The sequence below is a fragment of the Xyrauchen texanus genome, chromosome 2 (assembly GCF_025860055.1).
Source record: "Xyrauchen texanus isolate HMW12.3.18 chromosome 2, RBS_HiC_50CHRs, whole genome shotgun sequence".
NCBI lineage: Eukaryota > Metazoa > Chordata > Actinopteri > Cypriniformes > Catostomidae > Xyrauchen > Xyrauchen texanus.
The window spans coordinates 26,722,686-26,784,541 of record NC_068277.1 but is presented as its reverse complement, the minus strand read 5'-3'; the positions used below and the strand labels follow the sequence as shown (position 1 = coordinate 26,784,541).

General features: G+C 39.0%; 2 protein-coding genes across 2 annotated transcripts; both read left to right on the top strand.

Moving 5' to 3' along the window:
* The first annotated feature begins 2,945 nt into the window (after window positions 1–2,945).
* On the top strand, window positions 2,946–10,759 carry rerglb (RERG/RAS-like b). Its single transcript, XM_052145732.1, has 5 exons — window positions 2,946–3,219; window positions 4,212–4,268; window positions 5,905–5,978; window positions 6,732–6,880; window positions 8,922–10,759. Exons 1-5 carry the CDS (start codon window positions 3,168–3,170, stop codon window positions 9,199–9,201), a joined length of 612 nt encoding a protein of 203 aa, XP_052001692.1. The 5' UTR covers window positions 2,946–3,167; the 3' UTR covers window positions 9,202–10,759.
* A 2,647-nt stretch (window positions 10,760–13,406) lies between these two features.
* Window positions 13,407–42,532, top strand: stk33 (serine/threonine kinase 33). Its single transcript, XM_052145678.1, has 15 exons — window positions 13,407–13,510; window positions 16,889–16,983; window positions 18,058–18,111; window positions 23,503–23,616; window positions 24,882–24,995; window positions 25,111–25,215; window positions 25,625–25,763; window positions 33,651–33,736; window positions 36,341–36,428; window positions 36,685–36,760; window positions 37,345–37,457; window positions 37,542–37,627; window positions 37,758–37,985; window positions 39,091–39,189; window positions 39,469–42,532. The coding sequence occupies exons 4-15, from the start codon at window positions 23,503–23,505 to the stop codon at window positions 39,688–39,690; spliced, it is 1,470 nt and encodes a 489-aa protein (XP_052001638.1). The 5' UTR covers window positions 13,407–13,510; window positions 16,889–16,983; window positions 18,058–18,111; the 3' UTR covers window positions 39,691–42,532.
* Window positions 42,533–61,856: the final 19,324 nt, after the last annotated feature.

Genomic DNA, 61,856 nt, shown 5'->3' with positions numbered 1-61,856 from the left:
CATGAACGCTATAATAATTATTGTGAGGGCTTTTACTGAAGAGCTGAGACTCAGTAGAACTCCTAGTTGTATGAGGCTGTATTGTGTGTGTGGAGTTCTGACAGATTAATAAAGTCTGGCCATCCACAGCACGGAGGCCATGAGCCAAGCACGGAGGCCATGAGCCATGAGCCCTGGATAATTTCATTACAAGTGAAAAACATTCAGCTGACATCTCAGCTGGCTACGCTAAATCAATGTGAGTTTTTTTCCACTTTCTGTTTGATATTTGAAAACAAAACCCTTTCCTCTGCCTCTGTGTCATCTGTACTTGGGTAATTGGTTTTTTTAATATATATTTTTTTTATTTGCATGATAAAGTATCACCTATTGCCGCAATCAAGGCTGTTGCTTAGTGTGATATTAAACATCAGTCTGATTTATGACTACTTTATTGCTTTCTCAAGAGATAAACAATACACTGCAAACCAAGAAAGAAACAGCAATAATCCGATTACTTAAAATTTTGTTTAGTGGATAGATGAATCTTCAAATAACACTAAGTATACAAAATACATTTCCAATGATATATCACTAAAAAAGGTTATGTCTAAATTAGTTTTTTTTTTGTAATTCAAAGCCAAAATTGCTGGTAAAGCATCTAATAATTCAGGGAATTGCATGTAAGGCAGTTTACAATGTGCCATATAAAGCAAAAATTCCCAGAGTGAGGGTGAATAATATTCCCTGCTAAAATCTCACAGGCCCTTATATTGGGCATTCTTCCACAAACCAACAAGTAAAAAAGATATTAAGTGAGCTTTGATGCAATCTAAATGGGAGATCATCTTTCTTCTGAGATATCTTTACCTTGACAAATTGAGTTTGCTTGAAAAGGTACTGTGAATCTTAATCCCACCAGAAACTTCCTGGCTCATCTTAACTGACAGCTTCCTGATCACTTAAATCAGATCAGTGCCTTGTCTGGGTCTCTGAGAATTCCCCCAATACCTGCAGGATTACACCCCTGATTGCCTTCTTAAAGATGGGGATAAGAGCAGAGCCCCCACATGACATGATGCAATCACTCCACTGCCAGCTGTTAAATCCCTTTTTCCTCTTCTTCTCATGAGATACAGCTGGCCTAATTTTTACCCCCTTCAGCTTTGAGTACTCATTTATAAAGATTCTTAAAGGAGGTCATGTTTTCAAATTTTGCCCATTCTTTTGTGTATGAGTGTGTGCCTATTTAAATTCCTTGAGCACTTGATACTGATTAGACTTGCAACTACATTAGAAATATGAGGATAATTACCCCAATCATACAGAAAGTGAAAACATGGCATAATTCATAACATCAGGCAGTCTATTAGGGGTTCATTAATGGGTAAATAATGTGATCTCAGTTATTTCAGCTGTGGCATTATTGTTGGTGCCAGATGGGCTGGTTTGAGTATTTCTGTAACTGCTGATCTCCTGGAATTTTTTCACCCACAACAGTCCCTTGAGTTTACTCAGAATGGTACCAAAAACAAGAAACATCCAGTTAATAGCAGTTCTATGGACAGAAATGCCTTGTTGATGAGAGAGGTCAATGAAGAATGGCCAGATTGGTTAGAGCTGTCAGAAAGGCTACAGCAATTCAGGTATCCTCTCTGTACAATTGTAGTGAACAGAATAGCATCTCAGACTGCACAACACATCAAACCTTGACGTGGATGGGCTATAACAGCAGAATACCAGAAGTCTGGTACTTTCTTAGTATCATAGTGTTCCTAAAAATTACTTAGTGAGTATAGCCCTAACAAATGCACTTCAAAGGCGTTTTAGAGGAGATAACAGAAAATGTTGTGTTTGAGATGGAGCCGTATCAAGTGAAATCTTCTCTGCCCTTCATCAACCTGCCTTTGTCTCTGCTGTTTTCAAATCTGCAAGCTGTTTTCCCAGTGCATCTATTCGATATGCAATATCAGGCAATGCTGTTTTGTGTTTGGATGAAGATACACTGACACTACATTCATCTGTTTTGTTGTTGTTGTTTATGTTGTTGTTGTTTTTCTCTTTTGAGTTATGGCTTGTTGAGGAGTTCTGTGCATGTAAAGGAATATTTTATGTTGTCCCTTCGAATCAACGGCATTAGTTTATAGCTGTAATTTAATGAAATTCCACCCTGTCCAAAGCTATATACTCAGTAGCAGAACAGTCTAAGCCTGATATGTGCCACATATTTTTGGTACCAGGCACATTTTGAGCCTTTGTATTTCAAAAGTGTCTGAGAGTCCTCAGCTGACAAAAATCAAATGAAACATAACAGAATAATAATGGGACACCGCTGTGAACTCAGCTGAAGAATGAAAAGAGCGAGAAAGAAAAAAAGTATGTGGAAAAAAGACTCCCTGACCAGTGTAGCAGCCCATGAAATTAAAGTTTGGCTGGCTGAACGTCTTTAATTTTTTAGAACTGTTTTGGAAAAGAGGGAAAACTGATTGCTGCTCTCCTCTTTAAAAAGAATTGATCAAAATATGGCTGAAATGTTTGGTCCAAATAGTATGTTGGCACAGAGAACTTAGCTGTTGGGGCTAACATTTTAGCCCCGCTAACTACAGCATCAACTATACTTGATGCTAGACAGCCTTGCCAAACACTCCAAACAGTATACAAATCTAAATACCTGACCCAAACCTTCAATTCCAGTATAAGGTTTGAGATGTATCAATGCACAGAGTTATGTTCTGGAATCTAAAACAAATGACCAGAAAAAGATTATTGGTTATATTAACCTTTTTGTAATTAAAAATAAGATAAAACGATTCTAAATTGAGATGATTTAATCTTTAAAATAAATTTGAATCTAAAGAAGAGGTGACAATAGCACATCATTTACAAGATCACAGAGCACTGGTTTAATTCACTCTCCACTTAGCTGCACAACATGAACTATCAAAGAGAATCCCATCTGTGTTCAATGGTGAAATGACCTTGTGGCAGCTCAACACTCTTTGTGGTGGGAGGGAAGACAGAGGAGAGGAATGTTTGTGAGTGTAACAGAAAGAAAGAAAGTTAGAGACAGAGATAGAGGGAGAGCGTGGCACACATTTTCTGAGCAGAGTAAATAGTATAGTAGTGGCTGGAACTGTCTAACCATTTGGACACAGAGAAACAGCAAAGAAAGGACTAACTCTACAACCATGAATTACATCAAATTGGCCCTGCTGGGCAGTGAGGGAGCAGGCAAATCTGGTGAGTGTTCAGCCCTTTAATCATTATTTCACCATATCAACATAATTCAGCCCCGATCACTTACATGTACTGTACATGTGAATTTGTGTTTTTCAAACTAACAATGATTTTTAGGCTTTACATCATGTTTCCAGTTGTACAATAGAAGTGTTTTTACTCATGTGTGAGTTGGAAATCATCCATGTTTGAGTTGTTACAGTGTGGTTGTACAGTGATGTGTGTGAGTATTTTTACATTGAGCTGAGGTTTTATGTCTGAGCTCTACAAATACTGTGAAAACACTTTGTATGTTGGAACAGATCACAGGAGTGAGGTCATTGTTAAACAAATCATCCAAGTGGGAAATTAAAATGGATGCTTGTGAAATGCAAGTAATTGCTGAAACTGGTGAGAGATAATTTTTGTTCCACTACAGGGACATTTAGCCCTTCAGGCTGCACACCTGTATTAATGACTATTAAGTAGTCGGGAATGATGATGCTATGTACCCTGAGATCGAAACACTAGAGGTAGTGGGGGAGTCCTCTGTCAGGGTTCTGATCCAAGTGACCAGGGTGAAGGCAGAACAGAATGCCAAGTAAGGTCTATTATTGCAGAATTGATTGGGTATGGGAGGAAAATGGATAAGATCCTAACTGCTTTATGGGCCTTATTTGGTGGGAAAGCAACTTTCATGAGGCTGCCACAATGTGTATTTATGCATGGAAACTCACGCCCTGACTTCAATGACTCAATGAGCCAGCATAGCTTCATGGCTCAAATATTTAATATAGACCAGGTAGTGTGCTCATGGAGGAACAAAAGTCCATAAAGGTTTTCCTGAGCTAAATATGTACCAGCACTCACTATAAAGTGGCCAAGTCTTTGATGAGGAGCTGGACTTTGACCTCTTGCCCTCTTTTCCTATTTCAAGAATTTCAAGCAACCAGTCATCTCAGGATCATCACTCTCAATAACTAGATACTCAATCATCTCTCCTTTCTTGTCCTCAGCGGTTTTGGTGAGATTCTTGACCAAGCGATTCATTGGCGAATATGCATCAAATGCTAGTAAGTATAGTCTCACATGCTTTTCATTACATAGATGATTGTGTTTTATCTGCCTCATCATAAAACCTGGCATAATGTTATACAGTAGTTGACAGCACAAAGCTTTATTTTTCTTTCAATACATGAAGAACATGACTTCAAGCTTATGTAAGAGGACGTTCATTTTATACAATAACAAAAAAGAAAATTTAAAGCATAAAATGAATCAAGGCACCAAAGTAAACATTATTTTCAAAGAAGAGAGTCTACAAGACAACTTGAAGTTCAACAAACATAAATAAATTATAATAAATGATTATTCATAAACTGCGATGGACTGCCGACCTGTCCAGGGTGTCCCCCGCCTTTCGCCCAATGTTAGCTGGGATAGGCTCCAGCCCCCCGCGACCCTGTACACAGGATAAGCGGTTGACGATGGATGGATGGATGGATGGATGGATTATTCATAAATAAAATTGAATAACTTACATTTCAGACAAACATGGGTCAGTTAGTTTGTGCACTCCTCCTCCACCAGCCAAAATAGTTCCAAAGAAGCCAAAGCATCAAGCACATCACTCTCTGCACTTTTCTCATATGTGGTTTAAAAGTATCAGTGTTTAGTTTGTAAACTAATCAGTGTTTTTGAATGAATCTATTAAGTGAATAATTTCCATTCACTTCCATTGCTTTGGTCTTGAATGAATCAGTGTTGTTTAATGAATCACTTGAGTCAAGGATTCAATGACTCACTACACAAAATAGGCTTGTTTGTTGCAACCTGCTTTTAGAAAGATGTAATCTATACAAATGGTCACTGAATGAATCAGTGAATGAAATAAGAAAGAAATATGTATCAAAATTTGTACTAATATTTGGAAAGCTGTGAACAAAGACAAGCAGAGTGATACAAATAGTGAAGTGTCCAAACACTGAGTGGCAACATAATGATTCTGATTCTGAGTCTGACTGGACTGTTTTCTATAAGAAGGTTTCTATACAATGTAATGTAAAAACTACCAATCCAGGCAGAAGAACAACAACCATTTTAAGTGTTAGTTGGAGTAAAAATTAGTTCAACTTAGACATCTAAAAGTAGTTAATAAATATCAACTTATCTCACCTCGGGTCATCGCTTAATGCTATTTACCCACTCCTTAAACTTTGAAAAGTGAGACTGTGAAGTATTTGCACTATGGAGCCACAATAGAATTTTTTTTGGCAATTTTTATTATCACATTATCTGCTAAAAACAAATGCCGATGCGAGAGAAAAATTTGGAGACCAGAAAACAAAAACAGACACTTGGCCAGTCAGATTAGTGGACCTAACTGTTAATATACTTTAAAAGGCCTTTAATAGGCCATCTCTATGCACAATCTGGGCTGCTGTATAATTTCCTATCATCTACGTCCTTAAAATGTAACCTCTTCGCACTAGTCATGCAATCATACCAAGGATTTCTGAGGCTTTCAGTATTCATTGCACCTCTGGTAAAATTACATGTGTATCAAATCACATGGCCTCAGTCTTTGCTTTAATGCCATTGAATTTGATGTAAATATCTAACAATCCCACTTCAGTTCAGGGGTCAGATTTTTATTATGTGCATGTTTGTTGTAATCACAAGGATTTTATCCAACATCATTTTTTGCAGACTCCTTATACCATAAAAGGCTCTCCATTGATGGAAGACAGTTGAACTTGGAAGTCTTTGATCCATGCTCGCAGGTATGTGTTTATTCTTTCATAACAGCTACTCTGAGCTCATGGCTAGCATTCATACAAACATTGCCATGGGGCAGCATGCTCTGATATACCTGGTTCATATGGAAAAATGCATGTTGTGTTCGGATGGGTTTTATGACCCTTCCCCGAAACACAGTATATAGTGAGCTGCCTGAGCCTCACAGCTTACAACTGCTGCATCTGGGACCTTTTACTTAAGCAGTTGTTGTTGTACTTTGATTTCCAAAACCCAAGTCAAGACATGGACACCCTTTTGCCCTGTAAAAAAAGTGTTCATGTACACAGTCGGCATTGGCAGTCAGTCACTGCGTTCAAAACAAATACTTCTGGTAGAAAAAATAACATTAACAGCTTTCAGATCCAGAAGTACTGAGCCTTAGACAATGCAAGAGATTATTGCTGTGTACTTCTCCCTTTGCTCTCTGATACAACACTCAGGGCTGTAGCTAGTGGGGTGAAAGTTGGTAACAATTCTAGGGGCCCAAAGTTCCAGGGGGCCCCACAACAAATTCACATTTTTATTTTAAATAGGAAAACGGCCCAGAGCAAGATACGGCCAGGGGGCCCTGATTACCTTGATACGGCCCTGACTACGCTTTCACTTGAAGAGTTCAATTGTAATTATCTCAGGACCAGGTCTCTGTCCTTATGTCCAGTTTTCCATTTGGTTAAACAGGATTTTAGATGAGCTTGTTGTTTTTGACTGTACCCCTTTGCACCCCCTTTCCCTGGCAGAGTGGAGAAAGCAGATGTATCCTGGAGGAACCGGTGGACTGGGCTGATGGCTTTGTGGTGGTGTACACCATCAGCGATCGTGCATCCTTTCTAAATGCCAAAAACATCCTGGCGCAGATCAAAGAGAGCCGTCGAGAGACTTGTAAAGGGTGAGTTAGATTCTCTTCTGTAACCTTTTGACCTCTTTCCTTATGCTGGCTGGGATAGGAGGATGGAGTTTTAATGAATTAATGAGGACCATTTGCAGAACAGGGGAGTGGAGGTTTCCTGCTTGGACTGGCTAATATTGGATTTTGTAGATGATTAGAACATGAAGATAGTAGAAAGAGTACATAGTTCATTAAAGGGCTGTCTTTGTTGATTACATTTCTAATGGTTTTGAAAATTGCGCCATGACTCAACTGCACCCAATGGTTTCCATTTTAGTCCATGACATTTACTTAAAAAGTCTGAATGGTTTAGTCTTTCAATGTTTTGAAAGTCTTTTGAAACAATAGTAAGTGAGAGCATGAAACGGGGCATCTGGAGCCCATTAGGTCTCTGAAACAAGGCAATGAGATCACTCATAGGTGGTCAGAATCCAACATGTTCCTCAAAAATTGGCTTAAAATCTTTGACACTTAAATAAAATGGCAACAAGCCATTAAAGAAGTTGTAGTAGAATTTAAGCTTGGTCTCCCAACAGAAGCCCTTTGTACATTTTCCAATCATTAGGTTCTAAATTGAAGTGATCCTTTATGTTTGAGCTCACACTTTGTAATAACCCTTTGGCACCTTCTCGTGCATAACAGTTCCACTTGCTCTGGTGTCATTTGAGGAAAATTTTCCATGTATATACGTTTCATGATCATAGCCATTGATCCAATTAGGAATCAGACTGTGAAAAACAAACTCAAAGTTCGAAATTTTTTAGAATCAATATAAATATCATTGTCATAATGCAATTAATTTACAGTAATAGAACATTTCAAGGGCTATTTGTTGGTGTAGGGAGGGACACCATTGTTCCTTGAACATTTCTGTCTATTTGACAAACTCATTCAAAACAACAGCAGGAGGCAGTTCATTCATAGTGACTATAACACAATTAACGCTAATAATGCTAATATGATTGTAAAAGAATGTCATTATTAAAATGTGGACCATGTTGTTCGGTGGCTGGATGCTCCCTGGATGCCTGGAACTAAAGGAAATTAAAATGTTTAGATTTCTGAAAGCAACCACAAATGAACGCTTGAACCGATGCAGTGAAGCAAAATGTCTGGATGCAGTCCTTTCAACTGTAACACACATCTTATCTCTGGAAGGTGAACTGAATTTTTTTCTTAAAGCAAGATAGGTAGAGTTTACCTGGCTAATTAAGTCAGAGTATTTCTTTAAGTCTCTAAAAGTGACAATAGAACGCTCATCGCTCCCATAATGATGAACGAAGCTGCGCAAGAAATTTACGTTTACAATCATTTAGCAGACACTTTTATAAAATGCGACTTACAGATGAGGAACCTAACAATCAATTTGCCTTACAAAAGTCAACATTATCAGCAGTATTGCACTGCCAAGTTCTCAGTAGCTGGAGTAGCTCTGACAGAAGAAAGAGACACACAAGGAAAGTTTTTTTTAAATGATAAATTAAAACCTTACATTGTCTGCAAGCCACTGGATTATAGCATTAATAACTTCATTGATTATCCTGACCTTGCCGATGAGGAAATAATTGTGAGCATCTAAAATAATTGTACTTTAGATGTATTGCTTGTTAGGTTCCTCATACACTTGTTAGGTCCCTCATACACTTTCATTACGACCTTTCTCAGTATCAACACGTCTGAATAAGTCACTTCAGGTAAACATTTGATGTTCTTTGAAAAAACTGGTTGACTCAGAGGTTTATTTTAAGGATCCAGTAATGACACCGCAATGTTTATTTTCAGTTGTTGCAAAAATCTCATTTGTTCTGCTTTAGCTAGACTCTAGAAGTATGCACTAGTCATTTTATTTGGACAGTTCTGGATTATAAACATGCTGCTACCGGAAATGCTATAAGGCCTCACATATGCAGTAGCGTTCTAATTCCTTTGTTATTGTTTACATCCTTGAAATGGTCTATTAGTTGTTTTATGTGGCCATGTTCTCCTCATAAAGCAATTTTCTCTTGAAGATAAACAACCTGATTTGATTTTGTATAAACAGGGATGTGCCGATCTGCCTTGTGGGTAACAAGCAAGACCTATGCCACAGTCGTCAAGTGAGTGAGGAGGAGGGATGCTCTCTGGCCCAGGAAAACAACTGCCTCTTCCAGGAGGTGTCAGCGGCTGAGAACTACTTGGAGATCGGCAACCTCTTCACAAAGCTTATTCGCCATGTGATGGAACAGCTTAAGCATAGAGGTGACCGGAGGAGATACAGCGGCTCAAAGTCCATGGCAAAGCTCATTAATAATGTCTTTGGCAAGAGGAGAAAGTCTGTTTGAGTGCAGAACGTCAACAGAGTCGATCTCAGTTGAATCTGTTATGGAGATACAGTATGTCCTTGTTTAACCTAATATTCTTGGAATGTTTTGTGTGAATGAATAAAATAATGCTTGGATACATAGTGCAAAATAACACAAGTACCTCTATGAGAAACCCACTTTAACCAAGAACATAATATAGAGTTTTATTTGTCAAGGCAAAGGATTTGATAATGATACACAAGTTATACAATTCAGTGTTGGTCACAGACAAATAAAAACTCAATCAACTCAACAAAGTTGAGGTTACTGTATTAGCCTTTTACCCATCACATGTTCACATCACAAATATTTTACACCACCATCCCGTGCAGTGATTTGCTTATTGTTCAAGAGATACATTTATTTGTGAAGACAGTGAACTATAAAAATGTATACTACAAGTTAGTTTTTCTTTGGTAGTGAGAAAAAGCTTGGCCTTATATGTTTCTTTGAGATTATTTTTATACACTCAGACACTTATCTGAAGTTTCTGAAAAGTAGAAAACCCAAAGTAAGCTTTAAAATTCGGAATTTTGCTTTAATACATGTAGGCTTCATGTGCTATTTTGAATATTGTTGAGAAGGATAAGGAATGTTTGCAAACCCTTGAAGCTTTTTCTTTTCTCTTCAAAGAGCAGCACACATTCTTTATCTCCCTCTCTGAAATGCTTTAATGCCACAAAGCTGATTTTGCATCATGGAATGCACAACAAGGACTGAATTAATTTAATCTACAGTATCTGCAAATTGCAGGTGAATTACTATTTTAACAAAACACCATGGCAGTGGGCCTCAAATAAAACAGCTGCAATCTTTCCATTGCATTCTCATGCTCTCATTTTGGTTATAATTACACGTGAGAGAACAAAAAATAAGAAACAACTGGACTGCAGCCTTTCCTTATGTACAGTTCCAAGAAAAGATGGTCAGACCCTTTGGAAATACCTGCATTTCTATATCAATTACTCATTCAATGTGGGCTGCTTTTAGGCCAAGTAACAATAGCAGAATCTGTTTAAGTTAATAACACAAATAACTGCACCTCTTTTTGCCAATAGCACTGATTAGTAAAGGTATCAGCTTCTCCAATAACTTCTCCAAAGGCTAATTAAAGGTGTTCCAATCAATGAGAAATGATTGGTAGCATGATGTGTGTTGCCAACAGTTTTTTTTTTTTCATATTAACTGAGAAAAACCATGGCTTGGTAACAAGAAATGTTTAAAGAGGAATTATAGACATGCATGAAAATGGACAAGGCTGCCAAAGCATTTCTAAATGCACAAGAATTTGTAAATCTAACGTTTTTAATCTTCAGTCAAATTGTTTACAAATAGAGGAATCCAGAACTGTTGCTACTATCCATAGGAGTGGCCGAGTGAGTGTCCTGAATAGTGATAGACGAAATATCAGCTAGCCCGATTAATCGGTCAATATCTGGTAATTTTGTAATTATTGGCATTGGCTGATAACTGTGTTCGCTTCGCAAATTAACTGAAGCATAATCTTCCCTTGTGTTAGTTCCAGAATCTATCAATAAAGTTGTCAATGGTTAACACTTTATGTTTTCAATGTTTTTTCTTGTCCAGTTTATGCAAATTTAATTAAATATTGCATACAAATAAGTGTTAGTTTCACTTGAGAAATTTTGTGTACATCTGATTTCTGTTGTTAAATTGTATTATGTTTATCCTGCTCTCTAGATATTGTTATTTGCATCGGTCTTTGAAAAACCCATATCGCTTGACCACTAGTCCTGAACACATAACCCCCTCCCACCTTTGAAGCATTTTACAGGAGAATGTCAGGAGTATCATTCCATAACCAGAAAATAGAAGCACAACAACAGAATGGCTTTAACAGAGGAAAAAAGATATGCTCTGGAATGGCCAGATTAGAGTCTAGAGATAAGTAAACTCAATTGAGAATTGCCCAATTGAGATACCTGTAAGTATCATCCAAAGAACAGAGGATTCAACCAGTGACTAATACAATATTCCACTTTTGAGCCTGCATTATTTAAAAAAAAAAACAAATTCAGCATGGCCAGGTCTTTTCCTTGTAAGTATTAAATGGATAAATCCTCATAAATACTTTTCATAAATGTTCTTACAACTGTATAGCTGAAGTTGATTTAGATTGTTTTCCCCCCCCAATTTACAAAGCAATATAATGTTCAGTATCCTTCTAATAAAATGTTCCTTTGTGCATTTTATTTTACTATAATTCCAAACTTCTATTAACTGTTAATGAATTATTTAGCTTGACACTGATTAATAACCTGATATGTTTTTAAACATCAATGAAATTGTCATACATATTATATACTTTATATATATATATATATATATATATATATATATATATATATATATATATATATTATTTTTTTTACTCTTGGTTTAAAATCCATAGCTTTTATTGCTCAAGCAAATTAGCAAAAAAAGTCCAATGGTCATTGTCATGAGTCTGCCTAAAGTAAAAGACTATCATGCAACTCTGTGTGTCATTGCCACACACACACACACACACATACACACACACACACACACACACACACACACACACACACACACACACACACACACACACGTTGTGTTTCCATGTTTTATGGGGACTTTCCATAGACATAATGGTTTTTATACTGTACAAACTTTATATTCTATCCCCTAAACCTAACCCTCACAGAAAACTTTCTGCATTTTTACATTTTCAAAAAACATAATTTAGTATGATTTATAAGCTGTTTTCCTCATGGGGACCGACAAAATGTCCCCACAAGGTCAAAAATTTCTGGTTTTACTATCCTTATGGGGACATTTGGTCCCCACAAAGTGATAAATACACGCTCACACACACACACACACACATGGCCCCCACAAAGCCCCCCCAATGAACATCGTGTCTGTCTGAGATTACGTAAAGAGGCAAAAGCAATTCAGACAGCCTACATAGATGGAAGAACTGTGGCAAATTCTCCAAGAAGCTTGGGACATCCTATCTGCCAACAACTGAGAAAAACTGTGTCCAGGTGTACCTAGGAGAATTGCGACTGTTTTAAAGGCAAAGGTGGTCACACCGAATATTGATATTAGCTTTTTTATGTTTACTGGACTTTGTATGATGTTAATTGATAAATGAAAACTTTTTACGGCATTATTTTTGAAGACTAAAACTTTTGCACAGTACTGTAAGTATGTATATATATATCTTGCAAAACTTGTTTATATCACATAATAAAAATATGTTTGCCACTGTAAAGGAAACAAAAAGGCATGAACCTTATAGAGCATCACATGATCCAGTAGATGGAGACAAACACCTACTCAAATGAATACAAACTCATCTAATATGTGTGATATGATACACGACTAAACCAAAAACGGAAACCACAAGAGAAAGAGAAACACTTTGTGACTGATGAATATCTAGCCACTAGAACTGTACAGTCTAATTTAGGTATAGCAGGATTTATATACAATAATATTGGTACATAATTTTAAAAAGATCAAATTAATCCAAAAGCATATTTAAGAGTGTTGCAAGGAACTAAGTTTGTCCGATTTAGTTCAAGCAAAGTGAAAGTAAACGCCTCACTACAAAAACACAGTTACGAGTTTTAACTGTGTTGCTTAAAGGTAAACGGTAAATTTCGGTGCTATGTAGGTTTGAATATTTCCAGTGGAGTTGAGTCTGCATTTGTCTCTCTCATAGGCTCATATGTATGCACGTGTGTGTGTGCGTGTGTGTGTGTGTGTGCGTGTGTGTGTACGTATACGTATACGTCTATTCGAGAGACAACTTCAAATCGCAGTATGTGAGGAGCAAACTCAACTCCACTGGAAATATCTAATATATACATAGATTGCACTGTACATAAAATATATTTGTATTAGAATTGCACGATGTGTGTGTATGTGTGTATCTATGTATGTGTCTGTGTGTGTGTGTGTAATTAATTAATTAATTAATATGTATTATGATCTATGTCTTGTTGCTGTTTTTGTATTGTTTTTTGTATTGTTGTGCACTGGAAGCTCCTGTCACCCAGACAAATTCCTTGTATGAGTAAGCATACTTGCAATAAAGCTGATTCTGACGTCTATGGCCTCTCGTACTGTGATGTCCCTCACACCACACCGTACTTCCCCCCTCCCTCCTCCCATCTAGGAAAGTTTGGACAACTCGCAAGTGTCACATCTGAAATGATTTTGCATTAGGGATTTCGATGACCGGTAAGAGCTATTACAAAGGAAAACGCCTTCTCAAACACAACAACTACGCGGAAAGGTGAGTGTGCTTAACTTTAAAGCGCGTTCTATTAATGTCCCATGAGCTTTCATTGAGGAAGAATCGCGAGCTGTTGTCATGGCAACGTGGTCTGGCGCGGTACCTTAAAAAAGAGAAAAAAAAAACAGCTCGACTATTTCCCGCTGAAAATAAAATAAAACTGTCTCTATAATGTGCAAAGACGCACGATATGAGCAAAAGGATTGAAGTTTTTTACAATGTTACTTTACTGCGATGAACCATTTGCAACACGACCTACAAGTTCCGAGGAATTTTACTTGGCTGCTTATATTAGGTGAGAAATAAGAACATTATTAAGAGAAAAGAAAGCAGAAGTGGAGCTGTTCTGTTCTATCTATTTTTTTGAGTATTTCATTCTATGAATAAAAAAAATGTGCTCAAACAAAATAACTTGATTTTATCACACCTAGCTACCTCACGCCTAATCATAGTGGGTGTTTTGAAACATAAGGGAGCAATAAAACTTCTATTGTTATGCAGGTTCTACGCCAGATAATTATATTTAGCTGGAACAGGTCACAGGGAGTTAATTGCTACGTGCACGAGATTTAAATAATTATGGGATTTAAGCTACTGAATATTGGTTGCCATCGCTTTGCCAGGTTTCATGTTGCCCTGCAAAGTAGCTTAAAAGTCTCTGTATTAGATGAACACAAAGAAGAGTAGATTGTCTGAACCAAAATTCGATAGTATGATTGATTATATGAAAAAAAAAGAAGAAAAAAAAAGGCAAAATGTACTAGATAGAACAGAAGCATATTTCTTTTTCTTCTTCTTCTTTTTTTTTTTTAACTTTACTATTGGTTGACATTATAAACAGATCTGGCCAGAACAGGGTCAGAAATTAAAAAGATTGTTAACTCACAAATTAAAATTCTCTCATGATTTACTCACCCTCATGCTATCCCAGAGACTTTCTTTCTTCTGCTGAACACAAACAAAGATTTTTAGAAGAATATTTCTTCACTTTCACATTAAATTTTTTTGGGGTGATTTGCATTCTTCATGCATATTGTCATCTACTAGTAAAAAGGACTTAAATATTGATATGTTTCTCACCCACACCAAACATATCACTTTTTAAAACATAAATTTAAACACTGGAGTCTTATGGATTACTTTTACGCTGCATTTATGGGTTCTTTGGAGCCTCAAAATTTTGGTCACCATTTATTTGCATTGTCAGGACCATCAGAGCTGAAATATTCTTCTAAAAATCTTTGTTTGTGTTTAGTAGAAGAAAAAAATTAATAGATATCTGGGATGGCATGAGATTGAGTAAATAATGAGAGAATTAAATTTTTCGGGTGAACTATCCATTTAAATTTTTTTATTATGGGTCAATATTTACCTCCTGATTCTGCAGTTTTTACCTTAATGTTGGCATTTTAAGAAAAAAAAAACTGTTGTCCTTCATGTAGCCTAAAATATTTTTATTTCATTAGTTTATTAATATAAGTTCTAATTTATTTCAGTAAGGCTGTTACCTATAAATTTATGTTAGCACCAACTCTTAGCATTAAATATTTGAAAACATATCAGAAAAAAGAGGTTATTCATTACAGCCATGGGCATATTTTACCCCTACATTTTTTTGTCATTTTTGGGGGCATTTTGTCCCAAGCCTACTATAATTTCTGACCCTGGGTCAAAAACATTTATGTCTAGTCTTACGACTGTTTTCTACTCTTACTGCGCAGCCTCCTTCTGTAATTCAAGTAGATATAGAATATTACTATTATATATAAATGTACACCCCATTCTACATTCGGGAGATTAAAGGTGCTGTAAGCGATTTTAGCCATTCTTAACTGGAACTGCCAAGAGACTTAGCTGTTGAATTAGACACACCCCCCTTTCCAAAAACCAGTCCTACAAAGATAGCATTAAGACCGTCACCTTCTCATGGTTGTCAATCAGAACAGTAGCAAAATAGCATCTTCAGCTGACAACAGTTGTCAATCTGAATATGACATTAAACCTAAATGATCCTCTCCAACTACTACACTATGAGAACATGCAAAATGATTGACAGGCAGAAAGCACATCAAAATCTTCTGATTGTCTGATAATACAACATGTCCGCGGCTCACAGTCACCTTTTTGTTTGCTGTTTGCACAGTCTAGAGCTGTCACAGAGACTGGTGAGATATGTCAGAACACTTATTTCAGTGATATCTTTCAGGAAGAATGAACATTTTCTGCATACCATTCCATTAAAAAATAGCTTACAGCACCTTTAAACAATAAGTCATACTAAGTATCACATAGCCTAAATTGTTTGCTTCGTGTCCCTTCAGTTTTTCACTTCTCTGCCTGCTGTTGTTCTCACAATGCAATGCCAAGTGTAACCTGAGCGCCCTGTGGTAGACACTGCTTGAGTCTGTCCTGTAAGCGGAGAGGTCTTTCTCAGACATTTTAGATGCTGAGGCCCTCACTGATTTACCTCCTCAGCAGGCAATTGCACTAGGTCTATGTGACGAGGAGGAGGGCATGGCCAGGCCGTGATGGTGCGTGCAGAGCTATTGAAAAAGAGAGTTGAGACAATCTTTGATCTCGCTGACACGCTATCTCATGGTTCATGTAGCTCTCAATAGTTCCAAACAAATCCATGCTGTCAACCAGTTTGAATGGTTTTCTGCAGGACAGATAGCAGCACCTACTAGATTTACAGCAATTTTCGGTATATTAACACATAATGCCCATTTGTTACTGGTGTGTTGTATCATTTATATGTCTGCTACTTTATTATTAATATTTACATTTATTTATATTATATTATCATATAACACTAGGCAGCAGTATTGTGAAGCAGAGCTAGAAATGACTATGCTAGCTACCGTACTATAGCCTGCTTAGGACTGTTGTTTTACTTTACATTTAACGTTAGACTGTTTAAGTAAATGGGACTTGTTAAACACGTTGTTTTATTAATTAGCCCACATTACAATTTACTACGTTGATGATACTTATATTTATAGTACTCAATGCAATGGCAAAGTTAAATCTAATCTATATATCAATCAAACAGCAACTGCTCAATTTAAGCCAAGAAAGGAGTTTGGCCAATAGTACAGTACTTCCACATTCTTCATTTACAATGGAAGTCTATGGGAGTGTCGCAACTCTCATTTTCAATGGCTCTGGGTGCACCGTCGGAGCTGAATCAGCTGATCAGCGGGAGAGTGAGATAAAGGGGAGTCGGAGGCACCAGTTAGAGAGAGAGAGGGAGACGCATGCGGCTGCGTTGCATGTGCATCTGTTTATGTTTGTTTTAAGTTAAATTTGACATTAAACTTTATGTAAAAACGTTTATGTTATTTACTTTATTTAATTAACTTTATGTTTACTGTTCAGCCAGTTCTCGCCTTCTCCTTGCCCATCCTTGAACTGTTACAGCCTATGAGATGGAAGTTTCTCCTGAGTGTGCACTGCTGTCACATACTGATAAAGTAAGATCAAATAGGGATTTTCTGTCTAAAGGAAACACTATACCCTTTACCTTGGCGTCAGTGATCCACACACACACACACACACACCATCTGGCACCAGTCTGGTGAGGTCTCCAGCCAAATGTCTCCAAATCAAGCTGCTTCCTGTCTATCCACCTCTACTCATTTTTCTTGTGCTTGACAGTCCTCACTCCTATGCTCTGTAATGCTGGATCCAGTGCAGCTGGAAAGGTAGGTAGAGTGCTGCAGAGTTGACGCCTTATCAACAATTCTGTAGGACTGTATCTGTTACTCAATAGTTGTTTTTTCGGCAAGTAACGCTTTATACAGATCAGCTGCTTTTTATTGGTGTAGGCTGCACAGTTTGACAATAATTTTTCTGAGAATGGACACCATTTTCTTTCAACTTCCATCAATTCCATGAATACCTGTAGACTTGTTGGCAGGTTGTCAGTCATCATATCCACATTCTGTATATGCTTGTATCCCCTTATTCAGATATCGTCATCCTAGCTTTTTCAGTCTTCACAGTTATCCATGCTATGAGTTCTTGTGATCATAATCCATATTATTAATCTTTAAATTCTTGTTGGTTGTAGGCAGTATCTGAAAGTTGTCCACCAATAAACTTGCAAGTGATTTGTACTTTCCAGGACTGCATGGGCCCAAGAGTTTTGCTTAAGATCTTTCCAATATGAGAACATTTTTCAATATTGCAGATGACTCCATCCAGACCATCTGACACTTCTGTAACCATCCAGTTAAGAAGCTGTTTCATAAAACTTTGCAGAAGGAAGGAACAAAACATCTAAAAGCTCTTGAAATGTTCTACCAGTCCAGGATAGTGAAAAGTTTTAAGAAGGGATGATATTGTTCTGACTATCTTCAAATGGCTTTTCTGTTCTACATTTGTTTTTCCCTATGAGCCAAGGATACATGCCACCCATCAGCATACTTTCACACAATGTCACAGTAGAAAGTTTCACAAACATGTGTTTGCACATTTTTCAAGCACTGCAAAAAAAATTGTGGTTGTTGATATGCTTGTTTAATTTTGAAGTGTTTGTTGTCCAGGTGAGGTCTTCAGATATTGGCAGTCCAAAGAAGCATTGTTAATGATTGCAACAGGTAAGCCATTAATGCAGATTGATGTGTGAGTTGACATTTGTTTTCTTAAGTTCACGATAGGTTAATTTGTTTCACTAGCACTCAAGTCTACATGGCGGTTATATGTACATTAACCCCATTTTCTAGGTTTCTCTCCCGCAGAGGGTACTCCATGTACAGGTGAAACTCGAAAAATTAGAATATCGTGCAAAAGTTCATTAATTTCAGTAATTCAACTTAAAAGGTGAAACTAATATATTATATAGACTCATTACACGCAAAGTAAGATATTTCAAGCCTTTATTTGATATAATTTTGATGATTATGGCTTACAGCTTATGAAAACCCCAAATTCAGAATCTCAGAAAATTAGAATATTGTGAAAATGTTCAGTATTGTAGGCTCAAAGTGTCACACTCTAATCAGCTAAACACCTGCAAAGGGTTCCTGAGCCTTTAAATGGTCTCTCAGTCTGGTTCAGTTGAATTCACAATCATGGGGAAGACTGCTGACCTGACAGTTGTGCAGAAAACCATCATTGACACCCTCCACAAGGAGGGAAAGCCTCAAAAGGTAATTGCAAAAGAAGTTGGATGTTCTCAAAGTGCTGTATCAAAGCACATTAATAGAAAGTTAAGTGGAAGGGAAAAGTGTGGAAGAAAAAGGTGCACAAGCAGCAGGGATGACCGTAGCCTGGAGGGGATTGTCAGGAAAAGGCCATTCAAATGTGTGGGGGAGCTTCACAAGGAGTGGAGTGAGGCTGGAGTTACTGCATCAAGAGCCACCACACACAGACGGGTCCTGGACATGGGCTTCAAATGTCAAACGTCTTACCTGGGCTAAAGAAAAAAAGAACTGGTCTGTTGCTCAGTGGTCCAAAGTCCTCTTTTCTGATGAGAGCAAATTTTGTATCTCATTTGGAAACCAAGGTCCCAGAGTCTGGAGGAAGAATGGAGAGGCACACAATCCAAGATGCTTGACGTCCAGTGTGAAGTTTCCACAGTCTGTGTTGGTTTGGGGAGCCATGTCATCGGCTGGTGTTGGTCCACTGTGCTTTATTAAGTCCAGAATCAACGCAGCCGTCTACCGGGACATTTTAGAGCACTTCATGCTTCCTTCAGCAGACAAGCTTTATGGAGATGCTGACTTCATTTTCCAGCAGGACTTGGCACCTGCCCACACTGCCAAAAGTACCAAAACCTGGTTCAATGACCATGGTATTACTGTGCTTGATTGGCCAGCAAACTCGCCTGACCTGAACCCCATAGAGAATCTATGGGGCATTGCCGAGAGAAAGATGAGAGACATGAGACCAAACAATGCAGAAGAGCTGAAGGCCGCTATTGAAGCATCTTGGTCTTCCATAACACCTCAGCAGTGCCACAGGCTGATAGCATCCATGCCACGCCGCATTGAGGCAGTAATTAATGCAAAAGGGGCCCAAACCAAGTACTGAGTACATATGCATGATTATGCTTTTCAGAGGGCCGACATTTCTGTATTTAAAATCCTTTTTTTTTATTGATTTCATGTAATAATCTAATTTTCTGAGATTTTGAATTTGGGGTTTTCATAAGCTGTAAGCCATAATCATCAAAATTATATGAAATAAAGGCTTGAAATATCTTACTTTGCTTGTAATGAGTCTATATAATATATTAGTTTCACCTTTTAAGTTGAATTACTGAAATTAATGAACTTTTGCACGATATTCTAATTTTTCGAGTTTCACCTTTATGTGCATTTGTCATTATCACCGATTAACCCAATAATGGTGTTGTCATCAGTAAATTTGATGATGCTGCTGTACTGATGGAGTGAACGGTTGAATAGAGAGTATAATTAGTGCTGAGGCAAAAGCTCTGTGAAGTGCTGCTGTTAATTATTTTCATGGATGAGGAGATGTTTCCCATCTTGAACACCTTGTTTCTGCCACTTAAAAAGTGTAGTTCTCAAGAACCAAATATTTTAATTCTTAGAAGAAAGAATTTGTCTGCACTCTAAACAAACATGACTTAAGTTATAAGTGATCACCTTCTCACGCACTGTAGTGTAGGCAACATATTATCCACAATTTATTTCTTAGTTTAGAAATTTATTTTGAGGGGGGAACTTGAGGTCCTCTCCAGACAGGTTATGAATATGACATCTTAGATTACATTTTCATCAATCGTTTATAATAGCTTTACAGATATGCTTCTGTAGCATTTTCCTAAATGGTTAGACCACATCATGTTCCTACACTTGAAACCTACACTTCATGTTCATGTTTTAAGACGAGGTGAAGCAGTCTAGACAAGCAAAAGCACTTTATCACTTGATAATGTAATTCCAAGCTTCATTAAGACTTTGAAGTTTATAATTTTTCATCAAAGGCATCTGTCAATGAATAATTAAGCCACAGATAAAAAGAGTAAAATCTTTAGTAAGAGGAGAGTAGGGGATCACTGCATCATGCAACATTTGATTTCAGTTTGTTTTTGGGTAGTTTAGATGTTTCCATTTAAACTAACAATCACTAACGGCTAACACTTGCGATGAAACTATGGCATCCATCTAGCAACCATTATAGCATTAAGGAATATTTCACCCAAAAATGAAATTCTGTCATCATGTACTCATCCACAAGTTGTTTGAAGTTTGACTATTACAATGGCAGTGGATAGTGACTTGGAAAATGACACATGTGTACAACTTTTATAGGGCTCCTGACTGCAAACCTGCACATTGTTTGTGCCACGCTGCACAGTAGTAAATAGCACGAGTCTCAACACATTTGACACAGATTTACCAGTTTTACAACAGTATGAAAAGGGAACCCCAATGGCTCCATGCTGAATCTAGTTGAAACTAGAATCAGTGATGAGGTAACTGAAATATTGTTCCATGCACAACGGTAATTACAAGGCTTTTTAAGCCACACATCTCTTCATTTATAGAAATGTACATTGCAGTTACAATAGTAACGCATGGTTGTTGGTGCCAGACGGGCCGGTCTGAGTATTTCACAATCTGCTCAGTTACTGGGATTTTCACGCACAACCATTTCTAGGGTTTACAAAGAATGGTGTGAAAAGGGAAAAACATCCAGGATGCGGCAGTCCTGTGGGCGAAAATGCCTTGTTGATGCTAGAGGTCAGAGGAGAATGGGCCGACTGATTCAAGCTGATAGAAGAGCAACTTTGACTGAAATAACCACTCGTTACAACCGAGGTATGCAGCAAAGCATTTGTGAAGCCACAACACACACAACCTTGAGGCGGATGGGCTACAACAGCAGAAGACCCCACCGGGTACCACTCATCTCCACTACAAATAGGAAAAAGAAGCTACAATTTGCAAGAGCTCACCAAAATTGGACAGTTGAAGACTGGAAAAATGCTGCCTGGTCTGATGAGTCTCGATTTCTGTTGAGACATTCAGATGGTAGAGTCAGAATTTGGCGTAAACAGAATGAGAACATGGATCCATCTTGCCTTGTTACCACTGTGCAGGCTGGTGGTGGTGGTGTAATGGTGTGGGGGATGTTTTCTTGGCACACTTTAGGCCCCTTAGTGCCAATTGGGCATCGTTTAAATGCCACGGCCTACCTGAGCATTGTTTCTGACCATGTCCATCCCTTTATGGCCACCATGTACCCATCCTCTGATGGCTACTTCCAGCAGGATAATGCACCATGTCACAAAGCTCGAATCATTTCAAATTGGTTTCTTGAACATGACATTGAGTTCACTGTACTAAAATGGCCCCCACAGTCACCAGATCTCAACCCAATAGAGCATCTTTGGATGCCCTGGATGTGCATCCCACAAATCTCCATCAACTGCAAGATGCTATCCTATCAATATGGCCAACATTTCTAAAGAATGCTTTCAGCACCTTGTTGAATCAATGCCACGTAGAATTAAGGCAGTTATGAAGGCGAAAGGGGGTCAAACACAGTATTAGTATGGTGTTCCTAATAATCCTTTAGGTGAGTGTAGATTTTATTGTTGTTAATATCAGTAAATTAACATCTGCATCCCAACTCAAACTCAGCGCTTTACTATCAGATGTGCATTTCTAATTGACAAAATATATGCAATATATTAACTACATTTGTGATACAAAAATAACATCACTATTATTATCAGTCCTTTCCTTTTTTTTTAAACCCACCGGTGTTCGCAAATTGGGTGCTGGTGCCACCATCTTTGGTGCTCTCAAGTGTTAGTGGAGCCCTGTTTTATAATACTTCCTGTTTGATACTTGAAAGCATAGTCATTATCCACTGCCATAGTTTTAAAAAGAGAGGCCAGGACATTCTTCAAAAGTTATCCTTTTGTTTTCCCCAGAATAAAGAAAGTGGTATGACACAATTCAGACTGAGAAAAGAAGTAAGAAAGTGTGGAGGAACAATTACATGGGTAGTGTGAAGGAGGGAAACTGCTTGATGGGGAGGGAGGGGAGAGGAAAAAAGTGATGAGAGAAAAGTGGAGGAGAGAACTCCATCCAGGCCCTGAATTATCTTTGTGAGTTCAGGCATCATACCGTTGTCACATTTAATTTGAGCTCAAGCCAGAGACACAGCATCTCCCACAGTCAGTAAAAAACAATGCACATTTTAGTTCATAAACAATCAGTAAACAAGCACTAATGGGGCTTTTACAGTTATAGCCAAGAAATAAAAATGCAAGGGAACAGACATTCTGTCTGCCATAATTACTTTGCTGAGTGCTTCCAGAAGTCTTAGGGTCTTGTGTATTGGTTCTTAGCTAGTGGTCTATTCCTTGAGGCAGCTAAAAAATGGCTCTGTGTGTCTTATTACCCTCTTGCTTGTATGTTACCCTCCAATGTCTATCATGCAACTCTGATTGAGCAGATATGGGTTTCCAGAACATGTCACAATAATTTTATTTAGCGGTTAGACGGTCAGTAATAGAAGAGACAGACTGTTATAAGAGGACCTGTCAGCAGGACTTGATAATGCAGCTGAGAGAAGAGAGCTTAAAGACACTGTTTCCTCATTAATATTTAATTGTCTGTGTGGCGGATCCACTTCGCTGCTCCCACTCATCACGCTATAATTGCTTTACATTTAATTTGGCTCTGGAGAACGTTTTTAAGCTGAGTAAATTGTGCTTAATTTTAGTGTGGAGACTTTAGACACTTGGTTTCATTTAAAGTGAGAAGTGAATTGGAGAGGAACAGGTGAAGCCTAGCTAATAAGGGGTTACAGTTGAGACTTAAGAATCAAGGATAGGTGTATGTGATGAGAGAATCTTGCTCCTTCCTGAATAGTTAATGAGATATTTTATTTGAAAATTAATATATAAATGAAAGAATGTGTCAGAATCTATGTTTCCATAATTAAGATTAGGTTGTTGTTCTATATGTGCAGATTACAAAAAAATTGTTTGATCTCACCCTCAGATGACACATACAAATATTTCTGGAGCAGACAAGGTAATGGCTTCCCAGTGGACTCGGGCAAACAGTGCAGAGAAGGTGCCCCACACTCGAATAGAGGATGAATCCAGCATACAGGTATAACTCTTTCCAATCTAGATGCAGTGCATGCAGTATAGATCCCTGCACACACATTGGCACGCAAATGCTTCCAACTAAAATTTTCTCAAATTTTTGTTCTTTTTGAGCAAAGCCTATTTCTATTGGGAAAACCCTTCGACCAATTCAGCAGAAACAACCATGTATTGACCCATGCATGGTGCCATTCTTTTCTAAGGAATACTAAAAATTATCTAATTTAAAACCATCTAATGTAGAACAGTTAATTTCTTCTTTAGCTGGTAAGTTATGCCATCTAGAGGCCATACATTACTGTTATTTTGTATTTTTTTTCCTGAGCTAACTAAAGAAAAACACAAAATAACTTCTGTCACAATAACTTATTTTTTTATGAAGAAATCTAAAACAAATAGTGATTTCAAGAAAATTAAGGAAAAATGGCCTCTGTGGGTTTCAGTATGTTATGTTTGGAAACTGTTTGTTGAAACTATGAACTTGAAATCTCTCAACTTTTCTGCGATATACTCCATGTTTCGTGCAAGAGTTCTCACAGCATCAAGTTCATACCGTAAACCAGTGGACATGTGGATGGGCTCCAGTTGAAACATTGTCCGTTAATTTAGCTCTGATTAAAGAATAGCTGCCCCCCCACATTCTTCTGCAAAAACATCTGAAGTGCGCAGCCATGCAAGCATGCAGCTTAGCGTGGGGAACATTGCTCTCAACCTTAATCATCATATTATATGAAAGACTGCTAAAATGATTTCAGATCAGTTATAAGAGGCAACTACTCGTTTACACTAGAGTCATGAATAATGGCTCTGCTCTCCAATTTCTGACTTCCCTCCGATTTGGTAGCACCCTCATCAGGCCTGGATGGAAATTACACCTTTTTATGCTGTTGATTGCCTTTGCACTCTCTGGAGGTTTCTGACTGGTGTCTTTGCCAAATCCACAGCAGGAAGTGCTCAGCCTTGCATGCGCAGTGATAATGATCAAGTTAATTAGACCTGAGATTGAATGAACTGTGGCAGCAACTTAATCATTTGTAACTTGATTAGAAATACTATATTCTCCCAAACTCCAGAGACTGGCAAACTTGAAAATTAAGTTCCACTTTAAGGATTCAGGTCTCAACTTAATGGAGTATGGAGGAGCTGAAAAACAAACCCACCCTCATTCTGTCCCCATTAGTCAGAGCTGGAGCATTGTTTACTGTCACTGTATGAGAAGGAGGGGTGTAATACTTCACCTAATGTTACCCGCTTTTTGTGGATCCCCAGAAAATCTATTCCTTTGGGAGGATATTAGGTCAAGGCAACTTTGGGGTCGTCTGTGAAGCCACTCACATTGAGACGCAGAGGAAGTGGGCAATTAAGAAAGTGAACAAAGAGAAGGTAAGTGTTTGGTCATCTTGTTTCACCTGTTGACTGAGGTGATGGATGGAGAGCCATTGTCGTGGTTGCCAAGGATTGGTTTATTTCCCTTATTCAGTGCTTTGTATCCATGCAGGCAGGCACTTCTGGTGTAAAACGTCTGGAAAGAGAAGTGAGCATATTGAAACAAGTGAAACATGAACATATTATACACCTGGAGGAAGTCTTTGAGACACCGAAGGTGAGAATAAAAACATGAAACATTATTGGTAGGTATCTCAGAAAAGTGTAAACAATCAGCAATGTTTCTATTCTTTTGTACTCTCCTCAAGTTCATTCAGGTATTGGTGTGGTGTGAACTGAATCATGTCAGTTGTGTAGTACTTTGTTTTCTAAAGTGTATGCTGCTGCATTGTTTTACAACAGTAGCCAGGGTGTAGGTGATTTGATGTGAGAAATTAAAAGAGAGGTTCACCCAAAAATGAAAATGATTTTGTTCCAAACCTTTATGACTTTCTTTCTTTCAAAAGGGAAAATTTGTAATGGATATCCTGGTCCATCTATTCAACCCAATGGTAGTTGATAGTCTATCACTTCCTTTAATAATTTTCATTGTGTACATGTTTATGAGTATTTGTGTTATTCCTCAGAGGATGTACCTTGTGACTGAACTTTGTGAGGGAGGTGATCTGAATGATCTCCTGCAGAAGAACAAGCGTTTCACTGAGGAGGAGACCAGACATATCATCAGAAGCTTATCTGAAGCTATTGTTTATCTGCACAAAAAAGGTGAAGCTCATAAAAGCCACCACACTCCCCCTGATATTCATCCGTGTATATTTCTCATGAGTTCATTTTAACCCTTGACTTAAAGCTGTTAAAAAAAACTGTAAAAGAGATTAGCTGTTTGGGAAATGTTCCTGACAAATTATAGAGAACATTAAAATTGTTGATGGTTCCTTTACCAGCAGACAAATCATTTGGTTATTATTATGGAATTATTTCAGTAGCATTACCTTGAGAGAAATGTGTAATCTTAGTTAAGTCATATGTAGCGGCCTGGATTGCTTTGTTTCCACCGATATGCAATCATCACTCTGATGATTGCATCCACATTAAGTTCCTCTGTCATCATGGAGGATTGGCCTTATTTTAATAATGGGATAATAATGAACAACTGTCAGAGAAAATATCACCCCATTTTAATTGAGTCTGAGGGGTTTATTTAAAGATGATTTGCGTTTTTTCTCTTTCTCTCGCCTTCTTGTGAAATCTGCAGTTAGAGGTAATTTAGGACGTTGCTTGGCAATGAGACACCATTACATGGGGCTAATGAGTCATTAACAACGAGCAGGGGAGGAATACTGATTAATAGGTGTATTTTTCAACAGTCCCTGAGTGGTTGTGTGTCTCACATCTAGAGGAGCTAATGATGCCACTTGCAATGTGTATACAGGACTAGAGAGTGTTTTATGAGATTGCAGTGTATTGGCCGCACACTGGTTATAATTTCATGATTTTCACTATCATATTTAAGTACATGCAGTAAATGTGTAAAATAATAATGAAGAATCATGAGTGATAAATAGATTGGAAGCAGTGAAAAAATGTTGGCCCTGTGTGCCTGGTTCATATACATTTTACAAGTCACTTGGTAAGTGCAAAGAAATTAAAGGACCTTTTGAACAGACTGTAGCTATGCGTTTCTGCCTTATTTAGCAGCATAAATATAGCAAACGTAAAAAAAAAAAAATGTGTACATTTATAAAATTTTTCTTTGTGTTATATTTATGGTTGCAGAGATGTGAGATTTTCACAGTACGTCTCAGAAAATATCATGGTTTCACGATATCACAGTATACGGTATTACACAATTATTATTATCAGTTACAATTACCCTTAAAGGAGTGAACAAACGCTTTAATATATTTGAAACTTGAAACCATTTTTTTTTTTTATGGAAGTATGTTAAATAAAAAATTCTCCCTTTTGAAAATAAATCAAATAAATAGAATAACCAAATTACAAACAAAAAATAGCATGCAACTATAACATGTAATATAACTAAAACATGTTAGTTTACAAGCATAGCATGTTAAATTAATATCTAAATGAAAAATAACATCAGCTGTGTGAGCTTTAAAAGTAATGTCATGTGATTATTAACATATACTATAGGTGCGCGACAGCGAAGCCAGACAGCTCCTCTCTGTACCTTTAACTCAATGGTTCTCAACTGGTTTTGATTCAGGACCAGATTTTACATCGGAAATTAAGTGGCGACACACCATAGTAAAAACGTAACCTGTATTTAAAGTATCCTGGATAAAAGAGCAGTTTTCCCTCACAAAAGAGAATATATTCTAAAAAAGCGGCACACATCGGAACGTCTTTTTTAAGATGCGTCTTTTTAAAAGATGACCTTCCGGTTGTGTGTTATTCCTGGTTACGGTCAATACCTCTCACCTTCTGATGGCCACGATCGCTGTCTTTCATGCCTGGTCACTGCCCACGCAGAGACTTCTTTCATGGATGCGTCATGTCTTCAATGCGAGGCAATGACCATGGCAACATTGTGAAAAGAAAGTCTGACGTGGAAACCTCCACTGGGCTTCCCCCTCGTGTGTGGTCGCCCAGTCACAGATGGACGCAGAGATGATGGACATGCTTTCCCGGGCCGCCGCGAGCATGGCGGGGCGGCCAGGCGCTACTCGGCTACTTGTCGCCAAGGGCGTCCACCTGCAGCCCCACCCGCACGTCGAGCTCCCCTGCAGGAAGCAGACGCCACCCATCTCACCGCCGGCCGCTAGGAAAAAGACCTCTAAGCGCCCCTTTTTTCCCTTTTCCTTTTATTTCTTAAGTACTTAAATTTTTTACAAAAGAGCAGTTCCCTCATTCCCTGGGTCACATAACCGGTGTATTCGGCCATCATCCCGACTACTGGCCTTTCTCCCTCTCTGGCAGGTTCAACACCCCGGCGGCAGCTCCCCCGCCCCGGCGCGTTAAGCCGTGATATGGTATTCAAACCCGGACAGCTTCGACGGACTATGGGGATGAAGCACTAAAGCTCACGCTTTACAACACGTCGCAATGGCTAACCCAGAACATCCAACTCGGCTCGATTCAATTCGCCGTCCAGGTTTGCTGGCTTCCACTTCACCACGGAGAAGGCCGAGAACTCTTCCACCTTGCGCGTGGAAATCGTCACCCTTCTACGGAAGCACGCGATAGAGCCTGTCCCTCCAGCCGAAATGAAGAAGAGGTTCTACAGCCCCTACTTCATTGTACCAGTGGGTTGTGGCCAATCTTGAACCTGTGAGTTCTGAACCGGGCCTTACACAGACTCCCGTTCAAGATGTTGACATTAAGACACATTCTAACGAGTGTCCGGCATCAAGATTGGTTTGCGGTGGTAGACCTGAAGGACACGTACTTCCACGTCTTAGTCTTGATGATGAAGCCCCTCACGAACGAGCACGCCCAGGAAGTGCTGGCCAGTCAGAAGGTGTTCAGACAGAGGACCGCTGATCCACTGAAACTATTTCAGAGGCTCCTGGGGCATATGGTGTCCTCAGCAGTGGCCACACCGCTCAGGTTGATGCATATGAGACCGCTTCAGCACTGGCTCTGGACTCGAGTCCCGAGATGGGCTTGGCACCATGGCACACATCACGTGGCCATCTGTCGCCGTCTCTTCAGCCCTTGGAACGACCTCACATTTCCACTGGCAGGGGTTCCCCTAGAGCAGGTCTCCAGGCGCGTCAATGTTACAACCGTCAACTGTAAGGCCCCAGGCTGGGGCGACACATGCAACGGGCACGTGGCTACTGGCCTCTTGACGGGCCCGTGGCTACGTTGGCACATCAACTGCCTTGAGTTGCTGTCAATACTGCTCGATCTGCGGAGGTTCCGGCCTTTGATCCAGGGCAAGCACGTGTTGGTTCGAACAGACAACACGGTGACGGTCGCTTACATAAACTGCCATGGTGGGTTACATTCCCATCGCATGTCACATCTCCTCTTCTGGAGTCAGCAGCACCTCAAATCGCTGCGAGCCACTCACATCCCGTGCGACCTCAACACCACAGTGGACGCACTGTCACGTCAGGTCACACGCAAGGGAGAGTGGAGACTCCACCCTCAGGTTGTCCAGCTAATTTGGAGTCGATACGCTATCGGCCGTTCAATGGCTGCTTTGGTCATCACGGAGAGGCATCTATGGCTAAACCTCATGGGCATCAAGGATAAGGACAGAGTATTCCTACTTGATGCCCCGGTCTCACCTTCCGACCTGTTTGGCGATTCGGTGAATACAGTCATCACCAGGTTTCGGGAGGTGAAAAAACACGAAGCAATTCCTTCCTTGCCGCACTCAGGGGGAGGGGCTTTCGGCCACCCAGCCTTGCCCCGGTCCTTCTAGAAGGGAGGCTCAAGTGTGGCGAGTCGCGCTCCCCCTCGTAAAGATTGGGGATCACTTCATTGCCCTCAGCAGCCTCCAAAGCAAGACCTCAGGACCATTATTTCCAAAAAGAAGAAGTCCTGACGGTCTTGCGCCCAGCCTTGTGGGGGCAGCACCACTCGGGACGATACCTCCACAAAACCTCTCCATCCCCACCGGCAACTGAGGCCTCCCGTTAGAACCAGGATCCCTTCATGGGACTTAGCTATAGTCCTTGAGGGTCTGGTTGAGACCCCCTTTGAACCTCTAGAGTCAGTGTCTGACAAGCGTCTGACTCTAAAGATGTTTTTTCTTATGGCTATTACTACTTTAAAAGAATTACTACTATTAAAGAAAAAATTCACAGACTTTGTCCAGTCTGTGCTCTTCAGGCCTACATCCACCGTACTTGACGGTGGCGTAAGTCAGGGCAACTATTCGTTTGTCATGGGGGCCGTAACAGGGGGGGTGGCTGCCACAAAACAGACAGTGTCACATTGGGCGAGGGATGCTATTGCCCTTGCCTATGAGGCACGCAGTCAAGCTTCGCCAGTAGGCATGAGGGCTCATTCTACCAGGGGGGTCGCTTCTTCTAAAGCTTTGGCGTGGGGTGCCCCTCTGCAGCATGTTTGTCCTCTCCGCACACATTCATACGATTTTATAATTTGGTTGTTCATGCTACTCCGGGGTCTCACGTACTTGAATCAACATCACAAGCTCATGTCTGAGACCTTTCGCGTTCTTGTGAGCACACACTACACAGCCGTAAGGGGTCCAGACACCCACAGTGCGGTGGCGTGGGTATTCTTGTTCCTAAAGCACTGAATCAAGCGCAGCATTAAGTGTAGCTTTTGACAGGGAATGTCTCTGGTTACTTGACTGTAACCCTTGTTCCCAGAAAAAGTGGAACTTTCATTGCCACACTGAGGATGTCCCTGGAATGCTCTTTAGACAAATATACCTGATGATGCACCTGTGGCACATCTATTTATAGCCCCTGATACTAGCACATTCTGATGATGTCACCAACAGAGGCTATAAAGTTTCTAGTCAATTTAATTGATGTGTTGCTGCATATTCACAGCTGGTCACTCCTAAAGACGTTCCCAAAGCGCTGAATCGAGTGCAGCATCTAAAACATAATAATAAAAAAACAGTGCCCCTTATGACCCTCTACTCTTTTGTTACTTAAACCATTAAAAATATTTTTGTGTTACACTATTTATAAGAGGGAGATTGAGGAATGCTAAATACTGTGTGGGCACAACTCTAAAAATAGATGAGGTACAGGGTGTGGAATGAGGTCCCGGGTCTCCAAAGACCCGAGGTATGCATTTAAGTGTTAACCCTCTAAGGTTGACGGACTTGCCGGTGCGTCCTGCTGGATTTTTACATCATTACAGCAGAAACAACATAAAATTCTCTGTCATTTTGGGGCATACAGATAAGTGTAAGACATCATTAGAGACTTTGTAGGCTACTTTTATTTGTATACACTCACAATAACAACAAAACCTTGTGCTATATATAAAAAATAAAAAGGGTGAGCTGTATGCAGTCTCTGGGTTTGCGAGCATATATCTGAAACACGTCACAAAAATTAACTGAAACTCTGCAAAAACTTATCACACAAACATGAAACATATGTGACCGATCACGGAAAGTAGGGACACAAGTCGGTTTTGGGGCATTTTGAGTTATTCACATATTCTGAAAGTGTAGTCTCCAAGCTTTCCAACGATTTGTAACACATGGAAATCTGACAATATTTGGAGAAGTTGTGGCCATTTGAAGGTGGGCACTCAAAAAAGCTAAAAGGGTAGAAAACGGCCTCAAAAGATTGTGCAGTTCTCACCTCTCTCTGCTGCTGGGAGTGACAATAGGGCTCATTTACATCTCAGTTAGATAAGCCATACCCCTGTAAAGCTCCCCCTGTAAAGCACAGGGGTAGCAAAAGGTCAGGAAAATGTGCCATCAAAGAAAAAAAAAAGTTTGCAAACAGGTAATAAATAAATGTCTCTTAGCATCTACCGATAAAACTGTATAGGCAACTCTTATGTACACTGAGTGCTTTTCATACAAGAATGTAAAACTAAATTCAGGTGGTTGGTTGATAAAGTGACATTCCACTTTCATCGTCGCTCAGATCGTCTTCAGAATCAGTGAACGCTTGTTCATAAGCATCCGGCTTGTCGAAGAAGTACTTCAAAACATTTTCGTTGTAACGGCCACGGTTCAGCTCGTCTCGCGACATTCTTTGCGGCGTCCATCTTCATTGAATTTTGATATCAGATAGAGCCGGCTAGAGCTGCATAATAAGTAGCCACGCTGTTGGGGCGGGGGCAAAAGCGCCGCGGCTATTCAGTACGGAAATACACACAGACAATGATACGCCCTACTGCATGCTAGAATCTCCGAAAAACAAGCCGATTTCAACCTCAAAATGTACGCTTTTAAATATACCAATACTGTTATCTCAAACATGGAGAGGCTTCTTCATGATCTCAACTAACAGATTCTGCAAAAAAGCGGAAATCACCAATTTTGGAAAAAAACACTTGTTTCTCATTTTGCTCACAAGTTGTGCTGCCGACTTGTGTCACTGGTTTCCGTGACGGGTCACATATGTCTAAAGAAAGCTTAAAATGTCTACTTTTAAATAAAACAATTAAAATTTAAAACAAATATTCTCCTGCAATGTAATCTGTATGAAACAAAGCGATGTACAGTTTCTCCTGGCTCAGCGAATTATCTCTAATGTAATCACACCCACCACCAGAGCACGCTATTCATACAGTAATGTGCTGAGGAGATCAAATCAAATGGTAAAAGCCCCTGACCATGCCTTAAAAATAAAGTTCATTCCGTTTCTGCGCATTTGAAAGACAGTACGATACACAAGTGAGAAAACTCCTGGATAGTGAACAGGAGTTACAATTTTCCTCAGAAGAAGAGTGGGACTCCGATGAATGTTTGTATTTGAAGAGGGAATTGATCCAGCCGAGGATACAATTTCGGACGAGTTAGTCATTTAGTTTTCATTAGTTCACAGGCTATTTTATATATATATATTTTACTAGTGGGACTTGCCAGCCAGGATTCAGAGTATTGCAATTTGAAATATGTCCTAATAAGCAAGTTTTAGTTACAGTTAAATGCTGTTTCGGCTAAAGCAGGCATTTAAATTGTATGCTGTATGATATAAATATGATATGAAATATGATATAAAAATAATATGAATGTTTAGATTATATTTTAACTAATGTTTATGCTGCCTCATTATCATCAACAAAGCTGGTGCTTGCAAATATGTGTTCAGGTTAAATGAGTAAAATGCACTTTAAATATGCCCATATTAGAAAATCAGAATATTATAATGATTTCTGAGGGATGATGTGAAAACTGTTCTTTTAAATTGTAAAAAGATTTCAAAATATCACTGTTTTTACTGTATTTTGGATCAAATAAATGCAGTCTTGGTGAGCAGAAGAGACTTCTTTTAAATGGTAGTGTAGGTCTAAAAGTCATTATGTAAAGAAAATGTAAAACTTGATTTTGATCATTTAGTCTCCTCACATTCATTCTCTTTCTGTCACATTCCTCATTGATAGGCCCAGGGGAGGGGTCTTTTGTCTCCTCAGGTGTAAATTATAATCAATATTATTTATAGTTCATGCCTCCTCCCATATGACCTTTCTAACACTAAAAGTGTCTTACAAAAGTTAAATTACTATATTGCTTTTGTATGAATGAGAGATCAGGATGGTTTTCACATTTTGTACCAAAAACCCTAGGCTAGAATAATGAGTTCTCAAAAGGCTTGTGGACAAATGTTTAGTACGTGTTATATGGCCTTATTTCAATGACTTAAAAGTGAGTAGTCTTTTTCAAAAACCATGCATAAACGTTATTTTCTCAAAAATCCAAACATGTACTCACATGTTGCTCACATATTATTGCAGCCCAGTTTGTGCTGAATACAGTGTTATCAGACTTTAGCCGTTAATGTGTTGTTAAGCAACTGAAAAAAGCACAAATGTCAAGGCATGTCAAAACTTCTCCAGGGCCCAAAACACCCTCAGACCCCAGAGGGTTAACCCCTACAGAAGTTACCCTGTTCATCAACCTGGCATATTCTAACAACGTTACCTTTCCAATGCAATGCACTCTTCTTATTTCTTTTAGTGATAATAACCCATATCTCCCATGCTCTCCATCTCTTTCACTCTCTTTTTCAGACATCGTTCACCGTGACCTCAAACTGGAAAACATTCTTGTGAAGAGTTGTCACCAAGGCAACGATAACGATATGGTCAATATCAAGGTGAGAGAGACAGTAAAAGTGCCAACGGAGGCATGTGGTGCGTCATTCAAACACGGCAGGACCTCTGGAACTTCTCCTCTGTTGTTTAGCTCTCCCATCGTCCTCTTTGCCCGAATCTTTTAACTGCTTTTTAAATACTGTCTCATTACACCAGACCTCCTGCCTGACTCCTTTCATATCACATTCTCAAAGAAAATGAATCACAAGTGACTTTTCGGAGACAAATTACCAACCGGGCCTCAGCGTGCAGCAGAAAAGAGCGTTGACGGGAGCCAACTGAAACCACTACCCGGAGCGGAGGGTTGAATCAGGGCAGTGGTATTAATCAGTGTAGGGCCCAAAGACAGCGCTGTCCTGGCACTGTATTAAAAGATTTTATCTGGCAGAAGGTGGTCATCTCTCCTGGATATTAATCTTGCCTGCCCCTGACGCATCAATGAAACTATATACACTCCTCATATATATTATTCATATGGCCCAAGAGCACATAGGAAAGTCTTTGTGTTATTCTGTGGGTACTGCCAGCTCCATTGAAGTGTGTGTTGGCTGTAAATATATTAGAGGGAATCAAATTTCTCTTGATCTTTTGACAGATAAGTTCAATGTAATATAAAACATACTATACATTTCAGAGCCCAAAACTTCATCCCACATCCAAAAAGAGCATTTATTGAACCTGCAGATTCTACTCATTCTCATTCGCTACTTAAAAAATGTTGTGACGTCAAAGGATGAATGTATCAATGCATGACTGCCTCTACAGCAAAACATCAGAGTGCCTACTTTAAAGGGATAGTTCACTCAATAATGGAAATTCAGTCTTAATTTACTCTCATGTGTTCCATGGAAAAAAATTAAGTCATACAAATTTGGATCAAGGAAGCACTGTAACATGTTAACATTTTGTTAAACAAGCACCATTTAAGCACAAGGAACAATTATCTTGGTATATATTGCACTTAAAGTTGAGAAGAGCTATCCGACTCTGGGTTCACTGCCGTTCTTTTAAATCCAGTATACTCAACGTAACATCACCTCAGCTCCTGAGATATTATGAGACGGTAAAGTCTCCAGTTGATCTGCTCTTCAAAATCTCTGAAAGTAGTAGGTCATCCGGGTATTTCTCGCTTACTGCTTAATGAATACTGTGGATTCGGACATACTACTTCCTAGACACACTGTTTTTGACTAAATATATAAACGCAGCAAAAAAAAAAAACTCTTCTCACTTTCAACTGCTTTTATTTTCTGCAAACTTAACATGTGTAAATATTTGTATAAGCATAAAAAGATTCAACAACTAAGACATAAAGTGACCAAGTTTCACAGACTAATGTGATTAACAGATATTGAATAATGTGTCCCTGAAGAAAAGGGGGGGGGTCAAAAGTAACAGTCAGTATCTGGTGTGGCCACTAGCTACATTAAGTACTGCAGTGCATCTCCTCCTCATGGACTGCTCCAGATTTGCCAGTTCTTGCTGTCAATTGTTACCTCACTCTTCCACCAAGGCATTTGCAAATTTCCAGACATTTTTGGGGGGAATGGCCCTAGCCCTCACCCTCTGATCCAACAGGTCCCAGACGTGCTCAGTGGGATTGAGACCCGGGCTCTTCGCTGGCCATGGCAGAACACTGACATTCCTGCCTTTCAGGAAATCACACAAAGAATGAGCAGTATGGCTGGTGGCATTGTCATGCTGGAGGGTCATGTCAGGATGAGCCTGCAGGAAGGGTACCACATGAAGGAGGATGGCTTCCCTGTAACACATAGCATTGAGGTTGCCTTTAATGACAACAACCTTAGTCCGATGATGCTGTGACACACTGCCCCAGAGCATGACGGACCCTTCACCTTCAAATCAATCCTGCTCCAGAGTACAGGCCTCGTTGTAACGCTCATTCCTTCGACAATATAGGCGAGTCCGACCATCACCCCTGGTGAGACAAAACCATGTCTCGTCAGTGAAGAGCACTTTTTGCCAGTCCTGTTTGACCAAGCGAAGGTGCTGATGAAGGAATTGTGCGTTCCTGCTGTAACTCGGGCAGTTGTTGTTGCCATCCTGTACCTGTCCCTCCCTGTATCGCTGTCTCAGTCGTCTCACAGTATGGACATTGCAACTTATTGCCCTGGCCACATCTGCAGTCCTCATGCCTCCATGCAGCATGCCTAAGGGACGTTCGCTGAGATGAGCAGGGACCCTGGGCATCTTTCTTTTGGTGTTTTTTTTTTAGTCAGTAGAAAGGTCTCTTTAGTGCCCTAAGTTTTTATAACTGTGACCTTAATGGCCTACCGTCTGTAAGCTGTTAGTGTCTTAATGACCATTCCACAGGTGCATGTTCATTAATTGTTTATGGTTCATTGAACAAGCATGGAAAACATTGTTTAAACAATAAAGATAGGTAAAGTTATTTGGATTTTTGAAAATCTATCTTTAAAATTCAGTGTGCTGAAAAATAAATGTTTCTTTTTTTGAGTTTAGTAGGGAATTATGGATATTTGGACACAGCATTTAAGTGTGGATGTGTGTAGGTTAAGTGTTGTTTGATTTTCGACTGGCTCAGCTTGTGTCTCCTGTCTCCTGCCTGCCCTCTCTTACCTCAGGTCACAGATTTTGGACTCTCCGTGCAGAAAGGTGGTGTGGGCATTGAGAACATGCTGCAGGCCACCTGTGGGACGCCCATCTACATGGGTAAACCGCAGACTCACACAATCATATACATTTTAAGGATGTTCCATTTGCTTGTAATTTGATGAATTACTGGTAGGGGGTTGTTAATAAATCAAATGAAGGGCTGATTAAAACAAGTAGAGAAAAGATGACCTAGTTTAAGCGATGTGAATCTGATAACATTTGAGATGGAGTAGTGGCTGAAAGCTGTCAGATGTCAGACATTAAACAAGCTTCAAACATCTTTCATTATTGACACGTGGACTTGTCATTTCAGCACCTGAGGTGATTAATGGTCACCAGTATAGCCAACAGTGTGATGTGTGGAGCATCGGCGTCATCATGTACATGCTGTAAGAAGATCCCTCCTATCTTTTTTCTTCTCATGACACTAATAGCCATTCTGTTGTGAATCCACTGCCTCACTCTTTGCATGGGTCACACACATGAATGTCATTGCATTAGATATAAAATATCAAACCAAATGCATCTGCAAACAAATGATGCTAGAGCTTTTCTCTGAACTAATTTAAACCAACTTCTCACCATTTTTCCAATGACTTTTAACCAATTGGTGTCAAGCTGATTATTCGATTTGGATATATGAAGTGAGTTTCTCCTCAAGTTCACTCAGCAAAGTTCCCAGCAAAGTAAGTACATGTGTAGGTGTAGTACTTACTTTTAACAATCAGAAAGTTTCAAAATACTTTTTGAACAATATATATATATATTTTATGTTTAGCTTAAAAATTGTTTTTGTGCTTTATTTCTTTAAAGTAAATGCCACGTGGCTTGATATTTTGCTATACTGTATATGCAAAGACATTCATACATTTTTAGATTTGGCTTAAGTGTACAATTATTTTTTGGGGCCTCTTTTTTAAGTTGTTCTGTTGTTTGTAATTTGGTTTGTAGTGTCACTGTTACTTTTTTGTAGGCTGTGTGGAGAGCCTCCTTTCAAATCGAGTTCTGAGGAGAGACTTTCTGAGATGATTAAAAAAGGGGAGCTCACTTTCTCTGGGCCTGTGTGGTGCACCATTAGTGATGCAGGTTAGAACAGTCTCTGATATCATACAGTTACCTTATGTCTAGTGATCAGTCATTGTGGTAACTTTTTTGTGTTCTCCCTTTTAGCCAAAAACGTATTACAATCTCTGTTGAAAGTTGACCCAGCTCACCGCATCACAGCCAGTGAGTTGCTAGATAACCCTTGGATTGCGGTAAGAGCACTCAAATATTCCCTCTCACTGTTAAAAAAGTGGTGTTCAATTTGATGTATGACTACATGTGTAACTTTTCAAAGAAGCAGAAAGAAAGAAAGAAAGAAACCATTGCATCTTTGTTGTAAAGGGGGACACCTCCACCACCGCCACACAAACAAATGTCTTGGAGATGATGCGTCAGTTCCGGAACGCTCCAGAGGATAAAGAGTGTGTGGAGTTGAGTGAGGGGCTGCACAACCTCTCTGTCATTCCCTCTCAGGACAGAGGACCTCCAGAACTTTTAGAAACCCCAGCACCTCATATGGAGGAAGACACAGACAACAACTGCAGCAAACCTTCCTCTCCCAACAAGAAGGTAAAGAACCAACAGTCCTCCACATCAAGAACATTACTTTTAACGTCATGCGGAAAGAATTGTTTAACACAGATTTTTTTATGCAATATACTTCATAGGTAGTCACATACAGCTCTTAACCTTGAAATATTCCTGCATACTTATGCATTCAAAATAGTTAGTATCTCTGTTGACTCTTATCAGTTATTTAAATCATTGTTTTGTTTTTGTCTTTTACTTTAAAACCTTTAAGAGACTCATAGTTTTCCGGTCTTTTGGTAGCAGCGAACATGTTTGCATAAGAATATCACAGACAGAGGTCAACCCTCAACATAGCAATTTCAGGAGGAGGTCTGAATTTTCAAATACAAGATCCAATCACCTTATTTTAACCACAATCCTTAATTTTGATTGCACAGTTGCAATGCTGGACCAACCTGTTTTTTAGCCTGATTGAGCTAAAGAAGCTAAATTTATGATAAACAATTTGTCAGATTGTATTGATGATCTGACACATACAGTTACTGAGCACTTTATTAGGAACACCTTTACACCTACTTATTCATGTGATTATCTAATCAGCCAATCATGTGATATGGGTCAGAAGCTTCAGTTAATGTTCACATCAACCATTAGTATGAGGAGAAAATGTGATCTCAGTGATTTTGACCGTGGCATGTTTGTAGGTGCCAGACAGGCTGGTTTGAGTATTTCTTTAACTGCTGATCTCCTAAGATTTTCACGCACAACAGTCTTTAGAGTTTACTCAGAATGGTGCCAAAAAACTAAAAACATCAGTGAGCGGCAGTTCTGCGGATGGAAAAATCTTGTTGGTGAGAGAGGTCAACGGAGAATGGCCAGACTGGTTCGAGCTGACAGAAAGGCTACAGTAACTCAGATAACCACTCTGTACAATTGTAATGAGCAGGATAGCATCTCAGAATGCATAACACATCGAATCATGAGGCAGATGGGCTAGAACAGCAGAAGACCACAACGGGCACTTTATTAGAACCATAGTGCTCAGTGAGTGTATTCTATTGAAACAAAAGCTTGGTAAAAAGTTTTGGACAGTTTCTTCCCCAGTCAAGTTGACCCATCTTGTTTTTCATATGTATTCCCATAGCCTCTGAAAAAGAAATTATCACACCCATCTTCTAATGGTGTAAAGAAGAGTGGATCTATTGCAAAGGCCTGCAGCACCCTCAACACATCCACCGCACAGGTTAGTCATTCACTCCTAGTTTCATTGAGCTTTCAGACTTCTTACTTAGAATTTTGCTGTATGATTTTCAAAAATATTTGTGCTCAATTTGACTCTAAAAAGCTGTATAAATTAAATCTTGGCCATATGGTCTGAATATGATCTACCTGTTCGTTAAAGTACCAATAGATGGCGCCACAATAACCCTTCTCCAACAGCTGTCATACATCATGCAGCTCTGGCGAGCAATGTGGTGTGTTGTGCTTTTGTGAGATGAATGCGAGTGTCTTATCTCCACAGTCCCACACAGGTAACAAACCCCATGCTCAGCCAAGCACAAAGAGCTACAGCAAGGCCTCTTCCATCTCAGGATCCTGCCTTAAAACATCATCACCAGCAGAAGCAGTCACTGCAGCATCCAACTCAAGCAGGCGCGAAAGCTTGTCCCCACGGCCCTCCATCACTTCCATCCACCATTCCACCAATCCAGCCTCTGGCTTCCTGGTTAAAAAACACAGCTAGACCTAAGTGTTGAGACTGGTTGAGTGGTCGTATCAAGTGCCAAAGGTTAGGAATGCTTTTCCAGGTGTCCACTGGGGTGTGGTGGGCCTGTTGGAAATAGTAAAGAAGTAAAACTGTATTTTATCCACTCATGTAAAAATGTGCATGTGTATTTGGCAAAGAGGTGAGATGACATTTTGAGCATTTTTAGTCTACTTATGCCAACTGCAAACTACAAGACTACAAGCTCGTCGCCCTGCACACATTTAAAGACTCACAGTTTCTTGTGTTCTGTCATGTTGGTGCATACTTAACACAACTAATCACAGATTAGGTGCGTCAATTACAAGGGCATTCTCCCTGACTGTGGTTATTATCCCGAAATTCGTTATCACAAAAATTCATGCACATTGCGACGCAGATGTGATGGTATCACAATGTGTCAACAAATAACCTGAAGGAAGGGTTTGTGGATGTTTGCACAGATCAAAAATAATACAAATAAAGAACCAAAAATATATAAAACAGTGCTTAGAGAGACGTGGGTAACAGTTTGATGAGTTTCTTTTTTCCACTTCCCAATGCATAGTCCTTCTCTTATGCCCTTTCACTCTCTCATAGTTTCATTGGCTGTTGTTAATTGGTGCTCTCTCATTAGTCAGTACATCTGACAATTGGTCAGACAAATTTCAAACCAGAAATGTTTTGTAGTGTCTGCAATTTGTTGCAGCATGTCTCTCAACAAGTGTGCACACTTCGAGCAATGGTGGCGGGCACGTGCTGTGAGTTGGCTACAATCTGTTTGTTTGTTTTTTGTCACCTACACAAAAATTTAATAGTGTGCACTTGGCTTTATTAGGGTGCTTCTTAATAGTTATGTTGCCCTTTGTATGATTTGGACACAGGTCTTCTCTTTTGAGGATGAGATACAGGGTTTTTCTCCACTGCCCTCAGGCTCACAGTCATTTTAGCCCCCCAAAAAACCCCTACATGCTGCTTTAGTTTTTTGGACCTGGAACATATCACTGTGATATTGCCCTATATGACATAATAATATAGATGTTTCTGTTTATGACTTGTATGAAAAGTCACCTTTGAGCATTTTTATTAGCGCATTGACATGCAATTAGAGAATAAAAGAAGTACACATTTATTTTTATGAAGGACTATGAAGAATGTATTGATTTGAACAGGGTTTAATAGCTTTACTTCTGTGTTTTGTAACCGTTAATACTGCACATAATAACAGTCATTCAAGGCAATCTCCAAACAGAACACAGTATTCGCCTCTTTCGATTAAAGCAAATGTCACAACTGTACATCCAACAGCTATCTTGATGCACCTCAGGTTTATATAGAACCTGTTTATTCTTTTTATTTTTATTTTTGTTAAATATGTTGTTTCATCTCTACAGTATAAATCCACTTTAACTGATCACAGTGGTCATCTTTTTACAAATCTTGACTGGTAGCTATTGTACATGAATAGTTCTTTTTTTTAATTAATTTTTTTTATTACAAATAAACTATTCAACAATAACTAATGTTGCATTTAATAGTTTAATCTTTACTTTCTGTGACTCAACTACAGTTTTTGAGACCCATAAATTCCCTGCACAAGTTAGATGTGCAGGAGCTTGCACCACAAATAAATAAAAGTCGTGGGGACTTTAATGTTAGCCGTATGCTATGACTGTGAGCAGTGGGGCGCTGAATGGTTAGACACCATGAAGAGAGCAGGATTGGGAGTCAAAGTGCAGGGTCTCTAATCTTGTTGAGTGCAGCAGGGGATACTGTGAATACTGCACCATTTAAGCACTGGTCTCTGCTGAAGAGAGAATAAGCCCCAAGATGGATACAGTATTCAAATTGTCAAGCAGAACACACAGAGACTATATTATAATCCTCCTATTTGCATGCTGAAGTGTGAGTGTATGTTTGTGTACATGCCATGGGAATTTTAGGAGGACCTGTCCATTCAACTCTTATAAATGCAAGAGGATATTTTTTTCTTATACCTGTGCTCTCATTTATATCTTTAATTTGTCCAGTAAAAGAAGATTAGTATGGCCTTGCATGCCTTATTGCTTTTATAAAACATAGTACGTAAATATAATCCCTGACATAAAAGTTGTTGAATATTATGAAGTAAAAATAAAAATCTCTTCTTGTTGTGAACACATCATAGCTGGTAATATATGGTGGCTTTTAGCATGGCTGGAACGTAATATTGACCGAATCAGCATCCAGGTCCAGAACTATCTGTTTTAGAATCTAGTTTTGTCATTAGTTCACCCAAAAATGAAAAAGCACCCTCATGCCATCCCAGATGTGTATGACATTCTTTTTTTCTATGAACACAAAGGTTTTTTAAGAACATTTTAGCTCTGTAGGTCCTCAAAAATCAAGTGAATGGGTACCAAAATTTTAAAGTTTATCCATAAGACTCCAGTGGTTAAATCCATGTCTTCAGGAGCGATATGATAGTTGTGGGTGATAAACAGATAAATATAAGTTAGATAAGTCCTTTTTTACTATAAATCCTGACTTTCACATTTTTCTTTTGTTTTTGGTAATTCACGGCAACTACTGGACAGGGAGGAGAATTTATAGTAAAAAAGGACTTAATTATTGATCTGTTTATCACCCACACCAATCATATTGCTTATGAAGACATGGAGTTAACCACTGGAGTATTATGGAGTACTTTTACACTGCCTCTATGTGCTTTTTGGAGCTTCAAATTTCTGGGCACCATTCATTTGCATTGTCAGGACCTACAGAGCTGTGTTCAGTTTGTGTTCAGCAGAAAAAAAAAGTCACATCTGGGATAGCATGAGGGTCAATGTTAAGTTAATTTTCATTTTAGGGGGAACTATCAACTGTGTATGTTATCGTTTACAAATAAATGTTAAACTCTTAAAAAAAAAAACATTTCTGACGTAGAACAGAAAAATCCATAATCTTAAGATAAATATATAATGTCAGGGGTGAGATATTATCTGAATAACAAATTTGAAGTAAATTATTATTTTGATGTATACATTTACTGTATAAACAAGGGTGCTGTTGTACTTGATATCAGGACAACTTTAGCTGGATATGCAATTGCCGTGGTGTGGTTTGATATTGCTTTTATACAACAGTGCTATAAACAGGAAGTTATAGTATATAACAGGGATGCAAACTATTCACCTTTCAGCTAGTCACCTTTTCTGAAGCTAATTTGCCCAAATTATGTGGTAAAATGTTCTATGTTTTCCTTATTAAAATCACTTGAAACTGCTACTTTGTACTTAAACACACACACACACACATACACACACACACACACACACACAGTCGTGTTTCCATGTTTTATGGGGACTTTCCATAGACATAATGGTTTTTATACTGTACAAACTTTATATTCTATCCCCTAAACCTAACCCTACCCCTAAACCTAACCCTCACAGAAAACTTTCTGCATTTTTACATTTTCAAAAAACAATTTAGTATGATTTATAAGCTGTTGTCCTCATGGGGACCGATAAAATGTCCCCACAAGGTCAAAACTTTCGGGTTTTACTATCCTTATGGGGACATTTGGTCCCCACAAAGTGATAAATACACACACACACACACACACACACACACACACACACACACACACACACACACACACACACACACACAAAAGAAAACGTAAAAAAAAAGGGAAAAAAAGCTTTACATTCAACAAACAAAGCAACTGAAAATACATCTGGAACACCTGCTATGACTTTTTCATCTTTCCACCTGAGTTTGCATTCCTGATATAATATCAAGTAAATGACACTTAAGTCACAATATGCTCAGGTATCGTTTATTTTTGCTTTGCCAGCCAAAACAAGAGAAGAACTGTAATTCTCTGTAGTGAACACAAACAGGCAGTGATACAAATGTTGAAATGTTTCAGTGCTGTTTTATGAAATATCAGTGCTTTTGGAATTGCAAGTGTCCAATTAGCGAGCTAGTTTTGTATAATGGTCAAAGCTCAGTGATCATTCAGTCTCAGACTTAAGTTTTAAGCGGGGAGATACCACTGGATGGAGCTGTAGAAAACACAAACACTTTCATGTTTGGAACAGAGAAAAGAGTTTGATCACAATAGCCCCCCGGGTTGAGTTGTTCCTGTATGGCCATGGCCATGGTCACTTTTGATGGATTGAGCCATTAAATAATTATAATTTATGACAGTGTTTATTACCCGAACACAATGAATCATATCCACAACCTGATCTGAGAGAGAGTGTCTTACAACAAGATGGACTTTCAACTACCACAGGTCCAACTGATCCGTCGTTGGCAAAAGAGGACTCGGAAGATAACAATGATTTATTTGCTTTTAGAAAATCTCAACCCCCTTAATGCTGTGGCATACATTTGCATAAGGTCTGTTTAGAGAACCTCCTGAATGGCTTATGTCTTGTCAGTTGCAGGAATGGGATTTCAACATATGGCCCTCATTTTCTTGTGCCAGACTTTTAATTAATTATATCAGTGAGGGAGAGAGCGAGACAGAGATAAAAATCTTCAAATTGAATTGTGCTGGTGGAATGTGACCTGCAGTAAATTACAGAAGTGCATCTGTAGGCCTCGAGGAGAAAGTGAAAGAGCAGAAATTTAGTAGATAAAAAAAGAGCAAAATCTTCCTTGCCTATACATTCACACTTATGTTTGTCATCATTTTTTTTAATTTTTTTTTAGATCTTTATCTGGCAAACTTTACTTCCGAAATGAAAGTGTGCCCACAACAAGCAGGGTAAAAATGGTCCCTGAGAAAGGGGCGTTTGTTTCGGACAAGTTTTAGAGTCACAGGAAATTAGAAATGTGGCCATTTGGAACAATGTTCTTGCTTTCCTCCTCTGCAGAAGTGCAGATTGACAGATGGGCACGGGGGAGTAGGTGTAAGAGAGGGGGAATTAAAAATTGGTAGCCTCTTTTAGATCCTGGAGTTAAGAGGCATGGAGGGATGTGGAGATGTGGCCTGCTGTGTGACTCCAGGTGTTTGCAGGTGTGCAGGAGACACTAATGTCACTTGAGGTAGAGGAATAGAGAAAGAGGGATCGTAAGTGGGCCCCCGCTGGTCTCCCACCCATGCCAGACCCAGCATCTCTTCATCCAGGGCTTAGGAATTTGCATCTCAATAACATTAATGGAGCTCTTCTTAATTAGTCAGCTCATATGCAGAGACCTGATACCTGCAGTTGCGTGCCCCCCAGTTGAGTTCCTCCTAATGCTCAGCATCTTCACCATGCTGTCCATGACATTGTAGTAATGAGCTAATGCGGCAACAATGTCACACCAACGTTGCGGGGACGGTATCTGTGGGAGCTCATCTAACATGCTGATGTCCCTGATCCCCTTCAATGTGAACCAGAGCCAGTAAGGTGGGGTAGGTGCTAGCACACAGCCACAGACACATTTCTTTAGAGGAGAAATGCAGACAAAAACTCCACCTCAAGTAAATATTTGAAACAGATGGCATTTTCAAAGGAAGCTTCATCAATCTTTGTTGACATTATTCCTGCTTTTTTTCTTCCAATGTACTCTTATTTGGGATATTTGCAATTATAATACATAAGCTCATTTGAATATCAAATTAATTAGCGAACACATTAGAGTACATTTTTTTTACAAGTCCTTGTTAAAAGTGAAAAGTTCTCAACTACGGTCGGATGGCATGTTAATTTACAGTGATATCTAATCCCACATTTCCAGACATAAAAGGCATTACTATACACATTTTAATGGGGAAGTGGTTGTTTTCCAAGCAAATTTTCTGCTACAGTACATTCTTAATTTAGTCATATTTCATTTATTGGTCTCTGCATACCCACTCAGCAAAACTAATCAACAGCATGTAACAGGCCTCTTAAAGATACAGCACTCTTTGGCAGGCAGCATAAAGAGAGTGGCCCTCGTCTTTAAGAAAACCACTATGAACACTGAAGACAGTGCTGAGACATACGCATGAACTCCCCCAAGGACAATGTTTGATTCACACAGACAACCTTTTGATAATTGAATGAGAGGAGAGAGGAAAAGGAAGTGAGAAATGTGGCCAGCCTTGAATCACCTGAAATATTTCAATTTTGCGGGTGCTGACCATCAGCCACTGCTGCCAGAATGTCATCCACAGAGGACTGCTCGTCTCCCCTCCTCCTCTTTCCCTCGTTCCCACTCCACAAACTCCTCTGCCCTTGAATCTGATTCTTTTTTTCTCTCTCTCAGTTGCTGCTTTGGCAATCGTTTAACACAGTGTGACTGGAGTTCTTATCACTTGTGTGCACTGTATGCTCCAAATACCTATCGACCCATTGACACAGGGCGAGAAGGGACTTGGGCAACCTTACGCATGAAAATGATTTCAATTAATTACCATTTCCCCAGAGAATTCGAGAGTGGCAAGAAGAAGAGAGTGAGACAAAAGGTCTGAACAACAGGAACATTCTTCCGGCATGATGTGCACAATGTGTAATGAGCACTGTAAAGGTCATTTGACACATTTCTGTTGCTATGAATCATTTTATTTTCAAGCATTTAATTCTTGTTGTGCAGGTATTATCTGAAGAGGGTGCACTGACCAAAGTGGCAGGTCAGTTTCAGCACAATAGCTGCACCTGCAGGGTCTCTGGAGAGGATGGAGAGCGGCACTCTCATGAAATGGAGTGGGTGCGACCCAGTCAGACCTTCTATCATAGGAAAATCATGGCTGTCCCCTTTATAGTAATTGGGGCATTAAATAGAGGCCTGTAATAAACCCAGCCCCACTAAGATGACTCCTTCCAAGAAAAGTCCAGTGGAAAAGTGTCCTCAGAGGCCATAAATAAACATATCCTTCTGGGTAATGGATTAGCCTCTATTTGAACATGAAACTCTACAAGAAAAGGACACTATAAAACTTTCTATCTGAAAGACGAAAGAGACAAAAAGAGAAGAATTTCACATGTCCTGTACAAGCTTACACATACTACGTATAAATGAACACACGTACTGTACACATTCAGCTCAACACTTTAGATAACCATGGCTCTGCTGAACTGTGTATTAGGTGGTCATTGGACAATAACCCTTTTTCCACCATCGGGTCAGTACGAGCCAGGGCTATCAACTGGTTACCCTAGTATTCTCGGGCCACAAGACCAAAATCGATTTGCATTCCCTCCATCGGGTCAATAGCCCCACAACGTTGCACCTAAAACTCGCTCTTAATACGCTGCCCTGTTGCTTATGTCACACACCCTGCCAATTTCACAAGAAAGAGGGAATCTCAAGCTGAGTTATCATTTTATCTTGAATATAGAGTTTATATTATATGTCAAAATTAGCTAGCTATCAAGATAAGTTAAAGTTGACAATGGAGTGCCTAGTGGTCTCTCCATGAACAGCAGGATGATATCCCATTACACCATCAATGATCTCAAACCATGGAAAGCTCTTCCTTTGGGCACTGCTTTTGTCCATTGTGCGTAATTTTAGTAATTTTCCCCAAACCTATACTGTTATGTGCTAGATACACAATTTGGCTAGTTTGGCGAAAAACATACTTCTACAATAACCAAATTATACAGTATATCATGTTTCATATCTTGGTGCTGACTCTCTTAACTCAGCTTAGCTCTGCCTTTGACATTGACCCTGCCATTTGACATTGACAAATCTCCAGTTGACCTTGTTTGGCCGATGGGTAAACGGCAGGCCAAAGGCCATTGACCTTGAGGAAGCCACTAGTCGAACTGGGGCTAATGATAGAAGTCACACCCCATGCTATGACCAGTTTTTAATTTTTGATTGCCCAGAGAGCTGATCCCACTTCACAGGTCCATTTTACCACATTCCAGCAGCAAATCAAAGGTGTTTATAATAAAACGATTTGAGTCTTATATTTTAACAAGAAAAACTGCTGTCTATGAATGTGGTTGAGCACAACTTCTTCAGTTCAGTGCAATGCTAACAGGTCCAGGTATGGATAAAAAGTATTTGATGTTCAACCGGACTGATATAATAGCATCCAGTTCGTCATAATAATCTATATAGATTATGTTAGGTAGATAATCAGTATGTGTTCTGATACCACCAGGGAACAGTGAACAATTCCCCAAATCAACTTATGCTGTTTGTGTGCAGTTATTGTTTTAACTTCTTTGTTGTTTTCAATTTGTCAAATCCTCTAGGGAGGAATGTATTATAAGAAACCATAATGAGAGAAAACAAAAAAACACTTGGTGTGATCAAAGTGAAAAATATTTCATATGTTTAGGTTTGAAAATGGAGATAATATTTTAGTTCTTAGGGCTGTTTTCAAACTTTGCAATATACATCAAGGAACAAAAGGAGTTGGCAGTTTAAAAAGGCTGCAGCATCAGAGTAAGCCTGAAGTTATAGCAAGACCATACACTTAATCATTGCTCATTCTCTTTGAAAGATTTAAATACCCTCACAACAAATTCACCAGTTTCCATTTAGCACCAACAAACTAAAGAAAAAAAAAGTGAGATATCAGACATTAGCTCTCACTTTTTTTTTCGTTAGTTTGTGGTGGGGAGAATATTGTTGCATTAAATATGGATTTAATGTCAGGAAATATGAAATTGGGTTACATTTAAGAATGGTGCCTTATTCAGATTACCCATGTGAATACAAAGGCTGTGAGCAACAGCAACATGCTTGTGCTGTAAATTAATTGGAATAAAAAAAGATAAAAAAAAAAAAAAAGATAAAAATGCAACTTTTGAACATAAATGGCTAAAAATGAAGGACTAAATGGCAAAAAAAGCCACTCCAGCCAAGAATGCTAGTTTTTTAGGATGCTATAAATCTGTCATGAAATAAATTCCAAAAACCCTGCAGTGTTGACTTTGGCTAAATCCTAGGAACGAATACATATCATATGTTGTAGACCCATTTGCACTTATTCACAAAATAAACTTTCTAATAAATCAAGATTCACTCTCTAATGTAAGCCTTGTGAATCTGTTGCCATAAGATTCCTCATTTCCTCCTGAATCTCTTAGAATGGGACTCAAATGTGGAATATGGAGCCTAACACACTGCCCCCCCACACACACCACTTTGGACATGATGAGATTGGACTCTCTCCCCCTTGCATTATTGTCCATTATCACTCAGATAGCCCTGTATAGGGTGACTGATAGAGAGATGACTGAGAAGACCTGAGCAGCAATAATGCATTATTAGCTTTTTCACAGCTATCTGGGCTGGATTTAGCCTGGATATCCACAGGTTCTCTGAGGGCAGCCCATTGTCACAACAGCTGCTTTCCCACCATTGGCGTAACATCCACCACACAACAGGCAGGGTATTCACTTAGAGAATTAATTACTTGGCTTTTAATCTGTGAATTAAAAATAGTGAGAGAACAGTTTTGTGTTCTAAAGTGCACATTGAGAATTCCCTAAACTGATAACACATGAGGCACTCAGGCAAACATGTACTTATGCACATTCAAAATGCAGCAATCCATTATGAAAGCTCTCATAATTAGTGCCCACTACATTCTTCACACACATCAATGTAGCCCTTTTTGTACACCACTAGAAATGTCCTCAAGGGACGACGCCTTTGAGGCCTGTCTCCACAACAGTGACATTTTGCTTACATGCACACTGTCCCTCTTCAATCTTTTTATGTAAAACACTTTTATGCCAATCAACTATGGATGGATGAACTTTGTAGGAATCAATGGTATAGATAAGCCATAGATCATACCAGTCAACAAGAGTGACATAAAAATAAATTCATCATATAGGTGAAGTCAACAAGCGAATGTAATCATAATGAGGAAAGTGAGTTATTCCTAATCAATATCACAATTATAGTAATATACTATTTTGCAAAGGCTTGGGCTAAATTAGCCCTTGTGAAATATAGCTCAAGTGGGGTTTTTTTTTTCTCTTCTATTACACAATCCACTTCATGAAATGGGAGGTCATTGAAAAAGTACAGATTGTTAATGGTATTTCCTCTATTCTTTGAGCTGAACCATATTGGAAAAAGATTGTCTGGTAGAGAGTATAATATTTCTACCATAGCTTAAAAGACAATGGCATTGAGTCCTTTGTTGAGCCCATATGATATTGGCAGGATTGCTGGTGGTTTTAGTTCAGTATTGGAAACTGTAGGCTATGTTTTAGCATTTGATTTCATCACTCTCCAGCTGAAAGCCTCTAGATCAAATGCAATTATGAAAAAGGATGTGCTTGTGTTGACTATAGCACTCATATTTCAGTTTCCGTTGTTCATTCTACAAATATTATTCCCCTTATGGCATTTAATTGTGGGATTATAGTGTGTTAAGAATTGATCATCCTTAAAATTGAGATCTGAACCAAAAAAGATGTCTTAAAAACTTTAAGACTTAGACTCCCAAAATGAAAAATAAAACATTGTGTAGTGTCTCTGATTCATTTGTTCACTCATTATAATCATCACCATGAACATTATATTTTTGGGCAGGTAAAGCCCAGTATTTTGTAAGTACCTTAAAGAACTGAGATTTCAGTTTGGCAGATTCTCAACCCATCCTTGGAAAGTAATGCCACATTTTTGTGATGAGCACCTTATCTATTATAATCAACACACTCCTAAGATGTGAAAGGAGTCCAGAGGAGTGAAGAGAATTGTTTACAGCAAAACAGTTGTTAGTGTTTGAACATTAAGTGGGTTGTTTTCTTTACAAACGCATATATCTTACGTCTTTAAGATACTGTATGTATCTAAAACACAAGACAAAAAAGAGCATCAGTCGCATCTCTTTTTGGGGTAATTTAGCTTTGATGAAGCCTACTCTTTCAGCTTCTACTGTACGCTGCTCTATGAGCAGCCGATATGGACACTTTTCAAAGACTGAGAAGACACATTTGATCTTGCTGCTTTAATTTAGCAGGGTAAATGTATTTTTTATTTTATATTGTGTTATATTACCCTAGAATTAATTTAAGGGGGGAAAAAGTTAGTTAAAGAGTTTCAGATACAGCTGCTGAGGGAGTGCACCTTGAATACATGAGCATATAAATGTAATACTTAATTCAAATCCAAAAGGGTTTCAAACTAATTTTTCAAGGTAAATTCTTTTAATAAAAATATTATTAATTTTTTACTTACAAATATCAAGTTTTCTCAGGGTTACCTCACATTACTTGAACAAACTGTGCCTTTTCATAAAAATATCAACATAATATCAGATGTTTTTTAAAACTTCATGCTTAGTCTTGAGGGTCAAAAGGTTTTCGCTCTGTTTTATGGTTCTAATGGTCAACATAAACAACAAAATGGCTACCTACATGTCGGTTACACAACGACTTTGATTTGGTGGACAAAAGCATTTTTAAATATGAATCATATTTTAAAACAGAATTGTTTCACTGCTTATTTTTTATAGAAATAATAATACAATATTATTCTGCACAAGTCATGCCAAAAGTTTTTTTTTAAACGAATTTCAGCTTTTAACTGACTATTTTATTTATTTTAAAATAAATAAAATAAAGACTGTGTCTCTGGACACCACATGACATTTTTAATTTTTAAGCCCCAGAAAAATATCAGTATGATTTTAAACTCAGAAATGGAAAATATGCTCATCATAGAAGAGTTGTATTTAAGTAAATGGTTTTTGTGAATTGCATTTTTTATTTAATAGATCTGGACAAAAATTTGCATCACTTCATAATTGACCCTTAGGTCACATGGCCATGATATGTAACTGTTACCCCTCATTTTTTTGTATTTTATGATTAATTCTGTGAAAAGAATCCACTTTATGACCATTAAAAGAAAATTCTAGATCACTTGCCCAGTGTCACATACACGTATATTTTTTACTCCAACAACCAAACTAGTTAAAACATTTTGGGCTGTTTCTTTTAGGGGCGCCTGCAGGATTTAATCTGGGGGTACACACAGAAATGTGCCTAATAGACCTTATATATAGGGGGGTCCTGGGGCATGCTCCATGGGAGATTTTGTTGTTATTGCAAAAAACAACACCAAAGCATTCAATTCTGGTAACTTTGAGATAAGCATTTCTTTTCTTTTCTTGAGAATGAGTAGCATTCGTGTAACTATGGCTAAAGCATTTCTTCCAGTAACTGTTCAGACTTTTTCACGCTAAAAAAGCTAAATGCACCACAAAGAATAGAGCATAATGCATGTGTCTTGAGACACTTTTTTTTTATCAGTTGAAGTTTTTTTTAACTTGACACAGTGTCTAAAAATGCAGTGCTCACATGATGTTAAAAACACAGTGAAACATAACGCAGTTGTCAAAGACATCCATCTAGTGAATGTTTACATGGAAAACGATGCAAAAACACATTGTTTGAGTATCCCCCTTGTTCACATGCCACAGCACTAGCTTAAGTATCTCAAAGTTACCTCTCAAAAAGACAACCTTTTGTTAAAGTTGATTGTTAGTAAATTTCCACTGTATGCAGTGCTGTTTGTTCTGTATTCGTAAATATCCCGATACTGTTTACTGTGTGAGAAACTGCTCCAAATGATTCAGTAAGAGAGTGCTCTGAGTGAATCATGAATCGATTCAGACCATTTTGCAAGCCTGTTTGGCCAATTCACTGAAAAGAACTGACTCAATACAATTATTCATTTGTAAATTGGGCATTGCTAGTTATTTTAAACAGTCAACAGAAATATGGGACACATTTCATTAATGGTGAAATATTCTGAGAGTAAATGTTTCTCAGTTTGTCAGTTATAGCATTCATACCGCTGCAGGCGCCACTGGTGTCACGAACATTGAGAACGCCTCCCCCTCCAGCCGTCGGAGATCAGATTCACCGGAGTTTTGATCATAGACTACATTTCCCCTGAACCCACATACCTAGGTCTGATTACGCCTCAGCTGTTCCCTGTTTACCCATCCCTATTTAATCAGCTCTGTTCTCACACTCTTTGCGAAGTCTTGTTTTGCTCCGGCTACAATTCCAAGCGTTTATTCCTGGTTGTCATTCTGTCTATTGTGTACCGACCCAGCTCTGTTCCTGTATCACGTTTGTTTGCCGCCTGCCCTTTATTACCTTTGCCTGTCTATAGTTTATTTATTGTTTGCTGCCTGCCCCGATCTTCTGCCTGCCTTCACGTTGATGCTGCCTGCCTTCTACATTCCTGTTTGCCCGTGTTTTGACCATTGCCTGTACCACTACAGAGTTGTCATTAAAGTTACTGCTTATGGATCCCAACCTGCCTGTGTCTTCGTTACAACTGGTCTCTATGAAGGATGCTTAAACAGTGGTGTAGACCAGAGTTTCCCAACCTTTTTTCTGCCATGGCACACTTTTTACGACTAAAATATTCTACGGCACACCACTATCGCACATAGGCTAACCATCGTCAATATTTTTCCTTTTCAAGAACTTGTCCATGTTTTCTGTCCATCTTAGTAGCATGTTTACTTGTAATGTTTGAAATTTGGCTTGCAATAAAAACAAAAAAACAAGTCACATAGTTAGGCTATGCTGTGTGTGGTCACAGGTGGCAAGAGAGCAAAATGGGTAATGAAAAAAATAACAAATTTGCTTATTTTCTAATTTGTTCTTGCAAATTACTGGGATGCAAACTCATGAGGGGCGAAAAAATTAAGACATACACTGGTCCACGAAAATATTTCTGGGGATATTGTTTTTAAAGAATACTCTAAAAGCACCAATTCCAGCTATTTTAGTGATTCAAGTTTATTCAAGTTTTCAATTGTGCATAATTAGCTGCAAAATAAAGAGTATTTTGGTGAGGCTTGCGTTTGTTTCACAAATTTGTTCAATTTTATTAACTGATTAGTTCAGTGACCCCTTCTGGAAATGTCACTAGATGGCGACAAATGAGCGTCTTATGTGTTATGAGTGAATCAGTGAATCATTCTGAGTCATTCATGACCGAAATCTACCAAGAGACTTTATAGTGTTTAAGCATTAAAAGAACAAAGCAGAACTATAGTCTTCCTTCAGTCTGAGCATTATTTTTCATCCAAAAAGACAACAATAATATTCTAATAATAGTGAGTTTCAATAACATTCTTACCTTTTCCTTAATTAAAACTTGCATGTCTACAAATTTACTGACTTCAGTATAAGAATTACAAACACAAAGCAGATCAACGGTATCATTTTTCCTACAGTAGCTTACTTAAACTGCTGAGCAAAGCTTTTATCAGAAAAGACCACAATAATAGACAATTTTTATTAAATAATAATAATTTTGTGTTTCAATATTGTTCTTTCATCATTGTAAAGCGCATTTTACATGAGTTGAGTGGAGGCGTCAAGTGCCACATTGCCCTCCACATGACAAGTTGCAGAAGCGTCACAGAGGGGCGATTTTATGAGATTTGGAAGAGAGAGAAAAAGCTTGCAGTTGCTTTGATAGCAAAAAGTAATAAAATGACTCGTTTATGTTTAGGTCTAAGCATTTTCTTGGTGAATTTCAATTAGTTCAATAACTGGGGTCTCTGATATTCGTAAACGATACGGTAATATTTAATTAAAATAAATTATGAGACACTCAGTGCCGCTTCACAAATTTGGATAGTTTTTAAATATATCTTGTGCTTAGTACTCTCAAATACATTATTGGTGAAGCAAAAACATGTGTGTGAAAAACACTGGTGTAAAGTGGCTTCACTTCATAGACTTCAATTAATTTTGCAGCGCTGACGCGAGTCATGTGAAATACCTTTAACACTATAAATATCACTCACATTTGCACATTAATCATTGCTCTTCACAATCACAAAAGTGACCAATTATGCTTTCAAAATGGCAAATTCCCTGAAATTATAATTTTTTTCATGTATTTATTTATTTTGTGGAATTTTATAATTTTCCACAGCACACCTGACAATCTTTCACGGCACATTAGTTTGCCAGGGCACAGTGGTTGGGTAACACTGGTGTAGAAAACATCTAGTTTCAGATGTAACCTGAGACGAAGGGAATGAGACAATGCGTGCTAATGCATATGAGAGTGTCCTTCCACACAACCTAGTTGAAACCTCTCTACAATAATGGCAATATTCTTATATTGGCTATAGTGTTTGATCCCCGCCTTTTTAGGCTCGAAGCTGTCTGCTATAAAAGCAGGTGCGCAAATAATGCGAGACGTTCCCTTATGACTCAGTACACTTGACATGTGTGTTAACGCATACGGGGAACAGAATCCCATCACACCACACTACATGACATAACCTTCCAGACATGACACCACAGTCTCGCTGGACGGCGACTGACATGAGTATGCCGCTAGGATTGTTCCTCATCTGAATTAAATGGAGGAGGGAAGAAAGTTTGAAAGTGAACCACCAGCGCTCTGAAAGGTAAGGTTAGAACCTTAGGCACATAGTCTTTTCTGGGTTTGACAGTGGGTTTTGAAAAACCGGGGCCAAACTCCAGACATGAATGGTCAATTGATAGTGCATGTAAGTCACCGAACCATTTTTCTGAGGCCAGAGCCAGCAGTAGTGCAGCCTTAATAGATAGAATGCGCAAATCAGCAGAGTCCAAATGCTTAGAGGGGGGCATTTAGGACCAAAGTTAGTTCCCAAGTCAGGACTGTGGCCGGCCAAGAGGCGTTTTTTTTCACAAGGAACTTTATGATTAAATCATAATTGCCTATTGTGGCACCGGCTTCAGGTGTGTGATATGCAGACATTGTCACCACATAAACTTTGAGCGTTATGGAGTGAGTACTGCATCTTATCGCTCTTATGTATGGGGCAGTTTACTGGGTCTTTGCCATGTGATTTACCACCAATCAGTGAACACATTCCATTTTAGTGCACAGCGCTCCATTCAGGGGCCACAGCTTGGGCTGTGGATGCCAGATTGTGCCTTGTGCCTGAGGAAGGAGATCCCTCCTCAGCAGTGTTTCCCATGGCGAGCTGTATAACATCTCTATCATTTCTGGAAACCATGGCTAATTGGGCCATTTTCGTGCAATTAACAGAACTATTTTCATGTCCACTCAGACTATGCTGATGACAGAATGAAGTTGGCGCACTGGGGGAAGTGCATACTTGCGTTTTGCCTGCCATATCTGGGCCAGCGTCTCATGGCGACATATATACACCAGTACTGTTGTGTTTTCTGAACGAATCAGAATGTGGTGATTAAAAATATCAGAATTAAAATCTCTCAAAGCTAGAAAGACAGCCAGTAGCTCTAGGCGGTTGACATGTCACAGCCGTTTTGCACCTGTTTCCAGGTGTCGGCCGTCAGTAGTGTCTCTGATTGGCTAGTAATAACCATATAACACACAGATATTTCAAAACCCACACACTGTTAATTTTCAGTGGGGCAAGTGCCGCATCGATACATTTCGTGAAGCCAGAGACCAACTGAAATTAAGGACTTTAAATTGATATGCCGTTCCCTCAAACACAAATCTAAAAAGCTGCCTGTAAAGCTGTGCAATTGGTACATGAAGTGCACATCATTCAAATCTATTGATGCAAATCAGTCCTGAAGACAGATGTGCGATAAGATCTGTTTCTGAGTTAACATTTTAAATGGGCGCATTGCAAGTGAGCAATTCAAGCTCGCCACCCTTCTCCGGAATGTAAAACCTGCTGTGTGCGTCACAGTCTGTGCATGCAACACCGGCATATTGTGTGGTCAGACCACAGATTGCGCTCGATCATTGTAAACACCAGTGTGGTATACTACACTTGTGAAAAGGATATAAAGTATTTGTCAGAGAAACATGCGTCTTCTTTCAGCTTTTATTCTTCTTCATCCCTGTAGTCAAAATCACAATCCTTTTCCAACAGCGTCCTCAAGCAGTTTCTCATTGCATTAACACAACACATTTCCCCTTCCTTGAAGGAATTACTCTTTTGTAAAACCAGTAAAACAAAGCATTTTTTTTGTTTGAGACAGCATTGTAAAGGGATCAATGGAAAGGAGAAGGCAAGAACCGGCTTTTCAATATAAATAATAGTTTAATGATAAACTAAAACAGAAGACACAAACACACACGACGTACATGTCCGTAACGATCTCTCTCTCTCCTGCACGATCCTCTGCAGTCGACCTTTATCCCTCAAGGTGGCTTAATTAGCCTAATACGGGACCGGGTGTGTAGGATCACGACCCGGCCCCGCCCTCCGCCCTGCCACAAGCATATAGTAGAAATAACATGTGTTGCATAACTTGGTAACAGAAAGTAACAATATGAATCCACAAAATGAATAACAGAATAACCATAATTGGCTCCTATACACGATAATAACTTTTTTTAGTCCAAACCTGTATGCAAAACAAGCATTAATTGGAGATGCACCGATTGCAGTTTTCTTGGCCGATTCCGATTTCCGATTTTTTGCAAGTGTGACCTGCCGATACCGATTTTTTCTGATTCCGATTTTCTTTCTAAGAAATATTGTTGACCACATATACAAACAAAATCTACCTTTCTTCAATGCAACATTTTATTTTCATAATAAAATAAATTATTAGACATTACAATTTCCCCCAAATTGCACTAAGTTACAGGATCTTCTCTCACTTAAACAACTCTCAAAATAAAGTGCTCTGTGACTGGAAAGAGGTAGAACAATTAACTGCAAATGAGTTGCTTTATATAACAGATGTCATTTTCCAATATTTTAATAAATGGAAATTTTTGGACCATTTATTTTGGATAAATGGACCCGTTACTCAGCACATTAAATCACAACGCCTGCCTCTGCCATCCAGCACCCCACTTCCCCTCTCCCAGATTTGTGTACCCAAATGTTGACAGATCAGGCTGCGTGTGTGACATGACACGAGATTAAACAACTCGGGCATCGCGACGTCGGAAAATAACCACCTACTCTGTATCGAGGAAATGTATCAGATTTCTGATCCCTCTGTCCTCAATTATGGAGAACAGCTGGTCATCCAGGGCCATGAATTCCATAATTTTCCTCGTAATTGCTTTGGTCTTTTCGCTGCTCATTCCAAGGAAAGATAGGAGAGGCTGCTGACTTGTGGCTGGCTCTGAGCTCTGGCTAGCTTTAGCCGCTTTCCCTTTTTAGCTTCTTTTTTAAAATGGGCATTTTCAGCTGGGTGAGGGTGTTTTAAATGTCTAATTATGTTTGTTGTTCTGAAAGTTATTGTGGTGGTTCCCCCACGGTTTACTTTGGCCTTACAATTATTACACATTTCAAACTTTATGTATTCTTCACTCATTCCACGCCAATGACATGTTTACGTGCGGCTGTGACGTTATTGCCTGCGCCGCTGTCAACAAAACGGACCGGCTTGGAATCGGAAAGACGTGAGGCTGACCAGCCGGTTACCGGTCCGGCCGAGCATACGGAAAATCGGCTAATTCCAGTCCCTGGCCGGTTGATCGGTGCATCTCTAGCATTAATCACTTAGTATTAAGTATCCAGTACAAAATTAATTCAAAATGAAATTACGCATTTGAGTATTCACGTTGCATGAAATTCTGTTTTTAGTTTTTCAACTCAGTCCTCAGAACAGTATGAAATTATTTTCTCACTCAATAATATCAGTATTTTATCAGTTAGGACAGTACTCTCAGTCCATAAGTCCTGTTTCTTTCTCTTATCTTACAAAACCTGTCAACCACCGTGGTGGATTCCGGTTTCTCAGATTCCGTCTTGGACCTGGTTCCTGTGCACTATGAAGCATATTTTAAGGTACTATAAACCCGTCAAACACACTCTCATTGTTCTTACTAGTGCATGCGAGAGCCTCCTTTGGAAAGCATGTCAGTTTTGACGCATTCCACTTCCGACCATCGCTAAGCAGATACATACTCAGTCCCAATTTCCGAACGACTGTAAGAGGTTCTGTAAATCTGGAGGATCCTTTATTGACATGCTCAGATCTCCGGACACGTACAGTGTCATTCACTTGAAACATGGGCACTTTTGCCCCAGTCTTTCTGTCTGTGTACTCCTTGCTCTTTTGTTGTTTGTTTCTCACAGTCTCTTTCACTTGTTTGTGTGATTTAGTTTTGTGTTTGACAGGAAGGACATTCAGCTTTATGTGCATCTTCCTGTTCCTTAGCAGCTCAAATGGAGTAGCTGCTGTTGTTGTATTTGGCGTAGCATGATAGTTCTGTAAGAACTCTGTTACTGCTTGTTTCCATTGTCTGCGCATTCTTTCGGCAGTCTGTACGCACTCTTTCAGCACCCTGTTGAACCTCTCGATGGCTCCGTTTGCTTTCGGATAGTAAACACATGAGCACAGGTGCTTTATCTCTCTCTATCTCAGAAAACTAGAGAATGCCTGGGAGGTAAACTGACACCCATTATCAGAGACCAGATATGCAGGGTTTCCTTCATGACTGAAAAGTGTAGCTAAAAACCGAATAATCACCTCTGAAGTGACAGTGGAGGCAAATGCCACTTCTGGCCATTTACTGTGGTAATCTGTAAGGGTTATGGCATAACGGCAGTCCCAAGTAGTGCAGTCAAAAGGGCCTGTTATATCAATGGCCACTTTTTCCCATGATCCATCTGGCAGTTCCACCGGTGTAAGTGGTGCAGGCGCAGTCTTTGCAGTTTTGTCATTGTATTAACATGACACACATGAAGCTATCATAGTTTGTACATATGTGTCCATTTGAGGCCACCAATATAGCTCACACAGTCTCTGCTTAGTATGCACTATTCCCTGGTGCCCCTCATGTGCTAAGTCCACTACTCTAGAACACCCCAGATAGCAAAAAATATCCGCACGGCTTCTTTTTGCCGCCGTCCCTAAGCTGTCGGCTATAGGTGCGTCCCACTGGCGGGGATGAAACGTTTGTCGCCGAATTCGTCACTCCCATTTCTTGCGATATGCCACCGGCGATCAGACGGTGGCATTATTTTATGCACTTGAAAATTGTTTACATTTCTTTGATTGCTGCGCATTTGAGACATGCACCAATAAACCAAAAAGAATTCCTTTTGTAAAACTTACTTGGCAATAAATATCTTTATGATTCTGATTAGGTTTTAAAGTAGATATTTAATTCATGGTATGAACAATTTAGCAGAATAAATTGATGAAGTTAGACTTTTCACGAATGCCTGACTATCAGTGAACAGTGAAAGACATCTGCAACATGGCCAAAATCTCGGGTATACTTTAATTTTTTTTATTAATTTGCAACCATGGTGATATCTGTCATAAACATGAAAATCCCTGTTTTGACGTGAAGGATAAACTCAATGAAAAAGCTGAAATTATCCTCTGGTTTCACAGTTGCGCAGAAATTTCGTTTATGTCTACATTTTTTCCAACCTCGATGTTTTTTTTGTTATTTTACCTTTTACAGGTTTTGCAATTATGACCTGTACAAATGTTTAAGAAAGTGTTAAAGTCCCTGTAAAGGCAATAAAAAAAAATCTAAACGCATTATAAATGTTAAAAATGTATTGCTAAAACACATTACAAAGACTGAACTGTGAAGTTCCGCTGTCGCCATATCTGTTTCCGGTTTACTTGCGCATCATATCGAGTTATCTGCACAACTACAAGGGTAAGTATTTTAATCTAATGTGGTGTGCCGGCAGATAGCGGCTAAGCTAGTTCGCCACGTGTACATTTTTTATGTAAGGTTAGTATAGAAGCTTGTTTTTTCTTAGTTTTAAAGCAGACTGTTTGTTAATTTTTGTGATAATTGTAATATAAATTATATTAACTTGCTCTCCTCTCAGTTTCTAATAAAGTTCAGGGCACAGGTGAAGTCACTGTCAGGGCATTGTGCTACAGGTCCACGAGGAAAACAGATAAACCTTACAGTTTGAGAGTATGGTGAAGCTAGAATTGATAAGACCGCAGTTACAGGCTTGTTACTTTAATAGCCCGATGTTCCTGGGGATTCGGCTAAGGTTATTCATGTAATCAAATGAAAACAGTTATTGTAGGCAGGTAAGTTTCCCTAGCTGGTAACCTCTGTGTAAAATGCGTTCTTATTGATGTTTTCAACTCAGTCATTCGTTTAAGATGCAATCTTGTGTTATAAGTATTAGGCTATCATGATTATACAGTGAGCAAGCTATATAAATAAGTATTTAATATAATAAAAGTGTAGATTAACAACCGAGGGTGTAAGGTAAAGGCTGAATATTGTAGATTTATTACAATATGTTGCATGTTTGAATTAAAATACCTGTGGATATGCAGGAGCACACACTCTACAAAGGCCTGACTGGAGATTTGCCTGATCTATCCGTCCTTCAGGTGAGTAGGGATACAACAATAGCAAATTTCACTGTACAGTATGATATATCAACCAAAATCTGTATACCAATATTTCATTATTTTCTTTTCCTCCCTTTTACAAACAAATATTCTGCTTCAAAGAAAAAAAATGAAATTGATGTTATCATAAGGGTTCTTCATTATGAACTTGTATGCCATGCATAACATACTGTGGATAGAAATTACAGGGAAAGTTACTGGTATGATAATTGTGGTTATATTATATTTAGTGTATTGCTAATCAATATATTGTTACTTCCCAGGTGACAGCGGCTCACTTCAAGAGCAGGTGAAGCAAGTTGGGACAATGTTGAAGACATTGCAATCGGGCAATCGGGTACAACTTGCAAACAACACCTGTGGTTGTTGGTTTAATTCCCACTGGGGCCACCTGTACATGTAGTAGACCTAGATATAAATGTCATAGTTTAGTAGTTGAAGGACCAGGACTGACTACTTTATTCTTTTATTCTGGGAATCCCTGTAGGTGCAGATCAAACCCTAATGCTGCGACGTCTTGGAGTTTGGCGATGTTGTGCGTAGCATGGACAACAAAATGCTCCCCCCTAGACACCCAGGAAGATTTGGCGTTGCTTGACAACAGTTTGAGGCAGGATAAAGAGCTCCAGCAACGATTTGTAAGTGTGCCGATTTCGCTTATAACGCCATAGGGTAATCTAAAAAGTAAAATTAAGATTGTACACTGCATATTCTACAGTCTGAATCCACAGCCTGTCACATTTTAAATTTATGAGAAGCTTCAGAGAAATGTAATTTGTAACATGTTTTTTTTTGTATTTTCAGCTTCGGTTTTTGGCAATCAAATGTGGGAGGGACCTAAAGACAACCGTGTGTGAATGCTTCAGAGTATCTTCTCTAATCACCTTTCCATCAATACAACCTGGACTGGTGTAGGGGATAAAGCAT

What these genes read in the sequence shown, in the direction of transcription:
- rerglb (XM_052145732.1), top strand. Translation starts at nt 3,168, where the DNA reads ATGAATTACATCAAATTGGCCCTGCTGGGCAGTGAGGGAGCAGGCAAA. An exon ending in CGAATATGCATCAAATGCTA is followed by an intron (nt 4,269 to 5,904) that starts GTAAGTATAGTC and finishes CATTTTTTGCAG; the next exon opens with ACTCCTTATACCATAAAAGG. An exon ending in TCTTTGATCCATGCTCGCAG is followed by an intron (nt 5,979 to 6,731) that starts GTATGTGTTTAT and finishes TTTCCCTGGCAG; the next exon opens with AGTGGAGAAAGCAGATGTAT.
- stk33 (XM_052145678.1), top strand. Translation starts at nt 23,503, where the DNA reads ATGACACATACAAATATTTCTGGAGCAGACAAGGTAATGGCTTCCCAG. An exon ending in GTGCACCATTAGTGATGCAG is followed by an intron (nt 37,458 to 37,541) that starts GTTAGAACAGTC and finishes TCTCCCTTTTAG; the next exon opens with CCAAAAACGTATTACAATCT. An exon ending in CTTCCTCTCCCAACAAGAAG is followed by an intron (nt 37,986 to 39,090) that starts GTAAAGAACCAA and finishes GTATTCCCATAG; the next exon opens with CCTCTGAAAAAGAAATTATC.